Source organism: Macaca fascicularis, chromosome 8 (assembly GCF_037993035.2).
Source record: "Macaca fascicularis isolate 582-1 chromosome 8, T2T-MFA8v1.1".
Lineage (NCBI taxonomy): Eukaryota > Metazoa > Chordata > Mammalia > Primates > Cercopithecidae > Macaca > Macaca fascicularis.
The window spans coordinates 50,745,283-50,817,371 of NC_088382.1; positions in this window are offsets into that span (position 1 = coordinate 50,745,283).

Sequence of the window (72,089 nt, forward strand, 5' to 3'; positions counted from 1 at the left end):
AATAATATATGAAGCCCAAAGAGGGCTATGGTGAAAAAGGAAATATCCTCAGATGAAATCTGGAAATAAGCTTTCTGAGAAACTGCTTAGTGTTCTGTTAATTCATCTCACAGAGTTACATCTCTATTTCGTGGATCTCTTTGCTAGCCTTATTTCTGTGGAATCTGAGAACAGATATTTCGGATCCCTTTAAAGACTACAGGGCCAATGGAAATATCCTCCGATAACAAAGAGAAAGAAGCTTTCTGAGAAACTTCTCTGTGTTCTGAGAAATCATCTCACAGAGTTACAGCTTTCCCCTCAAGAAGCCTTTCGCTAAGACAGTTCTTGTGGTATTGGCAGAGTGATATTTGGAAGCCCCTAGAGGGCTATGGTGAAAAAGGAAATATCCACAGATGAAATCTGGAAAGAAGCTTTCTGAAGAACTGCTTAGTGTTCTGTTAATTCAAATCACAGGATTACATCTCTATTTCGTGGATCTCTTTGCTAGCCTTATTTTTGTGGAATCTGAGAACAGATATTTCGGATCCCTTTGAAGACTATAGGGCCAAAGGAAGTATCCTCCGATAACAAAGAGAAACAAGCTTTCTGAGAAACTTCTCTGTGTTCTGTGAAATCATCTCACAGAGTTACAGCTTTCCCCTCAAGAAGCCTTTCGCTAAGACAGTTCTTGTGGAATTGGCAAAGGGATATTTGGAAGCCCATAGAAGGCTATGGTGAAAAAGGAAATATCCTCAGATGAAATCTGGGAAGAAGCTTTGTGAAGAACTGCTTAGTGTCTTGTTAATTCATCTCACAGAGTTACATCTGTATTCCGTGGATCTCTTTGCTAGCCTTATTTCTGTGGATTCTGAGAGCAGATATTTAGGATCCCTTTGAAGACTATAGGGCCAAAGGAAATATCCTCCGATAAAAAAGAGAAAGAAGCTTTCTGAGAAACGTCTTTGTGTTCTCTGAAATCATCTCACAGAGTTACTGCTTTCCCCTCAAGAAGCCTTTCGCTAAGACAGTTCTTGTGGAAATGGCAAAATAATATGGGAAGCCCAAAGAGGGCTATGGTGAAAAAGGAAATATCCTCAGATGAAATCTGGAAAGAAGCTTTCTGAAAAACTGCTTAGTGTTCTGTTAATTCATCTCACAGTGTTACATCTCTGTTTCGTGGATCTCATTGCTAGCCTTATTTCTCTGGAATCTGAGAACAGATATTTCGGATCCCTTTGAAGACTACAGGGCCAATGGAAATATCCTCCCATAACAAAGAGAAGGAAGCTTTCTAAGAAACTTCTTTGTGTTCTGTGAAATCATCTCACAGAGTTACAGCTTTCCCCTCAAGAAGCCTTTCGCTAAGAAAGTTCTTGTGGAATAGGCAAAGTGATATTGGGAAGCCCATAGAGGGCAATGTTGAAAAAGGAAATATCCTCAGATGATATCTGGAAAGAAGCTTGCTGAGAAACTGCTTAGTGTTCTGTTAATTCATCTCACAGAGTTACAGCTGTATTTCGTGGATCTCATGGCTAGCCTTCTTTCTGTGGAATCAGAGAACAGATATTTCGGATCCCTTTGAAGACTCTAGGGCCAAAGGAAATATCCTCCGATAACAAAGAGAAGGAAGCTTTCTGAGAAACTTCTTTGTGTTCTGTGAAATCATCTCAGAGAGTTACAGCCTTCCCCTCAAGAAGCCTTTCGCTAAGGCCCTTCTTGTGGAATTGGCAAAGTGATATTTGGAAGCCCATAGAGAACTATGGTGAAAAAGGAAATAGCCTCAGATGAAATCTGGAAAGAAGCTTTCTGAGAAACTGCTTAGTGTTCTGTTAATTCATCTCACAGAGTTACATCTGTATTTCGTGGATCTGTTTGCTCGCCTTATTTCTGTGGAATCTGAGAGCAGATATTTCGGATCCCTTTGAAGACTATAGGGCCAAAGGAAATATCCTCCGAAAACAAACAGAAAGAAGCTTTCTGAGAAACTTCTTTGTGTTCTGTGAAATCATCTCACAGAGTTACTGCTTTCCCCTCAAGAAGCCTTTCGCTAAGACAGTTCTTGTGGATTTGGCAAAATAATATGGGAAGCCCAAAGAGGGCTATGGTGAAAAAAGAAATATCCTCAGATGAAATCTGGAAAGAAGCTTTCTGAGAAACTGCTTAGTGTTCTGTTAATTCATCTCACAGAGTTACATCTCTATTTCGTGGATCTCTTTGCTAGCCTTATTTCTGTGGAATCTGAGAACAGATATTTCAGATCCCTTTAAAGACTATAGGGCCAAAGGAAATATCCTCCGATAACAAAGAGAAAGAGGCTTTCTGAGAAACTTCTTTGTGTTCTGTGAAATCATCTCACAGAGTTACAGCTTTCCCCTCAAGAAGCCTTTCGCTAAGACAGTTCTTGTGGAATTGGCAGAATGATATTTGGAAGCCCCTAGAGTGCTATGGTGAAAAAGGAAATATCCTCAGATGAAATCTGGAAAGAAGCTTTCTGAGAAACTGCTTAGTGTTCTGTTAATTCATCTCACAGAGTTACATCTGTATTTCGTGGATCTCTTTGCTAGGCTTATTTCTGTGGAATCTGCGAACAGATATTTCGGATCCCTTTGAAGGCTACAGGGCCAAAGGTAATATCCTCCGATAACAAAGAGAAAGAAGCTTTCTGAGAAACTTCTTTGTGTTCTGTAAAATCATCTCACAGAGTTACAGCTTTCCCCTCAAGAAGCCTTTCGCTAAGACAGTTCTTGTGGAATTGGCAGAGTGACATTTGGAAGCCCCTAGAGGGCTATGGTGAAAAGGAACTATCCTCAGATGAAATCTGGAAAGAAGCTTCTGAAGAACTGCTTAGTGTTCTGTTAATTCATATCACAGAGTTACATCTCTATTTCGTGGATCCCTTTGCTAGCCTTATTTCTGTGCAATCTGAGAACAGATATTTCGGATCCCTTTAAAGACTATAGGGCCAAAGGAAATATCCTCCGATAACAAAGAGAAAGAAGCTTTCTGAGAAACTTCTCTGTGTTCTGAGAAATCATCTCACAGAGTTACAGCTTTCCCCTCAAGAAGCCTTTCGCTAAGACAGTTCTTGTGGTATTGGCCGAGTGATATTTGGAAGCCCCTAGAGGGCTATGGTGAAAAAGGAAATATCCACAGATGAAATCTGGAAAGAAGCTTTCTGAAGAACTGCTTAGTGTTCTGTTAATTCAAATCACAGGATTACATCTCTATTTCGTGGATCTCTTTGCTAGCCTTATTTTTGTGGAATCTGAGAACAGATATTTCGGATCCCTTTGAAGACTATAGGGCCAAAGGAAGTATCCTCCGATAACAAAGAGAAACAAGCTTTCTGAGAAACTTCTCTGTGTTCTGTGAAATCATCTCACAGAGTTACAGCTTTCCCCTCAAGAAGCCTTTCGCTAAGACAGTTCTTGTGGAATTGGCAGAGTGATATTTGGAAGCCCATAGAAGGCTATGGTGAAAAAGGAAATATCCTCAGATGAAATCTGGGAAGAAGCTTTGTGAAGAACTGCTTAGTGTCCTGTTAATTCATCTCACAGAGTTACATCTGTATTCCGTGGATCTCTTTGCTAGCCTTATTTCTGTGGAGTCTGAGAGCAGATATTTCGGATCCCTTTGAAGAGTATAGGGCCAAAGGAAATATCCTCCGATAACAAAGAGAAAGAAGCTTTCTGAGAAACGTCTTTGTGTTCTGTGAAATCATCTCACAGAGTTACTGCTTTCCCCTCAAGAAGCCTTTCGCTAAGACAGTTCTTGTGGAAATGGCAAAATAATATGGGAAGCCCAAAGAGGGCTATGGTGAAAAAGGAAATATCCTCAGATGAAATCTGGAAAGAAGCTTTCTGAGAAACTGCTTAGTGTTCTGTTAATTCATCTCACAGTGTTACATCTCTGTTTCGTGGATCTCATTGCTAGCCTTATTTCTCTGGAATCTGAGAACAGATATTTCGGATCCCTTTGAAGACTACAGGGCCAATGGAAATATCCTCCCATAACAAAGAGAAGGAAGCTTTCTAAGAAACTTCTTTGTGTTCTGTGAAATCATCTCACAGAGTTACAGCTTTCCCCTCAAGAAGCCATTCGCTAAGAAAGTTCTTGTGCAATAGGCAAACTGATATTGGGAAGCCCATAGAGGGCAATGTTGAAAAAGGAAATATCCTCAGATGATATCTGGAAAGAAGCTTGCTGAGAAACTGCTTAGTGTTCTGTTAATTCATCTCACAGAGTTACAGCTGTATTTCGTGGATCTCATGGCTAGCCTTCTTTCTGTGGAATCAGAGAACAGATATTTCGGATCCCTTTGAAGACTCTAGGGCCAAAGGAAATATCCTCCGATAACAAAGAGAAGGAAGCTTTCTGAGAAACTTCTTTGTGTTCTGTGAAATCATCTCACAGAGTTACAGCTTTCCCCTCAAGAAGCCTTTCGCTAAGGCAGTTCTTGTGGATTTGGCAAAGGGATATTTGGAACCCCATATAGGGCTACGGTGAAAAAGGAAATATCCTCAGATGAAATCTGGAAAAAGCTTTCTGAAAAACTGCTTAGTGTTCTGTTAATTCATCTCACGGAGTTACATCTGTATTTCGTGGGTCTCTTTGCTAGCCTTATTTCTGTGGAATTTGAGAACAGATATTTCGGATCCCTTTGAAGACTATAGGGCCAAAGGAAATATCCTCCGATAACAAAGAGAAAGAAGCTTTCTGAGAAACTTCTTTGTGTTCTGTGAAATCATCTCACAGAGTTACAGCTTTCCCCTCAAGAAGCCTTTCGCTAAGACAGTTCTTGTGGAAATGGCAAAATAATATGGGAAGCCCAAAGAGGGCTATGGTGAAAAAGGAAATATCCTCAGATGAAATCTGGAAAGAAGCTTTCTGAGAAACTGCTTAGTGTTCTGTTAATTCATCTCACAGTGTTACATCTCTGTTTCGTGGATCTCATTGCTAGCCTTATTTCTCTGGAATCTGAGAACAGATATTTCGGATCCCTTTGAAGACTACAGGGCCAATGGAAATATCCTCCCATAACAAAGAGAAGGAAGCTTTCTAAGAAACTTCTTTGTGTTCTGTGAAATCATCTCACAGAGTTACAGCTTTCCCCTCAAGAAGCCTTTCGCTAAGAAAGTTCTTGTGGAATAGGCAAAGTGATATTGGGAAGCCCATAGAGGGCAATGTTGAAAAAGGAAATATCCTCAGATGATATCTGGAAAGAAGCTTGCTGAGAAACTGCTTAGTGTTCTGTTTATTCATCTCACAGAGTTACAGCTGTATTTCGTGGATCTCATGGCTAGCCTTCTTTCTGTGGAATCAGAGAACAGATATTTCGGATCCCTTTGAAGACTCTAGGGCCAAAGGAAATATCCTCCGATAACAAAGAGAAGGAAGCTTTCTGAGAAACTTCTTTGTGTTCTGTGAAGTCATCTCAGAGAGTTACAGCTTTCCCCTCAAGAAGCCTTTCGCTAAGGCCCTTCTTGTGGAATTGGCAAAGTGATATTTGGAAGCCCATAGAGAACTATGGTGAAAAAGGAAATAGCCTCAGATGAAATCTGGAAAGAAGCTTTCTGAGAAACTGCTTAGTGTTCTGTTAATTCATCTCTCAGAGTTACATCTGTATTTCGTGGATCTCTTTGCTAGTCTTATTTCTGTGGAATCTGAGAACAGATATTTCGGATCCCTTTGAAGACTATAGGGCCAAAGGAAATATCCTCCGATAACAAAGAGAAAGAAGCTTTCTGAGAAACTTCTTTGTGTTCTGTGTAATCATCTCACAGAGTTATAGCTTTCCCCTCAAGAAGCCTTTCGCTAAGACAGTTCTTGTTTAATTGGCAAAGTGATATTTGGAAGCCCATAGAGAGCTACGGTGAAAAAGGAAATCTCCTCAGATGAAATCTGGAAAGAAGCTTTCTGAGAAACTGCTTAGTGTTCTGTTAATTCATCTCACAGAGTTACATCTGTATTTCGTGGATCTCTTTGCCAGCCTTATTTCTGTGGAATCTGAGAACAGATATTTCGGATCCCTTTGAAGAATATAGGGCCAAAGGAAATATCCTCCGATAACAAAGAGAAAGAAGCTTGCTGAGAAACTTCTTTGTGTTCTGTGAAATAATCTCACAGAATTACAGATTTCCCCTCAAGAATCCTTTCACTAAGACAGTTCTTGTGGAATTGGCAAAGTGATATTTGGAAGCCCATAGAGGGCTATGGTGAAAAAGGAAATATCCTCAGATGATATCTGGAAAGAAGCTTTCTGAGAAACTGCGTAGTGTCCTTTTAATTCATCTCACAGAGTTACAGCTGTATTTCGTGGATCTCATGGCTAGCCTTCTTTCTGTGGTATCAGAGAACAGATATTTCGGATCCCTTTGAAGACTATAGGGCCAAAGGAAATATCCTCCGATAACAAAGAGAAGGAAGCTTTCTGAGAAACTTCTTTGTGTTCTGTGAAATCATCTCACAGAGTTACAGCTTTCCCCTCAAGAAGCCTTTCGCTAAGGCAGTTCTTGTGGATTTGGCAAAGGGATATTTGGAACCCCATATAGGGCTACGGTGAAAAAGGAAATATCCTCAGATGAAATCTGGAAAAAGCTTTCTGAAAAACTGCTTAGTGTTCTGTTAATTCATCTCACGGAGTTACATCTGTATTTCGTGGGTCTCTTTGCTAGCCTTATTTCTATGGAATTTGAGAACAGATATTTCGGATCCCTTTGAAGACTATAGGGCCAAAGGAAATATCCTCCGATAACAAAGAGAAAGAAGCTTTCTGAGAAACTTCTTTGTGTTCTGTGAAATCATCTCACAGAGTTACAGCTTTCCCCTCCAGAAGCCTTTCGCTAAGACAGTTCTTGTGGAATTGGCAAAGTGATATTTGGAAGCCCATAGAGGGCTATGGTGAAAAAGGAAATATTCTCAGATGAAATCTGGAAAGAAGCTTTCTGAGAAACTGCTTAGTGTTCTGTTAATTCATCTCACGGAGTTACATCTGTATTTCGTGGATCTCTTTGCTACCTTATTTCTGTGGAATCTGAGAACAGATATTTCGGATCCCTTTGAAGACTATAGGGTCAAAGGAAATATCCTCCGATAACAAAGAGAAAGAAGATTTCTGAGAAACTTCTTTGTGTTCTGTGAAATCATCTCACAGAGTGACTGCTTTCCCCTCAAGAAGCCTTTCGCTAAGACAGTTCTTGTGGAAATGGCAAAGTAATATTTGGAAGCCCATAGAGGGCTATGTTGAAAAAGGAAATATCCTCAGATGAAATCTGGAAAGAAGCTTTCTGAGAAACTGCTCTGTGATGCGTGACTTCCACTCACGGAGTTACATCCGTATTTCGTGGATCTCTTTGCTAGCCTTATTTCTGTGGAATCTGAGAACAGATATTTCGTATCCCTTTGAAGTCTATAGGGCCAAAGGAAATATCCTCCGATAACAAAGAGAAAGAAGCTTTCGGAGAAACTTCTTTGTGTTCTGTGAAATCGTCTCACAGAGTTACAGCTTTACCCTCAGGAAGCCTTTCGCTAAGACAGTTCTTGTGGAATTGCAAAAGTGATATTTTTAAGCCCATAGAGGGCTATGGTGAAAAAGGAAATATACTCAGATGAAATCTGGAAAGAAGCTTTCTGAGAAACTGCTTAGTGTTGTGTTCATTCATCTCACAGAGTTACATCTGTATTTCGTGGATCTCTTTGCTAGCCTTCTTTCTGTGGAATCTGAGAACAGATATTTCGGATCCCTCTGAAGACTATAGGGCCAAAGGAAATATCCTCCGATAACAAAGAGAAAGAAGCTTTCTGAGAAACTTCTTCGTGTTCTGTGAAATCATCTCACAGAGTTACAGCTTTCCCCTCAAGAAGCCTTTCGCTAAGACAGTTCTTGTGGAATTGGCAAAGTGATATTTGGAAGCCCATAGAGGGCTACGGTGAAAAAGGAAATATCCTCAGATGAAATCTGGAAAGAAGCTTTCTGAGAAACTGCTCTGTGATGGGTGACTTCCACTCACAGAGTTACATATGTATTTCGTGGATCTCTTTGCTAGCCTTATTTCTGTGGAATTTGAGAACAGATATTTCGGATCCCTTTGAAGACTATAGGGCCAAAGGAAATACCCTCCGATAACAAAGAGAAAGAAGCTTTCTGAGAAACTTCTTTGTGTTCGGTGAAATCATCTCACAGAGTTACGGCTTTCCCCTCAAGAAGCCTTTCGCTAAGACAGTTCTTGTGGAATTGGCAAAGTGATATTTGGAAGCCCATAGAGGGCTATGGTGAAAAAGGAAATATCCTCAGATGAAATCTGGAAAGAAGCTTTCTGAGAAACTGCTCTGTGATGTGTGACATCCACTCAAAGAGTTACATCTGTATTTTGTGGATCTCTTTGCTAGCCTTATTTCTGTTGAATCTGAGAACAGATATTTCGGATCCCTTTGAAGACTATAGGGCCATAGGAAATATCCTCCGATAACAAAGAGAAAGAAGCTTTCTGAGAAACTTCTTTGTGTTCTGTGAAAACATCTGACAGAGTTACAGCTTTCCCCTCAAGAAGCCTTTCGGTAAGACAGTTCTTGTGGAATTGGCAAAGTGATATTTGGAAGCCCATAGAGGGCTATGGTGAAAAAGGAAATATCCTCAGATGAAATCTGGAAAGAAGCTTTCTGAGAAACTGCTTAGTGTTCTGTTCATTCATCTCACAAGTTACATCTGTATTTCCTGGATCTCTTTGCTAGCCTTATTTCTGTGGAATCTGAGAACAGATATTTCGGATACCCTTGAAGACTAGGGGGCCAAAGGAAATATCCTCCCATAACAAAGAGAAAGAAGCTTTCTGAGAAACTTCTTTGTGTTCTGTGAAATCATCTCACAGAGTTACAGCTTTCCCCTCAAGAAGCCTTTCGCTAAGACAGTTCTTGTGGAATTGGCAAAGTGATATTTGGAAGCCCATAGAGGGCTATGGTGAAAAAGGAAATATCCTCAGATGAAATCTGGAAAGAAGCTTTCTGAGAAACTGCTCTGTGATGTGTCACTTCCCCTCACGGAGTTACATCTGTATTTCGTGGATCTCTTTGCTAGCGTTATTTCTGTGGAATCTGAGAACAGATATTTTGGATCCGTTTGAAGACTATAGGGCCAAAGGAAATATCCTCCGATAACAAAGAGAAAGAAGCTTTCTGAGAAACTTCTTTGTGTTCTGTGAAATCATCTCACAGAATTACAGCTTTCCCCTCAAGAAGCCTTTCGCTAAGACAGTTCTTGTGGAATTGGAAAAGTGATATTTTTTAGCCCATAGAGGGCTATGGTGAAAAAGGAAATATCCTCAGATGAAATCTGGAAAGAAGCTTTCTGAGAAACTGCTTAGTGTTCTGTTCATTCATCTCACAGAGTTACATCTGTATTTCGTGGATCTCTTTGCTAGCCTTATTTTTGTGGAATCTGAGAACAGATATTTCGGATCCCTTAGAAGACTATAGGGCCAAAGGATATATCCTCCGATAACAAAGAGAAAGAAGCTTTCTGAGAAACTTCTTTGTGTTCTGTGAAATCATCACACAGAGTTACAGCTTTCCCCTCAAGAAGCCTTTCGCTAAGACAGTTATTGTGGAATTGGAAAAGTAATATTTGGAAGCCCATAGAGGGCTATGTTGAAAAAGGAAATATCCTCAGATGAAATCTGGAAAGAAGCTTTCTGAGAAACTGCTCTGTGATGCGTGACTTCCACTCACGGAGTTACATCCGTATTTCGTGGATCTCTTTGCTAGCCTTATTTCTGTGGAATCTGAGAACAGATATTTCGGATCCCTTTGAAGTCTATAGGGCCAAAGGAAATATCATCCGATAACAAAGAGAAAGAAGCTTTCGGAGAAACTACTTTGTGTTCTGTGAAATCGTCTCACAGAGTTACAGCTTTCCCCTCAGGAAGCCTTTCGCTAAGACAGTTCTTGTGGAATTGGAAAAGTGATATTTTTAAGCCCTTAGAGGGCTATGGTGAAAAAGGAAATATCCTCAGATGAAATCTGGAAAGAAGATTTCTGAGAAACTGCTTAGTGTTGTGTTCATTCATCTCACAGAGTTACATCTGTATTTCGTGGATCTCTTTGCTAGCCTTATTTCTGTGGAATCTGAGAACAGATATTTCGGATCCCTTAGAAGACTATAGGGCCAAAGGATATATCCTCCGATAACAAAGAGAAAGAAGCTTTCTGAGAAACTTCTTTGTGTTCTGTGAAATCATCACACAGAGTTACAGCTTTCCCCTCAAGAAGCCTTTCGCTAAGACAGTTCTTGTGGAATTGGCAAAGTAATATTTGGAAGCCCATAGAGGGCTATGTTGAAAAAGGAAATATCCTCAGATGAAATCTGGAAAGAAGCTTTCTGAGAAACTGCTCTGTGATGTGTGACTTCCACTCACGGAGTTACATCCGTATTTCGTGGATCTCTTTGCTAGCCTTATTTCTGTGGAATCTGAGAACAGATATTTCGGATCCCTTTGAAGTCTATAGGGCCAAAGGAAATATCCTCTGATAACAAAGAGAAAGAAGCTTTCGGAGAAACTTCTTTGTGTTCTGTGAAATCGTCTCACAGAGTTACAGCTTTCCCCTCAGGAAGCCTTTCGCTAAGACAGTTCTTGTGGAATTGCAAAAGTGATATTTTTAAGCCCTTAGAGGGCTATGGTGAAAAAGGAAATATCCTCAGATGAAATCTGGAAAGAAGATTTCTGAGAAACTGCTTAGTGTTGTGTTCATTCATCTCAGAGAGTTACATCTGTATTTCGTGGATCTCTTTGCTAGCCTTATTTCTGTGGAATCTGAGAACAGATATTACGGATCCCTCTGAAGACAATAGGGCCAAAGGAAATATCCTCCGATAACAAAGAGAAAGAAGCTTTCTGAGAAACTTCTTTGTGTTCTGTGAAATCTTCTCACAGAGTTACAGCTTTCCCCTCAAGAAGCCTTTCGCTAAGACAGTTCTTGTGGAATTGGCAAAGTGATATTTGGAAGCCCATAGAGGGCTAGGGGGAAAATGGAAATATCCTCAGATGAAATCTGGAAAGAAGCTTTCTGAGAAACTGCTCTGTGATGGGTGACTTCCACTCACAGAGTTACATATGTATTTCGTGGATCTCTTTGCTAGCCTTATTTCTGTGGAATTTGAGAACAGATATTTCGGATCCCTTTGAAGACTATAGGGCCCAAGGAAATACCCTCCGATAACAAAGAGAAAGAAGCTTTCTGAGAAACTTCTTTGTGTTCGGTGAAATCATCTCACAGAGTTACGGCTTTCCCCTCAAGAAGAGTTTCGCTAAGACAGTTCTTGTGGAATTGGCAAAGTGATATTTGGAAGCCCATAGAGGGCTATGGTTAAAAAGGAAATATCCTCGGATGAAATCTGGAAAGAAGCTTTCTGAGAAACTGCTCTGTGATGTGTGACATCCACTCAAAGAGTTACATCTGTATTTTGTGGATCTCTTTGCTAGCCTTATTTCTGTTGAATCTGAGAACAGATATTTCGGATCCCTTTGAAGACTATAGGGCCATAGGAAATATCCTCCGATAACAAAGAGAAAGAAGCTTTCTGAGAAACTTCTTTGTGTTCTGTGAAATCATCTGACAGAGTTACAGCTTTCCCCTCAAGAAGCCTTTCGGTAAGACAGTTCTTGTGGAATTGGCAAAGTGATATTTTTATGCCCATAGAGGGCTATGGTGAAAAAGGAAATATCCTCAGATGAAATCTGGAAAGAAGCTTTCTGAGAAACTGCTTAGTGTTCTGTTCATTCATCTCACAGAGTTACATCTGTATTTCGTGGATCTCTTTGCTAGCCTTATTTCTGTTGAATCTGAGAACAGATATTTCGGATCCCTTTGAAGACTATAGGGCCATAGGAAATATCCTCCGATAACAAAGAGAAAGAAGCTTTCTGAGAAACTTCTTTGTGTTCTGTGAAATCATCTGACAGAGTTACAGCTTTCCCCTCAAGAAGCCTTTCGGTAAGACAGTTCTTGTGGAATTGGCAAAGTGATATTTGGAAGCCCATAGAGGGCTATGGTGAAAAAGGAAATATCCTCAGATGAAATCTGGAAAGAAGCTTTCTGAGAAACTGCTTAGTGTTCTGTTCATTCATCTCACAGAGTTACATCTGTATTTCCTGGATCTCTTTGCTAGCCTTATTTCTGTGGAATCTGAGAACAGATATTTCGGATCCCCTTGAAGACTAGAGGGCCAAAGGAAATATCCTCCCATAACAAAGAGAAAGAAGCTTTCTGAGAAACTTCTTTGTGTTCTGTGAAATCATCTCACAGAGTTACAGCTTTCCCCTCAAGAAGCCTTTCGCTAAGACAGTTCTTGTGGAATTGGCAAAGTGATATTTGGAAGCCCATAGAGGGCTATGTTGAAAAAGGAAATATCCTCAGATGAAATCTGGAAAGAAGCTTTCTGAGAAACTGCTCTGTGATGCGTGACTTCCACTCACGGAGTTACATCCGTATTTCGTGGATCTCTTTGCTAGCCTTATTTCTGTGGAATCTGAGAACAGATATTTCGGATCCCTTTGAAGTCTATAGGGCCAAAGGAAATATCCTCCGATAACAAAGAGAAAGAAGCTTTCGGAGAAATTTCTTTGTGTTCTGTGAAATCGTCTCACAGAGTTACAGCTTTCCCCTCAGGAAGCCTTTCGCTAAGACAGTTTTGTGGAATTGGAAAAGTGATATTTTTAAGCCCTTAGAGGGCTATGGTGAAAAAGGAAATATCCTCAGATGAAATCTGGAAAGAAGATTTCTGAGAAACTGCTTAGTGTTGTGTTCATTCATCTCAGAGAGTTACATCTGTATTTCGTGGATCTCTTTGCTAGCCTTATTTCTGTGGAATCTGAGAACAGATATTACGGATCCCTCTGAAGACTATAGGGCCAAAGGAAATATCCTCCGATAACAAAGAGAAAGAAGCTTTCTGAGAAACTTCTTTGTGTTCTGTGAAATCATCTCACAGAGTTACAGCTTTCCCCTCAAGAAGCCTTTCGCTAAGACAGTTCTTGTGGAATTGGCAAAGTGATATTTGGAAGCCCATAGAGGGCTATGGTGAAAAAGGAAATATCCTCAGATGAAATCTGGAAAGAAGCTTTCTGAGAAACTGCTCTGTGATGGGTGACTTCCACTCACAGAGTTACATATGTATTTCGTGGATCTCTTTGCTAGCCTTATTTCTGTGGAATTTGAGAACAGATATTTCGGATCCCTTTGAAGACTTAGGGCCCAAGGAAATACCCTCCGATAACAAAGAGAAAGAAGCTTTCTGAGAAACTTCTTTGTTTCGGTGAAATCATCTCACAGAGTTACGGCTTTCCCCTCAAGAAGAGTTTCGCTAAGACAGTTCTTGTGGAATTGGCAAAGTGATATTTGGAAGCCCATAGAGGGCTATGGTGAAAAAGGAAATATCCTCAGATGAAATCTGGAAAGAAGCTTTCTGAGAAACTGCTCTGTGATGTGTGACATCCACTCAAAGAGTTACATCTGTATTTTGTGGATCTCTTTGCTAGCCTTATTTCTGTTGAATCTGAGAACAGATATTTCGGATCCCTTTGAAGACTATAGGGCCATAGGAAATATCCTCCGATAACAAAGAGAAAGAAGCTTTCTGAGAAACTTCTTTGTGTTCTGTGAAATCATCTCACAGAGTTACAGCTTTCCCCTCAAGAAGCCTTTCGGTAAGACAGTTCTTGTGGAATTGGCAAAGTGATATTTTTATGCCCATAGAGGGCTATGGTGAAAAAGGAAATATCCTTAGATGAAATCTGGAAAGAAGCTTTTTCAGAAACTGCTTAGTGTTCTGTTCATTCATCTCCCAGAGTTACATCTGTATTCCGTGGATCTCTTTGCTAGCCTTATTTCTGTGGAATCTGAGAACAGATATTTCGGATCCCTTTGAAGACTATAGGACCAAAGGAAATATCCTCCGATAACAAAGAGAAGGAAGCTTTCTGAGAAACTTCTTTGTGTTCTGTGAAATCATCTCACAGAGTTACAGCTTTCCCCTCAAGAAGCCTTTCGCTAAGACAGTTCTTGTGGAATTGGCAAAGTGATATTTAGAAGCCCTTAGAGGGCTATGGTGAAAAAGGAAATATCCTCAGATGAAATCTGGAAAGAAGATTTCTGAGAAACTGCTTAGTGTTCTGTTCATTCATCTCACAGAGTTACATCGGTATTTCGTGGATCTCTTTGCTAGCCTTATTTCTGTGGAATCTGAGAACAGATATTTCGGATCCCTTTGAAGACTAGAGGGCCAAAGGAAATATCCTCCCATAACAAAGAGAAAGAAGCTTTCTGAGAAACTTCTTTGTGTTCTGTGAAATCATCTCACAGAGTTACAGCTTTCCCCTCAAGAAGCCTTTCGCTAAGACAGTTCTTGTGGAATTGGCAAAGTGATATTTGGAAGCCCATAGAGGGCTATGGTGAAAAAGGAAATATCCTCAGATGAAATCTGGAAAGAAGCTTTCTGAGAAACTGCTCTGTGATGTGTCACTTCCCCTCACGGAGTTACATCTGTATTTCGTGGATCTCTTTGCTAGCGTTATTTCTGTGGAATCTGAGAACAGATGTTTTGGATCCCTTTGAAGACTATAGGGCCAAAGGAAATATCCTCCGATAACAAAGAGAAAGAAGCTTTCTGAGAAACTTCTTTGTGTTCTGTGAAATCATCTCACAGAATTACAGCTTTCCCCTCAAGAAGCCTTTCGCTAAGACAGTTCTTGTGGAATTGGAAAAGTGATATTTTTTAGCCCATAGAGGGCTATGGTGAAAAAGGAAATATCCTCAGATGAAATCTGGAAAGAAGCTTTCTGAGAAACTGCTTAGTGTTCTGTTCATTCATCTCACAGAGTTACATCTGTATTTCGTGGATCTCTTTGCTAGCCTTATTTCTGTGGAATCTGAGAACAGATATTTCGGATCCCTTAGAAGACTATAGGGCCAAAGGATATATCCTCCGATAACAAAGAGAAAGAAGCTTTCTGAGAAACTTCTTTGTGTTCTGTGAAATCATCACACAGAGTTACAGCTTTACCCTCAAGAAGCCTTTCGCTAAGACAGTTATTGTGGAATTGGAAAAGTAATATTTGGAAGCCCATAGAGGGCTATGTTGAAAAAGGAAATATCCTCAGATGAAATCTGGAAAGAAGCTTTCTGAGAAACTGCTCTGTGATGCGTGACTTCCACTCACGGAGTTACATCCGTATTTCGTGGATCTCTTTGCTAGCCTTATTTCTGTGGAATCTGAGAAGAGATATTTCGGATCCCTTTGAAGTCTATAGGGCCAAAGGAAATATCATCCGATAACAAAGAGAAAGAAGCTTTCGGAGAAACTACTTTGTGTTCTGTGAAATCGTCTCACAGAGTTACAGCTTTCCCCTCAGGAAGCCTTTCGCTAAGACAGTTCTTGTGGAATTGGAAAAGTGATATTTTTAAGCCCTTAGAGGGCTATGGTGAAAAAGGAAATATCCTCAGATGAAATCTGGAAAGAAGATTTCTGAGAAACTGCTTAGTGTTGTGTTCATTCATCTCACAGAGTTACATCTGTATTTCGTGGATCTCTTTGCTAGCCTTATTTCTGTGGAATCTGAGAACAGATATTACGGATCCCTCTGAAGACAATAGGGCCAAAGGAAATATCCTCCGATAACAAAGAGAAAGAAGCTTTCTGAGAAACTTCTTTGTGTTCTGTGAAATCTTCTCACAGAGTTACAGCTTTCCCCTCAAGAAGCCTTTCGCTAAGACAGTTCTTGTGGAATTGGCAAAGTGATATTTGGAAGCCCATAGAGGGCTAGGGGGAAAATGGAAATATCCTCAGATGAAATCTGGAAAGAAGCTTTCTAAGAAACTGCTCTGTGATGGGTGACTTCCACTCACAGAGTTACATATGTATTTCGTGGATCTCTTTGCTAGCCTTATTTCTGTGGAATTTGAGAACAGATATTTCGGATCCCTTTGAAGACTATAGGGCCCAAGGAAATACCCTCCGATAACAAAGAGAAAGAAGCTTTCTGAGAAACTTCTTTGTGTTCGGTGAAATCATCTCACAGAGTTACGGCTTTCCCCTCAAGAAGAGTTTCGCTAAGACAGTTCTTGTGGAATTGGCAAAGTGATATTTGGAAGCCCATAGAGGGCTATGGTGAAAAAGGAAATATCCTCAGATGAAATCTGGAAAGAAGCTTTCTGAGAAACTGCTCTGTGATGTGTGACATCCACTCAAAGAGTTACATCTGTATTTTGTGGATCTCTTTGCTAGCCTTATTTCTGTTGAATCTGAGAACAGATATTTCGGATCCCTTTGAAGACTATAGGGCCATAGGAAATATCCTCCGATAACAAAGAGAAAGAAGCTTTCTGAGAAACTTCTTTGTGTTCTGTGAAATCATCTGACAGAGTTACAGCTTTCCCCTCAAGAAGCCTTTCGGTAAGACAGTTCTTGTGGAATTGGCAAAGTGATATTTTTATGCCCATAGAGGGCTATGGTGAAAAAGGAAATATCCTCAGATGAAATCTGGAAAGAAGCTTTCTGAGAAACTGCTTAGTGTTCTGTTCATTCATCTCACAGAGTTACATCTGTATTTCGTGGATCTCTTTGCTAGCCTTATTTCTGTGGAATCTGAGAACAGATATTTCGGATCCCTTTGAAGACTATAGGACCAAAGGAAATATCCTCCGATAACAAAGAGAAAGAAGCTTTCTGAGAAACTTCTTTGTGTTCTGTGAAATCATCACACAGAGTTACAGCTTTCCCCTCAAGAAGCCTTTCGCTAAGACAGTTCTTGTGGAATTGGCAAAGTAATATTTGGAAGCCCATAGAGGGCTATGTTGAAAAAGGAAATATCCTCAGATGAAATCTGGAAAGAAGCTTTCTGAGAAACTGCTCTGTGATGCGTGACTTCCACTCACGGAGTTACATCCGTATTTCGTGGATCTCTTTGCTAGCCTTATTTCTGTGGAATCTGAGAACAGATATTTCGGATCCCTTTGAAGTCTATAGGGCCAAAGGAAATATCCTCCGATAACAAAGAGAAAGAAGCTTTCGGAGAAATTTCTTTGTGTTCTGTGAAATCGTCTCACAGAGTTACAGCTTTCCCCTCAGGAAGCCTTTCGCTAAGACAGTTTTGTGGAATTGGAAAAGTGATATTTTTAAGCCCTTAGAGGGCTATGGTGAAAAAGGAAATATCCTCAGATGAAATCTGGAAAGAAGATTTCTGAGAAACTGCTTAGTGTTGTGTTCATTCATCTCAGAGAGTTACATCTGTATTTCGTGGATCTCTTTGCTAGCCTTATTTCTGTGGAATCTGAGAACAGATATTACGGATCCCTCTGAAGACTATAGGGCCAAAGGAAATATCCTCCGATAACAAAGAGAAAGAAGCTTTCTGAGAAACTTCTTTGTGTTCTGTGAAATCATCTCACAGAGTTACAGCTTTCCCCTCAAGAAGCCTTTCGCTAAGACAGTTCTTGTGGAATTGGCAAAGTGATATTTGGAAGCCCATAGAGGGCTATGGTGAAAAAGGAAATATCCTCAGATGAAATCTGGAAAGAAGCTTTCTGAGAAACTGCTCTGTGATGGGTGACTTCCACTCACAGAGTTACATATGTATTTCGTGGATCTCTTTGCTAGCCTTATTTCTGTGGAATTTGAGAACAGATATTTCGGATCCCTTTGAAGACTTAGGGCCCAAGGAAATACCCTCCGATAACAAAGTGAAAGAAGCTTTCTGAGAAACTTCTTTGTGTTCGGTGAAATCATCTCACAGAGTTACGGCTTTCCCCTCAAGAAGAGTTTCGCTAAGACAGTTCTTGTGGAATTGGCAAAGTGATATTTGGAAGCCCATAGAGGGCTATGGTGAAAAAGGAAATATCCTCAGATGAAATCTGGAAAGAAGCTTTCTGAGAAACTGCTCTGTGATGTGTGACATCCACTCAAAGAGTTACATCTGTATTTTGTGGATCTCTTTGCTAGCCTTATTTCTGTTGAATCTGAGAACAGATATTTCGGATCCCTTTGAAGACTATAGGGCCATAGGAAATATCCTCCGATAACAAAGAGAAAGAAGCTTTCTGAGAAACTTCTTTGTGTTCTGTGAAATCATCTCACAGAGTTACAGCTTTCCCCTCAAGAAGCCTTTCGGTAAGACAGTTCTTGTGGAATTGGCAAAGTGATATTTTTATGCCCATAGAGGGCTATGGTGAAAAAGGAAATATCCTTAGATGAAATCTGGAAAGAAGCTTTTTCAGAAACTGCTTAGTGTTCTGTTCATTCATCTCACAGAGTTACATCTGTATTTCGTGGATCTCTTTGCTAGCCTTATTTCTGTGGAATCTGAGAACAGATATTTCGGATCCCTTTGAAGACTATAGGACCAAAGGAAATATCCTCCGATAACAAAGAGAAGGAAGCTTTCTGAGAAACTTCTTTGTGTTCTGTGAAATCATCTCACAGAGTTACAGCTTTCCCCTCAAGAAGCCTTTCGCTAAGACAGTTCTTGTGGAATTGGCAAAGTGATATTTAGAAGCCCTTAGAGGGCTATGGTGAAAAAGGAAATATCCTCAGATGAAATCTGGAAAGAAGATTTCTGAGAAACTGCTTAGTGTTCTGTTCATTCATCTCACAGAGTTACATCGGTATTTCGTGGATCTCTTTGCTAGCCTTATTTCTGTGGAATCTGAGAACAGATATTTCGGATCCCTTTGAAGACTAGAGGGCCAAAGGAAATATCCTCCCATAACAAAGAGAAAGAAGCTTTCTGAGAAACTTCTTTGTGTTCTGTGAAATCATCTCACAGAGTTACAGCTTTCCCCTCAAGAAGCCTTTCGCTAAGACAGTTCTTGTGGAATTGGCAAAGTGATATTTGGAAGCCCATAGAGGGCTACGGTGAAAAAGGAAATATCCTCAGATGAAATCTGGAAAGAAGCTTTCTGAGAAACTGCTCTGTGATGTGTCACTTCCACTCACGGAGTTACATCTGTGTTTCGTGGATCTCTTTGCTAGCCTTATTTCTGTGGAATCTGAGAACAGATATTTCGGATCCCTTTGAAGTCTATAGGGCCAAAGGAAATATCCTCCGATAACAAAGAGAAAGAAGCTTTCTGAGAAACTTCTTTGTGTTCTGTGAAATCGTCTCACAGAGTTACAGCTTTCCCCTCAAGAAGCCTTTCGCTAAGACAGTTCTTGTGAAATTTGCAAAGTAATATTTGGAAGCCCTTAGAGGGCTATGGTGAAAAAGGAAATATCCTCAGATGAAATCTGGAAAGAAGCTTTCTGAGAAACTGCTTAGTGTTTTGTTCATTCATCTCACTGAGTTACGTCTGTATTTCGTGGATCTCTTTGCTAGCTTTATTTCTGTGGAATCTGAGAACAGATATTTCGGATCCCTCTGAAGACTATAGGGCCAAAGGAAATGTCCTCCCATAACAAAGAGAAAGAAGCTTTCTGAGAAACTTCTTTGTGTTCTGTGAAATCATCTCACAGAGTTGCAGCTTTCCCCTCAAGAAGCCTTTCGCTAAGACAGTTCTTGTGAAATTTGCAAAGTGATATTTGGAAGCCCATAGAGGGCTATGGTGAAAAAGGAAATATCCTCAGATGAAATCTGGAAAGAAGCTTTCTGAGAAACTGCCCTGTGATGTGTGACTTCCACTCACAGAGTTACATCTGTATTTCGTGGATCTCCTTGCTAGCCTTTTTTCTGTGGAATCTGAGAACAGATATTTCGGATCCCTTTGAAGACTATAGGGCCAAAGGAAATATCCTCTGATAACAAAGAGAAAGAAGCTTTCTGAGAAACTTCTTTGTGTTCTGTGAAATCATCTCACAGAGTTACAGATTTCCCCTCAAGAAACCTTTCGCTACGACAGTTCTTGTGGAATTGGAAAAGTGATATTTTTAAGCCCATAGAGGGCTATGGTGAAAAAGGAAATATCCTCAGATGAAATCTGGAAAGAAGCTTTCTGAGAGACTGCTTAGTGTTCTGTTCATTCATCTCACAGAGTTACATCTGTATTTCCTGGATCTCTTTGCTAGCCTTATTTCTGTGGAATCTGAGAACAGATATTTCGGATCCCTTTGAAGACTATAGGGCCAAAGGAAATATCCTCCGATAACAAAGAGAAAGAAGCTTTCTGAGAAACTTCTTTGTGTTCTGTGAAATCATCTCACAGAGTTACAGCTTTCCCCTCAAGAAGCCTTTCGCTTAGACAGTTCTTGTGGAATTGGCAAAGTGATATTTGGAAGCCCATAGAGGGCTATGGTGAAAAAGGAAATATCCTCAGATGAAATCTGGAAAGAAGATTTCTGAGAAACTGCTTTGTGTTCTGTTCATTCATCTCACAGAGTTACATCTGTATTTCGTGGATCTCTTTGCTAGCCTTATTTCTGTGGAATCTGAGAACAGATATTTCGGATTCCTATGAAGACTAGAGGGCCAAAGGAAATATCCTCCCATAACAAAGAGAAAGAAGCTTTCTGAGAAACTTCTTTGTGTTCTGTGAAATCATCTCACAGAGTTACAGCTTTCCCCTCAAGAAGCCTTTCGCTAAGACAGTTCTTGTGGAATTGGCAAAGTGATATTTGGAAGCCCATAGAGGGCTATGGTGAAAAAGGAAATGTCCTCAGATGAAATCTGGAAAGAAGTTTTCTGAGAAACTGCTCTGTGATGTGTCACTTCCACTCACGGAGTTACATCTGTGTTTCGTGGATCTCTTTGCTAGCCTTATTTCTGTGGAATCTGAGAACAGATGTTTTGGATCCCTTTGAAGACTATAGGGCCAAAGGAAATATCCTCCGATAACAAAGAGAAAGAAGCTTTCTGAGAAACTTCTTTGTGTTCTGTGAAATCATCTCACAGAATTACAGCTTTCCCCTCAAGAAGCCTTTCGCTAAGACAGTTCTTGTGGAATTGGAAAAGTGATATTTTTTAGCCCATAGAGGGCTATGGTGAAAAAGGAAATATCCTCAGATGAAATCTGGAAAGAAGCTTTCTGAGAAACTGCTTAGTGTTCTGTTCATTCATCTCACAGAGTAACATCTGTATTTCGTGGATCTCTTTGCTAGCCTTATTTCTGTGGACTCTGAGAACAGATATTTCGGATCCCTTAGAAGACTATAGGGCCAAAGGAAATATCCTCCGATAACAAAGAGAAAGAAGCTTTCTGAGAAACTTCTTTGTGTTCTGTGAAATCATCACACTGAGTTACAGCTTTCCCCTCAAGAAGCCTTTCGCTAAGACAGTTCTTGTGGAATTGGCAAAGTAATATTTGGAAGCCCATAGAGGGCTATGTTGAAAAAGTAAATATCCTCAGATGAAATCTGGAAAGAAGCTTTCTGAGAAACTGCTCTGTGATGCCTGACTTCCACTCACGGAGTTACATCCGTATTTCGTGGATCTCTTTGCTAGCCTTATTTCTGTGGAATCTGAGAACAGATATTTCGGATCCCATTGAAGTCTACAGGGCCAAAGGAAATATCCTCCGATAACAAAGAGAAAGAAGCTTTCGGAGAAACTTCTTTGTGTTCTGTGAAATCGTCTCACAGAGTTACAGCTTTCCCCTCAAGAAGCCTTTCGCTAAGACAGTTCTTGTGAAATTTGCAAAGTAATATTTGAAGCCCATAGAGGGCTATGGTGAAAAAGGAAATATCCTCAGATGAAATCTGGAAAGAAGCTTTCTGCGAAACTGCTCTGTGATGTGTGACTTCCACTCACAGAGTTACATCTGTATTTCGTGGATCTCCTTGCTAGCCTTATTTCTGTGGAATCTGAGAACAGATATTTCGGATCGCTTTGAAGACTATAGGGCCAAAGGAAATATCCTCTGATAACAAAGAGAAAGAAGCTTTCTGAGAAAGTTCTTTGTGTTCTGTGAAATCATCACACAGAGTTACAGCTTTCCCCTCAAGAAGCCTTTCGCTACGACAGTTCTTGTGGAATTGGAAAAGTGATATTTTTAAGCCCTTAGAGGGCTATGGTGAAAAAGGAAATATCCTCAGATGAAATCTGGAAAGAAGATTTCTGAGAAACTGCTTAGTGTTGTGTTCATTCATCTCACAGAGTTCCATCTGTATTTCGTGGATCTCTTTGCTAGCCTTATTTCTGTGGAATCTGAGAACAGATATTTCGGATCCCTTTGAAGACTATAGGGCCAAAGCAAATATCCTCCGATAACAAAGAGAAAGAAGCTTTCTGAGAAACTTCTTTGTGTTCTGTGAAATCATCTCACAGAGTTACAGCTTTCCCCTCAAGAAGCCTTTCGCTAAGACAGTTCTTGTGGAATTGGCAAAGTGATATTTGGAAGCCCATAGAGGGCTATGGTGAAAAAGGAAATATCCTCAGATGAAATCTGGAAAGAAGCTTTCTGAGAAACTGCTCTGTGATGTGTGACTTCCACTCACGGAGTTACATCTGTATTTCGTGGATCTCTTTGCTAGCCTTATTTCTGTGGAATCTGAGAACAGATATTTTGGATCCCTTTGAAGACTATAGGGCCAAAGGAAATATCCTCCGATAACAAAGAGAAAGAAGCTTTCTGAGAAACTTCTTTGTGTTCTGTGAAATCATCTCACAGAATTACAGCTTTCCCCTCAAGAAGCCTTTCGCTAAGACAGTTCTTGTGGAATTGGAAAAGTGATATTTTTTAGCCCATAGAGGGCTATGGTGAAAAAGGAAATATCCTCAGATGAAATCTGGAAAGAAGCTTTCTGAGAAACTGCTTAGTGTTCTGTTCATTCATCTCACAGAGTTACATCTGTATTTCGTGGATCTCTTTGCTAGCCTTATTTCTGTGGAATCTGAGAACAGATATTTCGGATCCCTTAGAAGACTATAGGGCCAAAGGATATATCCTCCGATAACAAAGAGAAAGAAGCTTTCTGAGAAACTTCTTTGTGTTCTGTGAAATCATCACACAGAGTTACAGCTTTCCCCTCAAGAAGCCTTTCGCTAAGACAGTTCTTGTGGAATTGGCAAAGTAATATTTGGAAGCCCATAGAGGGCTATGTTGAAAAAGGAAATATCCTCAGATGAAATCTGGAAAGAAGCTTTCTGAGAAACTGCTCTGTGATGCGTGACTTCCACTCACGGAGTTACATCCGTATTTCGTGGATCTCTTTGCTAGCCTTATTTCTGTGGAATCTGAGAACAGATATTTCGGATCCCTTTGAAGTCTATAGGGCCAAAGGAAATATCCTCCGATAACAAAGAGAAAGAAGCTTTCTGAGAAACTTCTTTGTGTTCTGTGAAATCGTCTCACAGAGTTACAGCTTTCCCCTCAGGGAGCCTTTCGCTAAGACAGTTCTTGTGGAATTGCAAAAGTGATATTTTTAAGCCCATAGAGGGCTATGGTGAAAAAGGAAATATCCTCAGATGAAATCTGGAAAGAAGATTTCTGAGAAACTGCTTAGTGTTGTGTTCATTCATCTCACAGAGTTACATCTGTATTTCGTGGATCTCTTTGCTAGCCTTCTTTCTGTGGAATCTGAGAACAGATATTTCGGATCCCTCTGAAGACTATAGGGCCAAAGGAAATATCCTCCGATAACAAAGAGAAAGAAGCTTTCTGAGAAACTTCTTCGTGTTCTGTGAAATCATCTCACAGAGTTACAGCTTTCCCCTCAAGAAGCCTTTCGCTAAGACAGTTCTTGTGAAATTGGCAAAGTGATATTTGGAAGCCCATAGAGGGCTACGGTGAAAAAGGAAATATCCTCAGATGAAATCTGGAAAGAAGCTTTCTGAGAAACTGCTCTGTGATGGGTGACTTCCACTCACAGAGTTACATATGTATTTCGTGGATCTCTTTGCTAGCCTTATTTCTGTGGAATTTGAGAACAGATATTTCGGATCCCTTTGAAGACTATAGGGCCCAAGGAAATACCCTCCGATAACAAAGAGAAAGAAGCTTTCTGAGAAACTTCTTTGTGTTCGGTGAAATCATCTCACAGAGTTACGGCTTTCCCCTCAAGAAGGCTTTCGCTAAGACAGTTCTTGTGGAATTGGCAAAGTGATATTTGGAAGCCCATAGAGGGCTATGGTGAAAAAGGAAATATCCTCAGATGAAATCTGGAAAGAAGCTTTCTGAGAAACTGCTCTGTGATGTGTGACATCCACTCAAAGAGTTACATCTGTATTTTGTGGATCTCTTTGCTAGCCTTATTTCTGTTGAATCTGAGAACAGATATTTCGGATCCCTTTGAAGACTATAGGGCCATAGGAAATATCCTCCGATAACAAAGAGAAAGAAGCTTTCTGAGAAACTTCTTTGTGTTCTGTGAAATCATCTGACAGAGTTACAGCTTTCCCCTCAAGAAGCCTTTCGGTAAGACAGTTCTTGTGGAATTGGCAAAGTGATATTTGGAAGCCCATAGGGGGCTATGGTGAAAAAGGAAATATCCTCAGATGAAATCTGGAAAGTAGCTTTCTGAGAAACTGCTTAGTGTTCTGTTCATTCATCTCACAGAGTTACATCTGTATTTCCTGGATCTCTTTGCTAGCCTTATTTCTGTGGAATCTGAGAACAGATATTTCGGATCCCTTTGAAGACTAGAGGGCCAAAGGAAATATCCTCCCATAACAAAGAGAAAGAAGCTTTCTGAGAAACTTCTTTGTGTTCTGTGAAATCATCTCACAGAGTTACAGCTTTCCCCTCAAGAAGCCTTTCGCTAAGACAGTTCTTGTGGAATTGGCAAAGTGATATTTGGAAGTCCATAGAGGGCTATGGTGAAAAAGGAAATATCCTCAGATGAAATCTGGAAAGAAGCTTTCTGAGAAACTGCTCTGTGATGTGTCACTTCCCCTCACGGAGTTACATCTGTATTTCGTGGATCTCTTTGCTAGCGTTATTTCTGTGGAATCTGAGAACAGATATTTTGGATCCGTTTGAAGACTATAGGGCCAAAGGAAATATCCTCCGATAACAAAGAGAAAGAAGCTTTCTGAGAAACTTCTTTGTGTTCTGTGAAATCATCTCACAGAATTGCAGCTTTCCCCTCAAGAAGCCTTTCGCTAAGACAGTTCTTGTGGAATTGGAAAAGTGATATTTTTAAGCCCATAGAGGGCTATGGTGAAAAAGGAAATATCCTCAGATGAAATCTGGAAAGAAGCTTTCTGAGAAACTGCTTAGTGTTCTGTTCATTCATCTCACAGAGTTACATCTGTATTTCGTGGATCTCTTTGCTAGCCTTATTTTTGTGGAATCTGAGAACAGATATTTCGGATCCCTTAAAAGACTATAGGGCCAAAGGATATATCCTCCGATAACAAAGAGAAAGAAGCTTTCTGAGAAACTTCTTTGTGTTCTGTGAAATCATCACACAGAGTTACAGCTTTCCCCTCAAGAAGCCTTTCGCTAAGACAGTTATTGTGGAATTGGAAAAGTAATATTTGGAAGCCCATAGAGGGCTATGTTGAAAAAGGAAATATCCTCAGATGAAATCTGGAAAGAAGCTTTCTGAGAAACTGCTCTGTGATGCGTGACTTCCACTCACGGAGTTACATCCGTATTTCGTGGATCTCTTTGCTAGCCTTATTTCTGTGGAATCTGAGAACAGATATTTCGGATCCCTTTGAAGTCTATAGGGCCAAAGGAAATATCATCCGATAACAAAGAGAAAGAAGCTTTCGGAGAAACTTCTTTGTGTTCTGTGAAATCGTCTCACAGAGTTACAGCTTTCCCCTCAGGAAGCCTTTCGCTAAGACAGTTCTTGTGGAATTGGAAAAGTGATATTTTTAAGCCCTTAGAGGGCTATGGTGAAAAAGGAAATATCCTCAGATGAAATCTGGAAAGAAGATTTCTGAGAAACTGCTTAGTGTTGTGTTCATTCATCTCACAGAGTTACATCTGTATTTCGTGGATCTCTTTGCTAGCCTTATTTCTGTGGAATCTGAGAACAGATATTTCGGATCCCTTATTAGACTATAGGGCCAAAGGATATATCCTCCGATAACAAAGAGAAAGAAGCTTTCTGAGAAACTTCTTTGTGTTCTGTGAAATCATCACACAGAGTTACAGCTTTCCCCTCAAGAAGCCTTTCGCTAAGACAGTTCTTGTGGAATTGGCAAAGTAATATTTGGATGCCCATAGAGGGCTATGTTGAAAAAGGAAATATCCTCAGATGAAATCTGGAAAGAAGCTTTCTGAGAAACTGCTCTGTGATGCGTGACTTCCACTCACGGAGTTACATCCGTATTTCGTGGATCTCTTTGTTAGCCTTATTTCTGTGGAATCTGAGAACAGATATTTCGGATCCCTTTGAAGTCTATAGGGCCAAAGGAAATATCCTCTGATAACAAAGAGAAAGAAGCTTTCGGAGAAACTTCTTTGTGTTCTGTGAAATCGTCTCACAGAGTTACAGCTTTCCCCTCAGGAAGCCTTTCGCTAAGACAGTTCTTGTGGAATTGGAAAAGTGATATTTTTAAGCCCTTAGAAGGCTATGGTGAAAAAGGAAATATCCTCAGATGAAATCTGGAAAGAAGATTTCTGAGAAACTGCTTAGTGTTCTGTTCATTCATCTCAGAGAGTTACATCTGTATTTCGTGGATCTCTTTGCTAGCCTTATTTCTGTGGAATCTGAGAACAGATATTACGGATCCCTCTGAAGACAATAGGGCCAAAGAAAATATCCTCCGATAACAAAGAGAAAGAAGCTTTCTGAGAAACTTCTTTGTGTTCTGTGAAATCATCTCACAGAGTTACAGCTTTCCCCTCAAGAAGCCTTTCGCTAAGACAGTTCTTGTGGAATTGGCAAAGTGATATTTGGAAGCCCATAGAGGGCTATGGTGAAAAAGGAAATATCCTCAGATGAAATCTGGAAAGAAGCTTTCTGAGAAACTGCTCTGTGATGGGTGACTTCCACTCACAGAGTTACATATGTATTTCGTGGATCTCTTTGCTAGCCTTATTTCTGTGGAATCTGAGAACTGATATTTCGGATCCCTTTGAAGACTATAGGGACAAAGGAAATATCCTCCGATAACAAAGAGAAAGAAGCTTTCTGAGAAACTTCTTTGTGTTCTGTTAAATCATCTCACAGAGTTACAGCTTTCCCCTCAAGAAGCCTTTCGGTAAGACAGTTCTTGTGGAATTGGCAAAGTGATATTTGGAAGCCCTTAGAGGGCTATGGTGAAAAAGGAAATATCCTCAGATGAAATCTGGAAAGAAGCTTTCTGAGAAACTGCTTAGTGTTTTGTTCATTCATCTCACAGAGTTACGTCTGTATTTCGTGGATCTCTTTGCTAGCTTTATTTCTGTGGAATCTGAGAACAGATATTTCGGATCCCTCTGAAGACTATAGGGCCAAAGGAAATGTCCTCCCATAACAAAGAGAAGGAAGCTTTCTGAGAAACTTCTTAGTGTTCTGTGAAATCATCTCACAGAGTTACAGCTTTCCCCTCAAGAAGCCTTTCGCTAAGACAGTTCTTGTGGAATTGGCAAAGTGATATTTGGAAGCCCATAGAGGGCTATGGTGAAAAAGGAAATATCCTCAGATGAAATCTGGAAAGAAGCTTTCTGAGAAACTGCCCTGTGATGTGTGACTTCCACTCACAGAGTTACATCTGTATTTCGTGGATCTCCTTGCTAGCCTTTTTTCTGTGGAATCTGAGAACAGATATTTCGGATCCCTTTGAAGACTATAGGGCCAAAGGAAATATCCTCTGATAACAAAGAGAAAGAAGCTTTCTGAGAAACTTCTTTGTGTTCTGTGAAATCATCTCACAGAGTTACAGATTTCCCCTCAAGAAACCTTTCGCTACGACAGTTCTTGTGGAATTGGAAAGGTGATATTTTTAAGCCCATAGAGGGCTATGGTGAAAAAGGAAATATCCTCAGATGAAATCTGGAAAGAAGCTTTCTGAGAGACTGCTTAGTGTTCTGTTCATTCATCTCACAGAGTTACATCTGTATTTCCTGGATCTCTTTGCTAGCCTTATTTCTGTGGAATCTGAGAACAGATATTTCGGATCCCTTTGAAGACTATAGGGCCAAAGGAAATATCCTCCGATAACAAAGAGAAAGAAGCTTTCTGAGAAACTTCTTTGTGTTCTGTGAAATCATCTCACAGAGTTACAGCTTTCCCCTCAAGAAGCCTTTCGCTAAGACAGTTCTTGTGGAATTGGCAAAGTGATATTTGGAAGCCCATAGAGGGCTATGGTGAAAAAGGAAATATCCTCAGATGAAATCTGGAAAGAAGATTTCTGAGAAACTGCTTGGTGTTCTGTTCATTCATCTCACAGAGTTACATCTGTATTTCGTGGATCTCTTTGCTAGCCTTATTTCTGTGGAATCTGAGAACAGATATTTCGGATCCCTATGAAGACTAGAGGGCCAAAGGAAATATCCTCCCATAACAAAGAGAAAGAAGCTTTCTGAGAAACTTCTTTGTGTTCTGTGAAATCATCTCACAGAGTTACAGCTTTCCCCTCAAGAAGCCTTTCGCTAAGACAGTTCTTGTGGAATTGGCAAAGTGATATTTGGAAGCCCATAGAGGGCTATGGTGAAAAAGGAAATATCCTCAGATGAAATCTGGAAAGAAGCTTTCTGAGAAACTGCCCTGTGATGTGTGACTTCCACTCACAGAGTTACATCTGTATTTCGTGGATCTCCTTGCTAGCCTTTTTTCTGTGGAATCTGAGAACAGATATTTCGGATCCCTTTGAAGACTATAGGGCCAAAGGAAATATCCTCTGATAACAAAGAGAAAGAAGCTTTCTGAGAAACTTCTTTGTGTTCTGTGAAATCATCTCACAGAGTTACAGATTTCCCCTCAAGAAACCTTTCGCTACGACAGTTCTTGTGGAATTGGAAAGGTGATATTTTTAAGCCCATAGAGGGCTATGGTGAAAAAGGAAATATCCTCAGATGAAATCTGGAAAGAAGCTTTCTGAGAGACTGCTTAGTGTTCTGTTCATTCATCTCACAGAGTTACATCTGTATTTCCTGGATCTCTTTGCTAGCCTTATTTCTGTGGAATCTGAGAACAGATATTTCGGATCCCTTTGAAGACTATAGGGCCAAAGGAAATATCCTCCGATAACAAAGAGAAAGAAGCTTTCTGAGAAACTTCTTTGTGTTCTGTGAAATCATCTCACAGAGTTACAGCTTTCCCCTCAAGAAGCCTTTCGCTAAGACAGTTCTTGTGGAATTGGCAAAGTGATATTTGGAAGCCCATAGAGGGCTATGGTTAAAAAGGAAATATCCTCAGATGAAATCTGGAAAGAAGATTTCTGAGAAACTGCTTGGTGTTCTGTTCATTCATCTCACAGAGTTACATCTGTATTTCGTGGATCTCTTTGCTAGCCTTATTTCTGTGGAATCTGAGAACAGATATTTCGGATCCCTATGAAGACTAGAGGGCCAAAGGAAATATCCTCCCATAACAAAGAGAAAGAAGCTTTCTGAGAAACTTCTTTGTGTTCTGTGAAATCATCTCACAGAGTTACAGCTTTCCCCTCAAGAAGCCTTTCGCTAAGACAGTTCTTGTGGAATTGGCAAAGTGATATTTGGAAGCCCATAGAAGGCTATGGTGAAAAAGGAAATATCCTCAGATGAAATCTGGAAAGAAGCTTTCTGAGAAACTGCTCTGTGATGTGTCACTTCCACTCACGGAGTTACATCTGTATTTCGTGGAACTCTTTGCAAGCCTTATTTCTGTGGAATCTGAGAACAGATATTTTGGATCCCTTTGAAGACTATAGGGCCAAAGGAAATATCCTCCGATAACAAAGAGAAAGAAGCTTTCTGAGAAACTTCTTTGTGTTCTGTGAAATCATCTCACAGAATTACAGCTTTCCCCTCAAGAAGCCTTTCGCTAAGACAGTTCTTGTGGAATTGGAAAAGTGATATTTTTTAGCCCATAGAGGGCTATGGTGAAAAAGGAAATATCCTCAGATGAAATCTGGAAAGAAGCTTTCTGAGAAACTGCTTAGTGTTCTGTTCATTCATCTCACAGAGTTACATCTGTATTTCGTGGATCTCTTTGCTAGACTTATTTCTGTGGAATCTGAGAACAGATATTTCGGATCCCTTAGAAGACTATAGGGCCAAAGGATATATCCTCCGATAACAAAGAGAAAGAAGCTTTCTGAGAAACTTCTTTGTGTTCTGTGAAATCATCACACGGAGTTACAGCTTTCCCCTCAAGAAGCCTTTCGCTAAGACAGTTCTTGTGGAATTGGCAAAGTAATATTTGGAAGCCCATAGAGGGCTATGTTGAAAAAGGAAATATCCTCAGATGAAATCTGGAAAGAAGCTTTCTGAGAAACTGCTCTGTGATGCGTGACTTCCACTCACGGAGTTACATCCGTATTTCGTGGATCTCTTTGCTAGCCTTATTTCTGTGGAATCTGAGAACAGATATTTCGGATCCCTTTGAAGTCTATAGGGCCAAAGGAAATATCCTCCGATAACAAAGAGAAAGAAGCTTTCGGAGAAACTTCTTTGTGTTCTGTGAAATCGTCTCACAGAGTTACAGCTTTCCCCTCAGGAAGCCTTTCGCTAAGACAGTTCTTGTGGAATTGCAAAAGTGATATTTTTAAGCCCTTAGAGGGCTATGGTGAAAAAGGAAATATCCTCAGATGAAATCTGGAAAGAAGATTTCTGAGAAACTGCTTAGTGTTGTGTTCATTCATCTCACAGAGTTACATCTGTATTTTGTGGATCTCTTTGCTAGCCTTATTTCTGTGGAATCTGAGAACAGATATTTCGGATCCCTCTGAAGACTATAGGGCCAAAGGAAATATCCTCCGATAACAAAGAGAAAGAAGCTTTCTGAGAAACTTCTTCGTGTTCTGTGAAATCATCTCACAGAGTTACAGCTTTCCCCTCAAGAAGCCTTTCGCTAAGACAGTTCTTGTGGAATTGGCAAAGTGATATTTGGAAGCCCATAGAGGGCTACGGTGAAAAAGGAAATATCCTCAGATGAAATCTGGAAGGAAGCTTTCTGAGAAACTGCTCTGTGATGGGTGACTTCCACTCACAGAGTTACATATGTATTTCGTGGATCTCTTTGCTAGCCTTATTTCTGTGGAATTTGAGAACAGATATTTCGGATCCCTTTGAAGACTATAGGGCCCAAGGAAATACCCTCCGATAACAAAGAGAAAGAAGCTTTCTGAGAAACTTCTTTGTGTTCGGTGAAATCATCTCACAGAGTTACGGCTTTCCCCTCAAGAAGCCTTTCGCTAAGACAGTTCTTGTGGAATTGGCAAAGTGATATTTGGAAGCCCATAGAGGGCTATGGTGAAAAAGGAAATATCCTCAGATGAAATCTGGAAAGAAGCTTTCTGAGAAACTGCTCTGTGATGTGTGACATCCACTCAAAGAGTTACATCTGTATTTTGTGGATCTCTTTGCTAGCCTTATTTCTGTTGAATCTGAGAACAGATATTTCGGATCCCTTTGAAGACTATAGGGCCATAGGAAATATCCTCCGATAACAAAGAGAAAGAAGCTTTCTGAGAAACTTCTTTGTGTTCTGTGAAATCATCTGACAGAGTTACAGCTTTCCCCTCAAGAAGCCTTTCGGTAAGACAGTTCTTGTGGAATTGGCAAAGTGATATTTGGAAGCCCATAGAGGGCTATGGTGAAAAAGGAAATATCCTCAGATGAAATCTGGAAAGAAGCTTTCTGAGAAACTGCTTAGTGTTTTGTTCATTCATCTGACAGAGTTACGTCTGTATTTCGTGGATCTCTTTGCTAGCTTTATTTCTGTGGAATCTGAGAACAGATATTTCGGATCCCTCTGAAGACTATAGGGCCAAAGGAAATATCCTCCGATAACAAAGAGAAAGAAGCTTTCTGAGAAACTTCTTTGTGTTCTGTGAAATCATCTCACAGAGTTACAGCTTTCCCCTCAAGAAGCCTTTCGCTAAGACAGTTCTTGTGGAATTGGCAAAGTGATATTTGGAAGCCCAAATAGGGCTATGTTGAAAAAGGAAATATCCTCAGATGAAATCTGGAAAGAAGCTTTCTGAGAAACTGCTCTGTGATGTGTCACTTCCACTCACGGAGTTACATCTGTATTTCGTGGATCTCTTTGCTAGCCTTATTTCTGTGGAATCTGAGAACAGATATTTCGGATCCCTTTGAAGACTATAGGGCCAAAGGAAATATCCTCCGATAACAAAGAGAAAGAAGCTTTCTGAGAAACTTCCTTGTGTTCTGTGAAATCATCTCAGAGAGTTACAGCTTTCCCCTCAAGAAGCCTTTCGCTAAGACAGTTCTTGTGGAATTGGCAAAGTGATATTTGGAAGCTCATAGAGGGCTATGGTGAAAAAGGAAATATCCTCATATGAAATCTGGAAAGAAGCTTTCTGAGAAACTGCTCTGTGATGTGTGACTTCCACTCACAGAGTTAGATCTCTATTTCGTGGATCTCCTTGCTAGCCTTATTTCTGTGGAATCTGAGAACAGATATTTCGGATCCCTTTGAAGACTATAGGGCCAAAGGAAATATCCTCTGATAACAAAGAGAAAGCAGCTTTCTGAGAAACTTCTTTGTGTTCTGTGAAATCATCTCACAGAGTTACAGCTTTCCCCTCAAGAAGCCTTTCGCTAAGACAGTTCTTGTTCAATTGGAAAAGTGATATTTTTAAGCCCATAGAGGGCTATGGTGAAAAAGGAAATATCCTCAGATGAAATCTGGAAAGAAGCTTTCTGAGAAACTGCTTAGTGTTCTGTTCATTCATCTCACAGAGTTACATCTGTATTTCGTGGATCTCTTTGCTAGCCTTATTTCTGTGGAATCTGAGAACAGATATTTCGGATCCCTTTGAAGACTATAGGGCCAAAGGAAATATCCTCCGATAACAAAGAGAAAGAAGCTTTCTGAGAAACTTCTTTGTGTTCTGTGAAATCATCTGACAGAGTTACAGCTTTCCCCTCAAGAAGCCTTTCGCTAAGACAGTTCTTGTGGAATTGGCAAAGTGATATTTTTATGCCCATAGAGGGCTATGGTGAAAAAGGAAATATCCTCAGATGAAATCTGGAAAGAAGCTTTCTGAGAAACTGCTCTGTGATGCGTGACTTCCACTCACGGAGTTACATCCGTATTTCGTGGATCTCTTTGCTAGCCTTATTTCTGTGGAATCTGAGAACAGATATTTCGGATCCCTTTGAAGTCTATAGGGCCAAAGGAAATATCCTCCGATAACAAAGAGAAAGAAGCTTTCGGAGAAACTTCTTTGTGTTCTGTGAAATCGTCTCACAGAGTTACAGCTTTCCCCTCAGGAAGCCTTTCGCTAAGACAGTTCTTGTGGAATTGGAAAAGTGATATTTTTAAGCCCTTAGAGGGCTATGGTGAAAAAGGAAATATCCTCAGATGAAATCTGGAAAGAAGATTTCTGAGAAACTGCTTAGTGTTGTGTTCATTCATCCCAGAGAGTTACATCTGTATTTCGTGGATCTCTTTGCTAGCCTTATTTCTGTGGAATCTGAGAACAGATATTACGGATCCCTCTGAAGACTATAGGGCCAAAGGAAATATCCTCCGATAACAAAGAGAAAGAAGCTTTCTGAGAAACTTCTTTGTGTTCTGTGAAATCATCTCACAGAGTTACAGCTTTCCCCTCAAGAAGCCTTTCGCTAAGACAGTTCTTGTGGAATTGGCAAAGTGATATTTGGAAGCCCATAGAGGGCTATGGTGAAAAAGGAAATATCCTCAGATGAAATCTGGAAAGAAGCTTTCTGAGAAACTGCTCTGTGATGTGTCACTTCCACTCACGGAGTTACATCTGTGTTTCGTGGATCTCTTTGCTAGCCTTATTTCTGTGGAATCTGAGAACAGATATTTCGGATCCCTTTGAAGACTATAGGGCCAAAGGAAATATCCTCCGATAACAAAGAGAAAGAAGCTTTCTGAGAAACTTCTTTGTGTTCTGTGAAATCATCTCGCAGAATTACAGCTTTCCCCTCAAGAAGCCTTTCGCTAAGACAGTTCTTGTGGAATTGGAAAAGTGATATTTTTTAGCCCATAGAGGGCTATGGTGAAAAAGGAAATATCCTCAGATGAAATCTGGAAAGAAGCTTTCTGAGAAACTGCTTAGTGTTCTGTTCATTCATCTCACAGAGTTACATCTGCATTTCGTGGATCTCTTTGCTAGCCTTATTTCTGTGGAATCTGAGAACAGATATTTCGGATCCCTTAGAAGACTATAGGGCCAAAGGAAATATCCTCCGATAACAAAGAGAAAGAAGCTTTCTGAGAAACTTCTTTGTGTTCTGTGAAGTCATCACACAGAGTTACAGCTTTCCCCTCAAGAAGCCTTTCGCTAAGACAGTTCTTGTGGAATTGGCAAAGTAATATTTGGAAGCCCATAGAGGGCTAAGTTGAAAAAGTAAATATCCTCAGATGAAATCTGGAAAGAAGCTTTCTGAGAAACTGCTCTGTGATGCGTGACTTCCACTCACGGAGTTACATCCGTATTTCGTGGATCTCTTTGCTAGCCTTATTTCTGTGGAATCTGAGAACAGATATTTCGGATCCCTTTGAAGTCTATAGGGCCAAAGGAAATATCCTCCGATAACAAAGAGAAAGAAGCTATCTGAGAAACTTCTTTGTGTTCTGTGAAATCTACTCACAGAGTTACAGCTTTCCCCTCAAGAAGCCTTTCGCTAAGACAGTTCTTGTGAAATTTGCAAAGTAATATTTGAAGCCCATAGAGGGCTATGGTGAAAAAGGAAATATCCTCAGATGAAATCTGGAAAGAAGCTTTCTGAGAAACTACTCTGTGATGTGTGACTTCCACTCACAGAGTTACATCTGTATTTCGTGGATCTCCTTGCTAGCCTTATTTCTGTGGAATCTGAGAACAGATATTTCGGATCCCTTTGAAGACTATAGGGCCAAAGGAAATATCCTCTGATAACAAAGAGAAAGAAGCTTTCTGAGAAAGTTCTTTGTGTTCTGTGAAATCATCTCACAGAGTTACAGCTTTCCCCTCAAGAAGCCTTTCCCTAAGAGAGTTCTTGTGGAATTGGAAAAGTGATATTTTTAAGCCCTTAGAGGGCTATGGTGAAAAAGGAAATATCCTCAGATGAAATCTGGAAAGAAGATTTCTGAGAAACTGCTTAGTGTTGTGTTCATTCATCTCACAGAGTTCCATCTGTATTTCGTGGATCTCTTTGCTAGCCTTATTTCTGTGGAATCTGAGAACAGATATTTCGGATGCCTTTGAAGACTATAGGGACAAAGGAAATATCCTCCGATAACAAAGAGAAAGAAGCTTTCTGAGAAACTTCTTTGTGTTCTGTTAAATCATGTCACAGAGTTACAGCTTTCCCCTCAAGAAGCCTTTCGGTAAGACAGTTCTTGTGGAATTGGCAAAGTGATATTTGGAAGCCCTTAGAGGGCTATGGTGAAAAAGGAAATATCCTCAGATGAAATCTGGAAAGAAGCTTTCTGAGAAACTGCTTAGTGTTTTGTTCATTCATCTCACAGAGTTACGTCTGTATTTCGTGGATCTCTTTGCTAGCTTTATTTCTGTGGAATCTGAGAACAGATATTTCGGATCCCTCTGAAGACTATAGGGCCAAAGGAAATGTCCTCCCATAACAAAGAGAAAGAAGCTTTCTGAGAAACTTCTTTGTGTTCTGTGAAATCATCTCACAGAGTTACAGCTTTCCCCTCAAGAAGCCTTTCGCTAAGACAGTTCTTGTGAAATTGGCAAAGTGATATTTGGAAGCCCATAGAGGGCTATGGTGAAAAAGGAAATATCCTCAGATGAAATCTGGAAAGAAGCTTTCTGAGAAACTGCCCTGTGATGTGTGACTTCCACTCACAGAGTTACATCTGTATTTCGTGGATCTCCTTGCTAGCCTTTTTTCTGTGGAATCTGAGAACAGATATTTCGGATCCCTTTGAAGACTATAGGGCCAAAGGAAATATCCTCTGATAACAAAGAGAAAGAAGCTTTCTGAGAAACTTCTTTGTGTTCTGTGAAATCATCTCACAGAGTTACAGATTTCCCCTCAAGAAACCTTTCGCTACGACAGTTCTTGTGGAATTGGAAAAGTGATATTTTTAAGCCCATAGAGGGCTATGGTGAAAAAGGAAATATCCTCAGATGAAATCTGGAAAGAAGCTTTCTGAGAAACTGCTTAGTGTTCTGTTCATTCATCTCACAGAGTTACATCTGTATTTCGTGGATCTCTTTGCTAGACTTATTTCTGTGGAATCTGAGAACAGATATTACGGATCCCTCTGAAGACTATAGGGCCAAAGGAAATATCCTCCGATAACAAAGAGAAAGAAGCTTTCTGAGAAACTTCTTTGTGTTCTGTGAAATCATCTCACAGAGTTACAGCTTTCCCCTCAAGAAGCCTTTCGCTAAGACAGTTCTTGTGGAATTGGCAAAGTGATATTTGGAAGCCCATAGAGGGCTATGGTGAAAAAGGAAATATCCTCAGATGAAATCTGGAAAGAAGCTTTCTGAGAAACTGCTCTGTGATGTGTCACTTCCACTCACGGAGTTACATCTGTGTTTCGTGGATCTCTTTGCTAGCCTTATTTTTGTGGAATCTGAGAACAGATATTTTGGATCCCTTTGAAGACTATAGGGCCAAAGGAAATATCCTCCGATAACAAAGAGAAAGAAGCTTTCTGAGAAACTTCTTTGTGTTCTGTGAAATCATCTCGCAGAATTACAGCTTTCCCCTCAAGAAGCCTTTCGCTAAGACAGTTCTTGTGGAATTGGAAAAGTGATATTTTTTAGCCCATAGAGGGCTATGGTGAAAAAGGAAATATCCTCAGATGAAATCTGGAAAGAAGCTTTCTGAGAAACTGCTTAGTGTTCTGTTCATTCATCTCACAGAGTTACATCTGCATTTCGTGGATCTCTTTGCTAGCCTTATTTCTGTGGAATCTGAGAACAGATATTTCGGATCCATTAGAAGACTATAGGGCCAAAGGAAATATCCTCCGATAACAAAGAGAAAGAAGCTTTCTGAGAAACTTCTTTGTGTTCTGTGAAATCATCACACAGAGTTACAGCTTTCCCCTCAAGAAGCCTTTCGCTAAGACAGTTCTTGTGGAATTGGCAAAGTAATATTTGGAAGCCCATAGAGGGCTAAGTTGAAAAAGTAAATATCCTCAGATGAAATCTGGAAAGAAGCTTTCTGAGAAACTGCTCTGTGATGCGTGACTTCCACTCACGGAGTTACATCCGTATTTCGTGGATCTCTTTGCTAGCCTTATTTCTGTGGAATCTGAGAACAGATATTTCGGATCCCTTTGAAGTCTATAGGGCCAAAGGAAATATCCTCCGATAACAAAGAGAAAGAAGCTTTCTGAGAAACTTCTTTGTGTTCTGTGAAATCGTCTCACAGAGTTACAGCTTTCCCCTCAGGAAGCCTTTCGCTAAGACAGTTCTTGTGGAATTGGAAAAGTGATATTTTTAAGCCCTTAGAGGGCTATGGTGAAAAAGGAAATATCCTCAGATGAAATCTGGAAAGAAGATTTCTGAGAAACTGCTTAGTGTTGTGTTCATTCATCTCACAGAGTTACATCTGTATTTCGTGGATCTCTTTGCTAGCCTTATTTCTGTGGAATCTGAGAACAGATATTTCGGATCCCTCTGAAGACTATAGGGCCAAAGGAAATATCCTCTGATAACAAAGAGAAAGAAGCTTTCTGAGAAACTTCTTTGTGTTCTGTGAAATCATCTCACAGAGTTACAGCTTTCCCCTCAAGAAGCCTTTCGCTAAGACAGTTCTTGTGGAATTGGCAAAGTGATATTTGGAAGCCCATAGAGGGCTATGGTGAAAAAGGAAATATCCTCAGATGAAATCTGGAAAGAAGCTTTCTGAGAAACTGCTCTGTGCTGGGTGACTTCCACTCACAGAGTTACATATGTATTTCGTGGATCTCTTTGCTAGCCTTATTTCTGTGGAATTTGAGAACCGATATTTCGGATCCCTTTGAAGACTATAGGGCCCAAGGAAATACCCTCCGCTAACAAAGAGAAAGAAGCTTTCTGAGAAACTTCTTTGTGTTCGGTGAAATCATCTCACAGAGTTACGGCTTTCCCCTCAAGAAGCCTTTCGCTAAGACAGTTCTTGTGGAATTGGCAAAGTGATATTTGGAAGCCCATAGAGGGCTATGGTGAAAAAGGAAATATCCTCAGATGAAATCTGGAAAGAAGCTTTCTGAGAAACTGCTCTGTGATGTGTTACATCCACTCAAAGAGTTACATCTGTATTTTGTGGATCTCTTTGCTAGCCTTATTTCTGTTGAATCTGAGAACAGATATTTCGGATCCCTTTGAAGACTATAGGGCCATAGGAAATATCCTCCGATAACAAAGAGAAAGAAGCTTTCTGAGAAACTTCTTTGTGTTCTGTGAAATCATCTCACAGAGTTACACCTTTCCCCTCAAGAAGCCTTTCGGTAAGACAGTTCTTGTGGAATTTGCAAAGTGATATTTTTAAGCCCATAGAGGGCTATGGTGAAAAAGGAAATATCCTCAGATGGAATCTGGAAAGAAGCTTTCTGAGAAACTGCTTAGTGTTTTGTTCATTCATCTCACAGAGTTACGTCTGTATTTCGTGGATCTCTTTGCTAGCTTTATTTCTGTGGAATCTGAGAACAGATATTTCGGATCCCTCTGAAGACTATAGGGCCAAAGGAAATATCCTCCGATAACAAAGAGAAAGAAGCTTTCTGAGAAACTTCTTTGTGTTCTGTGAAATCATCTCACAGAGTTACAGCTTTCCCCTCAAGAAGCCTTTCGCTAAGACAGTTCTTGTGGAATTGGCAAAGTGATATTTGGAAGCCCAAATAGGGCTATCTTGAAAAAGGAAATATCCTCAGATGAAATCTGGAAAGAAGCTTTCTGAGAAACTGCTCTGTGATGTGTGACTTCCACTCACGGAGTTACATCTGTATTTCGTGGATCTCTTTGCTAGCCTTATTTCTGTGGAATCTGAGAACAGATATTTCGGATCCCTTTGAAGACTATAGGGCCAAAGGAAATATCCTCGGATAACAAAGAGAAAGAAGCTTTCTGAGAAACTTCCTTGTGTTCTGTGAAATCATCTCAGAGAGTTACAGCTTTCCCCTCAAGAAGCCTTTCGCTAAGACAGTTCTTGTGGAATATGCAAAGTGATATTTGGAAGCCCATAGAGGGCTATGGTGAAAAAGGAAATATCCTCAGATGAAATCTGGAAAGAAGCTTTCTGAGAAACTGCTCTGTGATGTGTGACTTCCACTCACAGAGTTAGATCTCTATTTCGTGGATCTCCTTGCTAGCCTTATTTCTGTGGAATCTGAGAACAGATATTTCGGATCCCTTTGAAGACTATAGGGCCAAAGGAAATATCCTCTGATAACAAAGAGAAAGCAGCTTTCTGAGAAACTTCTTTGTGTTCTGTGAAATCATCTCACAGAGTTACAGCTTTCCCCTCAAGAAGCCTTTCACTAAGACAGTTCTTGTGGAATTGGCAAAGTGATATTTAGAAGCCCTTAGAGGGCTATGGTGAAAAAGGAAATATCCTCAGATGAAATCTGGAAAGAAGATTTCTGAGAAACTGCTTAGTGTTCTGTTCATTCATCTCACAGAGTTACATCTGTATTTCGTGGGATCTCTTTGCTAGCCTTATTTCTGTGGAATCTGAGTACAGATAATTCGGATCCCTTTGAAGACTATACGGCCAAAGGAAATATCCTCCGATAACAAAGAGAAAGAAGCTTTCTGAGAAACTTCTTTGTGTTCTGTGTAATCATCTCACAGAGTTACAGTTTTCCCCTCAAAAAGCCTTTCGCTAAGACAGTTCTTGTGGAATTGGCAAAGTGATATTTGGAAGCCCATAGAGGGCTATGTTGAAAAAGGAAATATCCTCAGATGAAATCTGGAACGAAGATTTCTGAGAAACTGCTTAGTGTTCTGTTCATTCATCTCACAGAGTTACATCTGTATTTCGTGGATCTCTTTGCTAGCCTTATTTCTGTGAGATCTTAGAACAGATATTTCGGATCCCTTCGAAGACTATAGGGCCAAAGGTAATATCCTGCGATAACAAAGAGAAAGAAGCTTTCTGAGAAACTTCTTTGTGTTCCGTGAAATCATCTCACAGAGTTACAGCTTTCCCCTCAAGAAGCCTTTCGCTAAGACAGTTCTTGTGGAATTGGCAAAGTGATATTTGGAAGCCCATAGAGGGCTATGGTGAAAAAGGAAATATCCTCAGATGAAATCTGGAAAGAAGCTTTCTGAGAAACTGCTTAGTGTTCTGTTCATTCATCTCACATAGTTACATCTGTATTTCGTGGATCTCTTTACTAGCCTTATTTCTGTGGAATCTGAGAACAGATATTTCGGATCCCTTTGAAGAATATAGGGCCAAAGGAAATATCCTCCGATAACAAAGAGAAAGAAGCTTTCTGAGAAACTTCCTGTGTTCTGTGAAATCATCTCACAGAGTTACAGCTTTCCCCTCAAGAAGCCTTTCGCTAAGACAGTTCTTGTGGAATTGGCAAAGTGATATTTGGAAGCCCATAGAGGGCTATGGTGAAAAAGGAAATATCCTCAGAGGAAATCTGGAAAACAGCTTTCTGAGAAACTGCTTAGTGTTCTGTTCATTCATCTCACAGAGTTACGTCTGTATTTCGTGGATCTCTTTGCTAGCCTTATTTCTGTGGAATCTGAGAACACATATTTCGGATCCCTCTGAAGACTATAGGGCCAAAGGAAATATCCTCCGATAACAAAGAGAAAGAAGCTTTCTGAGAAACTTCTTTGTGTTCTGTGAAATCATCTCACAGAGTTACAGCTTTCCCCTCAAGAAGCCTTTCGCTAAGACAGTTCTTGTGCAATTGGAAAAGTGATATTTTTAAGCCCATAGAGGGCTATGGTGAAAAAGGAAATATCCTCAGATGAAATCTGGAAAGAAGCTTTCTGAGAAACTGCTTAGTGTTCTGTTCATTCATCTCACAGAGTTACATCTGTATTTCGTGGATCTCTTTGCTAGCCTTATTTCTGTGGAATCTGAGAACAGATATTTCGGATCCCTTTGAAGACTATAGGGCCAAAGGAAATACCCTCCGATAACAAAAAGAGAGAAGGTTTCTGAGAAACTTCTTTGTGTTCTGTGAAATCATCTCACAGAGTTACAGCTTTCCCCTCAAGAAGCCTTTCGCTAAGACAGTTCTTGTGGAATTGGCAAAGTGATATTTGGAAGCCCATAGAGGGCTATGGTGAAAAAGGAAATATCCTCAGATGAAATCTGGAAAGAAGATTTCTGAGAAACTGCTTGGTGTTCTGTTCATTCATCTCACAGAGTTACATCTGTATTTCGTGGATCTCTTTGCTAGCCTTATTTCTGTGGAATCTGAGAACAGATATTTCGGATCCCTTTGAAGACTAGAGGGCCAAAGGAAATATCCTCCGATAACAAAGAGAAAGAAGCTTTCTGAGAAACTTCTTTGTGTTCTGTGAAATCATCTCACAGAGTTACAGCTTTCCCCTCAAGAAGCCTTTCGCTAAGACAGTTCTTGTGGAATTGGCAAAGTGATATTTGGAAGCCCATAGAGGGCTATGGTGAAAAAGGAAATATCCTCAGATGAAATCTGGAAAGAAGCTTTCTGAGAAACTGCTCTGTGATGTGTCACTTCCACTCACGGAGTTACATCTGTATTTCGTGGATCTCTTTGCTAGCCTTATTTCTGTGGAATCTGAGAACAGATATTTTGGATCCCTTTGAAGACTATAGGGCCAAAGGAAATATCCTCCGATAACAAAGAGAAAGAAGCTTTCTGAGAAACTTCTTTGTGTTCTGTGAAATCATCTCACAGAATTACAGCTTTCCCCTCAAGAAGCCTTTCGCTAAGACAGTTCTTGTGGAATTGGAAAAGTGATATTTTTTAGCCCATAGAGGGCTATGGTGAAAAAGGAAATATCCTCAGATGAAATCTGGAAAGAAGCTTTCTGAGAAACTGCTTAGTGTTTTGTTCATTCATCTCACAGAGTTACATCTGTATTTCGTGGATCTCTTTGCTAGCCTTATTTCTGTGGAATCTGAGAACAGATATTTCGGATCCCTTAGAAGACTATAGGGCCAAAGGATATATCCTCCGATAACAAAGAGAAAGAAGCTTTCTGAGAAACTTCTTTGTGTTCTGTGAAATCATCACACAGAGTTACAGCTTTCCCCTCAAGAAGCCTTTCGCTAAGACAGTTCTTGTGGAATTGGCAAAGTAATATTTGGAAGCCCATAGAGGGCTATGTTGAAAAAGGAAATATCCTCAGATGAAATCTGGAAAGAAGCTTTCTGAGAAACTGCTCTGTGATGCGTGACTTCCACTCACGGAGTTACATCCGTATTTCGTGGATCTCTTTGCTAGCCTTATTTCTGTGGAATCTGAGAACAGATATTTCGGATCCCTTTGAAGTCTATAGGGCCAAAGTAAATATCCTCCGATAACAAAGAGAAAGAAGCTTTCTGAGAAACTTCTTTGTGTTCTGTGAAATCGTCTCACAGAGTTACAGCTTTCCCCTCAGGAAGCCTTTCGCTAAGACAGTTCTTGTGGAATTGCAAAAGTGATATTTTTTAGCCCTTAGAGGGCTATGGTGAAAAAGGAAATATCCTCAGATGAAATCTGGAAAGAAGATTTCTGAGAAACTGCTTAGTGTTGTGTTCATTCATCTCACAGAGTTACATCTGTATTTCGTGGATCTCTTTGCTAGCCTTATTTCTGTGGAATCTGAGAACAGATATTTCGGATCCCTCTGAAGACTATAGGGCCAAAGGAAATATCCTCTGATAACAAAGAGAAAGAAGCTTTCTGAGAAACTTCTTTGTGTTCTGTGAAATCATCTCACAGAGTTACAGCTTTCCCCTCAAGAAGCCTTTCGCTAAGACAGTTCTTGTGGAATTGGCAAAGTGATATTTGGAAGCCCATAGAGGGCTATGGTGAAAAAGGAAATATCCTCAGATGACATCTGGAAAGAAGCTTTCTGAGAAACTGCTCTGTGCTGGGTGACTTCCACTCACAGAGTTACATATGTATTTCGTGGATCTCTTTGCTAGCCTTATTTCTGTGGAATTTGAGAACAGATATTTCGGATCCCTTTGAAGACTATAGGGCCCAAGGAAATACCCTCCGCTAACAAAGAGAAAGAAGCTTTCTGAGAAACTTCTTTGTGTTCGGTGAAATCATCTCACAGAGTTACGGCTTTCCCCTCAAGAAGCCTTTCGCTAAGACAGTTCTTGTGGAATTGGCAAAGTGATATTTGGAAGCCCATAGAGGGCTATGGTGAAAAAGGAAATATCCTCAGATGAAATCTGGAAAGAAGCTTTCTGAGAAACTGCTCTGTGATGTGTGACATCCACTCAAAGAGTTACATCTGTATTTTGTGGATCTCTTTGCTAGCCTTATTTCTGTTGAATCTGAGAACAGATATTTCGGATCCCTTTGAAGACTATAGGGCCATAGGAAATATCCTCCGATAACAAAGAGAAAGAAGCTTTCTGAGAAACTTCTTTGTGTTCTGTGAAATCATCTCACAGAGTTACACCTTTCCCCTCAAGAAGCCTTTCGGTAAGACAGTTCTTGTGGAATTTGCAAAGTGATATTTGGAAGCCCATAGAGGGCTATGGTGAAAAAGGAAATATCCTCAGATGGAATCTGGAAAGAAGCTTTCGGAGAAACTGCTTAGTGTTTTGTTCATTCATCTCACAGAGTTACGTCTGTATTTCGTGGATCTCTTTGCTAGCTTTATTTCTGTGGAATCTGAGAACAGATATTTCGGATCCCTCTGAAGACTATAGGGCCAAAGGAAATATCCTCCGATAACAAAGAGAAAGAAGCTTTCTGAGAAACTTCTTTGTGTTCTGTGAAATCATCTCACAGAGTTACAGCTTTCCCCTCAAGAAGCCTTTCGCTAAGACAGTTCTTGTGGAATTGGCAAAGTGATATTTGGAAGCCCAAATAGGGATATGTTGAAAAAGGAAATATCCTCAGATGAAATCTGGAAAGAAGCTTTCTGAGAAACTGCTCTGTGATGTGTGACTTCCACTCACGGAGTTACATCTGTATTTCGTGGATCTCTTTGCTAGCCTTATTTCTGTGGAATCTGAGAACAGATATTTCGGATCCCTTTGAAGACTATAGGGCCAAAGGAAATATCCTCCGATAACAAAGAGAAAGAAGCTTTCTGAGAAACTTCCTTGTGTTCTGTGAAATCATCTCAGAGAGTTACAGCTTTCCCCTCAAGAAGCCTTTCGCTAAGACAGTTCTTGTGGAATTGGCAAAGTGATATTTGGAAGCCCATAGAGGGCTATGGTGAAAAAGGAAATATCCTCAGATGAAATCTGGAAAGAAGCTTTCTGAGAAACTGCTCTGTGATGTGTGACTTCCACTCACAGAGTTAGATCTCTATTTCGTGGATCTCCTTGCTAGCCTTATTTCTGTGGAATCTGAGAACAGATATTTCGGATCCCTTTGAAGACTATAGGGCCAAAGGAAATATCCTCTGATAACAAAGAGAAAGCAGCTTTCTGAGAAACTTCTTTGTGTTCTGTGAAATCATCTCACAGAGTTACAGCTTTCCCCTCAAGAAGCCTTTCACTAAGACAGTTCTTGTGGAATTGGCAAAGTGATATTTAGAAGCCCTTAGAGGGCTATGGTGAAAAAGGAAATATCCTCAGATGAAATCTGGAAAGAAGATTTCTGAGAAACTGCTTAGTGTTCTGTTCATTCATCTCACAGAGTTACATCTGTATTTCGTGGGATCTCTTTGCTAGCCTTATTTCTGTGGAATCTGAGTACAGATAATTCGGATCCCTTTGAAGACTATACGGCCAAAGGAAATATCCTCCGATAACAAAGAGAAAGAAGCTTTCTGAGAAACTTCTTTGTGTGCTGTGTAATCATCTCACAGAGTTACAGTTTTCCCCTCAAAAAGCCTTTCGCTAAGACAGTTCTTGTGGAATTGGCAAAGTGATATTTGGAAGCCCATAGAGGGCTATGTTGAAAAAGGAAATATCCTCAAATGAAATCTGGAACGAAGATTTCTGAGAAACTGCTTAGTGTTCTGTTCATTCATCTCACAGAGTTACATCTGTATTTCGTGGATCTCTTTGCTAGCCTTATTTCTGTGAAATCTTAGAACAGATATTTCGGATCCCTTCGAAGACTATAGGGCCAAAGGTAATATCCTGCGATAACAAAGAGAAAGAAGCTTTCTGAGAAACTTCTTTGTGTTCCGTGAAATCATCTCACAGAGTTACAGCTTTCCCCTCAAGAAGCCTTTCGCTAAGACAGTTCTTGTGGAATTGGCAAAGTGATATTTGGAAGCCCATAGAGGGCTATGCTGAAAAAGGAAATATCCTCAGATGAAATCTGGAAAGAAGCTTTCTGAGAAACTGCTTAGTGTTCTGTTCATTCATCTCACATAGTTACATCTGTATTTCGTGGATCTCTTTACTAGCCTTATTTCTGTGGAATCTGAGAACAGATATTTCGGATCCCTTTGAAGAATATAGGGCCAAAGGAAATATCCTCCGATAACAAAGAGAAAGAAGCTTTCTGAGAAACTTCCTGTGTTCTGTGAAATCATCTCACAGAGTTACAGCTTTCCCCTCAAGAAGCCTTTCGGTAAGACAGTTCTTGTGGAATTGGCAAAGTGATATTTGGAAGCCCATAGAGGGCTATGGTGAAAAAGGAAATATCCTCAGATGAAATCTGGAAAGCAGCTTTCTGAGAAACTGCTTAGTGTTCTGTTCATTCATCTCACAGAGTTACGTCTGTATTTCGTGGATCTCTTTGCTAGCCTTATTTCTGTGGAATCTGAGAACACATATTTCGGATCCCTCTGAAGACTATAGGGCCAAAGGAAATATCCTCCGATAACAAAGAGAAAGAAGCTTTCTGAGAAACTTCTTTGTGTTCTGTGAAATCATCTCACAGAGTTACAGCTTTCCCCTCAAGAAGCCTTTCGCTAAGACAGTTCTTGGGGAATTGGCAAAGTAATATTTGGAAGCCCATAGAGGGCTATGTTGAATAAGGAAATATCCTCAGATGAAATCTGGAAAGAAGCTTTCTGAGAAACTGCTCTGTGATGTGTGACTTCCACTCACGGAGTTACATCTGTATTTCGTGGATCTCTTTGCTAGCCTTATTTCTGTGGAATCTGAGAACAGATATTTCGGATCCCTTTGAAGACTATAGGGCCAAAGGAAATATCATCCGATAACAAACAGAAAGAAGCTTTCTGAGAAACTTCCTTGTGTTCTGTGAAATCATCTCACAGAGTTACAGCTTTCCCCTCAAGAAGCCTTTCGCTAAGACAGTTCTTGTGGAATTGGCAAAGTGATATTTGGAAGTCCATAGAGGGCAATTGTGAAAAAGGAAATATCCTCAGATGAAATCTGGAAAGAAGCTTTCTGAGAAACGGCTCTGTGATGTGTGACTTCCACTCACAGAGTTACATCTGTATTTCGTGGATCTCCTTGCAAGCCTTATTTCTGTGGAATCTGAGAACAGATATTTCGGATCCCTTTGAAGACTATAGGACCAAAGGAAATATCCTCTGATAACAAAGAGAAAGAAGCTTTCTGAGAAACTTCTTTGTGTTCTGTGAAATCATCTCACAGAGTTACAGCTTTCCCCTCAAGAAGCCTTTCGCTAAGACAGTTCTTGTGGAATTGGAAAAGTGATATTTTTAAGCCCATAGAGGGCTATGGTGAAAAAGGAAATATCCTCAGATGAAATCTGGAAAGAAGCTTTCTGAGAAACTGCTTAGTGTTCTGTTCATTCATCTCACAGAGTTACATCTGTATTTCGTGGATCTCTTTGCTAGCCTTATTTCTGTGGAATCTGAGAACAGATATTGCGGATCCCTTTGAAGACTATAGGACCAAAGGAAATATCCTCCGATAACAAAGAGAAAGAAGCTTTCTGAGAAACTTCTTTGTGTTCTGTGAAATCATCTCACAGAGTTACAGCTTTCCCCTCAAGAAGCCTTTCGCTAAGACAGTTCTTGTGGAATTGGCAAAGTGATATTTGGAAGCCCGTAGAGTGCTATGGTGAAAAAGGAAATATCCTCAGATGAAATCTGGAAAGAAGCTTTCTGAGAAACTGCTCTGTGATGTGTGACTTCCACTCACAGAGTTACATATGTATTTCGTGGATCTCTTTGCTAGCCTTATTTTGTGGAATCTGAGAACAGATATTTCGGATCCCTTTGAAGACTATAGGGCCAAAGGAAATGCCCTCCAATAACAAAGAGAAAGAAGCTTTCTGAGAAACTTCTTTGTGTTCTGTGAAATCATCTCACAGAGTTACAGCTTTCCCCTCAAGAAGCCTTTCGCTAAGACAGTTCTTGTGGAATTGGCAAAGTGATATTTGGAAGCCCATAGAGGGCTATGGTGAAAAAGGAAATATCCTCAGATGAAATCTGGAAAGAAGCTTTCTGAGAAACTGCTTAGTGTTCTGTTCATTCATCTCACAGAGTTACGTCTGCATTTCGTGGATCTCTTTGCTAGCCTTATTTCTGTGGAATCTGAGAACAGATATTTCGGATCCCTTTGAAGAATATAGGGCCAAAGGAAATATCCTCCGATAACAAAGAGAATGAAGCTTTCTGAGAAACTTCTTTGTGTTCTGTGAAATCATCTCACAGAGTTACAGCTTTCCCCTCAAGAAGCCTTTCGCTAAGACAGTTCTTGTGGAATTGGCAAAGTGATATTTGGATGCCCATATAGGGCTATGTTGAAAAAGGAAATATCCTCAGATGAAATCTGGAAAGAAGCTTTCTGAGAAACTGCTCTGTGATGCGTGACTTCCACTCACGGAGTTACATCCGTATTTCGTGGATCTCTTTGCTAGCCTTATTTCTGTGGAATCTGAGAACAGATATTTCGGATCCCTTTGAAGTTTATAGGGCCAAAGGAAATATCCTCCGATAACAAAGAGAAAGAAGCTTTCTGAGAAACTTCTTTGTGTTCTGTGAAATCGTCTCAAAGAGTTACAGCTTTCCCCTCAAGAAGCCTTTCGCTAAGACAGTTCTTGTGGAATTGGAAAAGTGATATTTTTAAGCCCTTAGAGAGCTATGGTGAAAAAGGAAATATCCTCAGATGAAATCTGGAAAGAAGATTTCTGAGAAACTGCTTAGTGTTGTGTTCATTCATCTCACAGAGTTACATCTGTATTTCGTGGATCTCTTTGCTAGCCTTATTTCTGCGGAATCTGAGAACAGATATTTCGGATCCCTTTGAAGACTATAGGGCCAAAGGAAATATCCTCCGATAACAAAGAGAAAGAAGCTTTCTGAGAAACTTCTTTGTGTTCTGTGAAATCATCTCACAGAGTTACAGCTTTCCCCTCAAGAAGCCTTTCGCTAAGACAGTTCTTGTGGAATTGGCAAAGTGATATTTGGAAGCCCATAGAGGGCTATGGTGAAAAAGGAAATATCCTCAGATGAAATCTGGAAAGAAGATTTCTGAGAAACTGCTCCGTGATGGGTGACTTCCACTCACAGAGTTACATATGTATTTCGTGGATCTCTTTGCTAGCCTTATTTCTGTGGAATTTGAGAACAGATATTTCGGATCCCTTTGAAGACTATAGGGCCAAAGGAAATACCCACCGATAACAAAGAGAAAGAAGCTTTCTGAGAAACTTCTTGGTGTTCTGTGAAATCATCTCACAGAGTTACAGCTTTCCCCTCAAGAAGCCTTTCGCTAAGACAGTTCTTGTGGAATTGGCAAAGTGATATTTGGAAGCCCTTAGAGGGCTATGGTGAAAAAGGAAATATCCTCAGATGAAATCTGGAAAGAAGCTTTCTGAGAAACTGCTCTGTGATGTGTGACATCCACTCAAAGAGTTACATCTGTATTTTGTGGATCTCTTTGCTAGCCTTATTTCTGTTGAATCTGAGAACAGATATTTCGGATCCCGTTGAAGACTATAGGGCCATAGGAAATATCCTCTGATAACAAAGAGAAAGAAGCTTTCTGAGAAACTTCTTTGTGTTCTGTGAAATCATCTGACAGAGTTACAGCTTTCCCCTCAAGAAGCCTTTCGGTAAGACAGTTCTTGTGGAATTGGCAAAGTGATATTTGGAAGCCCATAGAGGGCTATGGTGAAAAAGGAAATATCCTCAGATGAAATCTGGAAAGCAGCTTTCTGAGAAACTGCTTAGTGTTCTGTTCATTCATCTCACAGAGTTACGTCTGTATTTCGTGGATCTCTTTGCTAGCCTTATTTCTGTGGAATCTGAGAACAGATATTGCGGATCCCTTTGAAGACTATAAGACCAAAGGAAATATCCTCCGATAACAAAGAGAAAGAAGCTTTCTGAGAAACTTCTTTGTGTTCTGTGAAATCATCTCACAGAGTTACAGCATTCCCCTCAAGAAGCCTTTCGCTAAGACAGTACTTGTGGAATTGGCAAAGTGATATTTGGAAACCCTTAGAGGGCTATGGTGAAAAAGGAAATATCCTCAGATGAAATCTGGAAAGAAGATTTCTGAGAAACTGCTTAGTGTTCTGTTCATTCATCTCACAGAGTTACATCTGTATTTCGTGGATCTCTTTGCTAGCCTTATTTCTGTGGAATCTGAGAACAGATATTTCGGATCCCTTTGAAGACTACAGGGCCAAAGGAAATATCCTCCCATAACAAAGAGAAAGAAGCTTTCTGAGAAACTTCTTTGTGTTCTGTGAAATCATCTCACAGAGTTACAGCTTTCTCCTCAAGAAGCCTTTCGCTAAGACAGTTCTTGTGGAATTGGCAAAGTGATATTTGGAAGCCCATAGAGGGCTATGGTGAAAAAGGAAATATCCTCAGATGAAATCTGGAAAGAAGCTTTCTGAGAAACTGCTCTGTGATGTGTCACTTCCACTCACGGAGTTACATCTGTATTTCGAGGATCTCTTTGCTAGCCTTATTTCTGTGGAATCTGAGAACAGATATTGTGGATCCCTTTGAAGACTATAGGGCCAAAGGAAATATCCTCCGATAACAAAGAGAAAGAAGCTTTCTGAGAAACTTCTTTGTGTTCGGTGAAATCATCTCACAGAATTACAGCTTTCCCCTCAAGAAGCCTTTCGCTAAGACAGTTCTTGTGGAATTGGCAAAGTGATATTTGGAAGCCCCTAGAGGGCTATGGTGAAAAAGGAAATATCTTCAGATGAAATCTGGAAAGAAGCTTTCTGAGAAACTGCTCTGTGATGTGTGACTTCCACTCACAGAGTTACATCTCTATTTCGTGGATCTCCTTGCTAGCCATATTTCTGTGGAATCTGAGAACAGATATTTCGGATAACTTTGAAGACTATAGGGCCAAAGGAAATATCCTCTGATAACAAAGAGAAAGAAGCTTTCTGAGAAACTTCTTTGTGCTCTGTGAAATCATCTCACAGAGTTACAGCTTTCCCCTCAAGAAGCCTTTCGCTAAGACAGTTCTTGTGGAATTGGCAAAGTGATATTTGAAAGCCCATAGAGGTCTATGCTGAAAAAGGAATTATCCTCAGATGAAATCTGGAAAGAAGCTTTCTGAGAAACTGCTCTGTGATGTGTGACTTCCACTCACTGAGTTACATCTGTATTTCGTGGATCTCTTTGCTAGCCTTATTTCTGTGGAATCTGAGAACAGATATTTCGGATCCCTTTGAAGACTATAGGCCCGAAAGGAAATATCCTCCGATAACAAACAGAAAGAAGCTCTCTGAGATACTTCTTTGTGTTCTGTGAAATCATCTCACAGAGTTACAGCTTTCCTCTCAAGAAGCCTTTCGCTAAGACAGTTCTTGTGGAATTGGCAAAGTGATATTTCAAAGCCCCTAGAGGTCTATAGTGATAAAGGAAATATCCTCAGATGAAATCTGGAAAGAAGCTTTCTGAGAAACTGCTCTGTGATGTGTGACTTCCACTCACAGAGTTACCTCTGTATTTTGTTGATCTCTTTGCTAGCCTTATTTCTGTGGAATCTGAGAACAGATATTTCGGATCCCTTTGAAGACTACAGGGCCAAAGGAAATATCCTCCGATAACAAAGAGAAAGAAGCTTTCTGAGAAACTTCTTTGTGTTCTGTGAAATCATCTCACAGAGTTACAGCTTTCCCATCAAGAAGACTTTCGCTAAGACAGTTCTTGTGGAATTGGCAAAGTGATATTTGGAAGCCCATAGAGGGCTATGGTGAAAAAGGAAATATCCTCATATGAAATCTGGAAAGAAGCTTTCTGAGAAACTGCTTAGTGTTCTGTTCATTCATCTCACAGAGTTACATGTGTATTTCGTGGATCTCTTTGCTAGCCTTATTTCTGTGGAATCTGTGAACAGATATTTCGGATCCCTTTGAAGACTATAGGGCCAAAGGAAATATCCTCCGATAACAAAGAGAAAGAAGCTTTCTGAGAAACGTCTTTGTGTTCTGTGAAATCATCTCACAGAGTTACAGCTTTCCCTTCAAGAAGCCTTTCGCTAAGACAGTTCTTGTGGAATTGGCAAAGTAATATTTGGAAGCCCCTAGAGGGCTATGGTGAAAAAGGAAGTATCCTCAGATGAAATCTGGAAAGAAGCTTTCTGAGAAACTGCTCAGTGATGTGTGACTTCCACTCACAGAGTTACATCTGTTATTCGTGGATCTCTTTGCTAGCCTTATTTCTGTGGAATCTGAGAACAGATATTTCGGATCCCTTTGAAGACTACAGGGCCAAAGGAAATATCCTCTGATAACAAAGAGAAAGAAGCTTTCTGAGAAACTTCTTTGTGTTCTGTGAAATCATCTCACAGAGTTACAGCTTTCCCCTCAAGAAGCCTTTCGCTAAGACAGTTCTTGTGGAATTGGCAAAGTGATATTTGGAAGCCCATAGAGGGCTATGGTGAAAAAGGAAATATCCTCAGATGAAATCTGGAAAGAAGCTTTCTGAGAAACTGCTTAGTGTTCTGTTCATTCATCTCACAGAGTTACATCTGTATTTCGTGGATCTCTTTGCTAGCCTTATTTCTGTGGAATCTGTGAACAGATATTTCGGATCCCTTTGAAGACTATAGGGCCAAAGGAAATATCCTCCGATAACAAAGAGAAAGAAGCTTTCTGAGAAACGTCTTTGTGTTCTGTGAAATCATCTCACAGAGTTACAGCTTTCCCTTCAAGAAGCCTTTCGCTAAGACAGTTCTTGTGGAATTGGCAAAGTAATATTTGGAAGCCCATAGAGGGCTATGGTGAAAAAGGAAGTATCCTCAGATGAAATCTGGAAAGAAGCTTTCTGAGAAACTGCTCAGTGATTTGTGACTTCCACTCACAGAGTTACATCTGTTATTCGTGGATCTCTTTGCTAGCCTTATTTCTGTGGAATCTGAGAACAGATATTTCGGATCCCCTTTGAAGACTATAGGGCCAAAGGAAATATCCTCCGATAACAAAGAGAAAGAAGCTTTCTGAGAAACTTCTTTGTGTTCTGTGAAATCATCTCACAGAGTTACAGCTTTCCCCTCAAGAAGCCTTTCGCTAAGACAGTTCTTAAGGAATTGGCAAAGTGATATTTGGAATCCCCTAGAGGGCTATGGTGAAAAAGGAAATATCCTCAGATGAAATCTGGAAAGAAGCTTTCTGAGAAACTGCTCTGTGATGTGTGACTTCCACTCAGAGCGTTACATCTCTATTTCGTGGATCTCCTTGCTAGCCTTATTTCTGTGGAATCTGAGAACAGATATTTCGGATCCCTTTGAAGACTATAGGGCCAAAGGAAATATCCTCTGATAACAAAGAGAAAGAAGCTTTCTGAGAAACTTCTTTGTGTTCTGTGAAATCATCTCACAGAGTTACAGCTTTCCCCTCAAGAATCCTTTCGCTAAGACAGTTCTTGTGTAATTGGCAAAGTGATATTTGGAAGCCCATAGAGTGCTATGGTGAAAAAGGAAATATCCTCAGATGAAATCTGGAAAGAAGCTTTCTGAGAAACTGCTCTGTGATGTGTGACTTCCACTCACAGAGATACATATGTATTTCGTGGATCTCTTTGCTAGCCTTATTTCTGTGGAATCTGAGAACAGATATTTCGGATCCCTTTGAAGACTATAGGGCCAAAGGAAATACCCTCCAATAACAAAGAGAAAGAAGCTTTCTGAGAAACTTCTTTGTGTTCTGTGAAATCATCTCACAGAGTTACAGCTTTCCCCTCAAGAAGCCTTTCGCTAAGACAGTTCTTGTGGAATTGGCAAAGTGATATTTGGAAGCCCATAGAGGGCTATGGTGAAAAAGGAAATATCCTCAGATGAAATCTGGAAAGAAGCTTTCTGAGAAACTGCTTAGTGTTCTGTTCATTCATCTCACAGCGTTACGTCTGCATTTCGTGGATCTCTTTGCTAGCCTTATTTCTGTGGAATCTGAGAACAGATATTTCGGATCCCTTTGAAGACTATAGGGCCAAAGGAAATATCCTCCGATAACAAAGAGAAAGAAGCTTTCTGAGAAACTTCTTTGTGTTCTGTGAAATCATCTCACAGAGTTACAGCTTTCCCCTCAAGAAGCCTTTCGCTAAGACAGTTCTTGTGGAATTGGCAAAGTGATATTTGGAAGCCCATATAGGGCTATGTTGAAAAAGGAAATATCCTCAGATGAAATCTGGAAAGAAGCTTTCTGAGAAACTGCTCTGTGATGCGTGACTTCCACTCACGGAGTTACATCCGTATTTCGTGGATCTCTTTGCTAGCCTTATTTCTGTGGAATCTGAGAACAGATATTTCGGATCCCTTTGAAGTCTATAGGGCCAAAGGAAATATCCTCCGATAACAAAGAGAAAGAAGCTTTCTGAGAAACTTTTTTGTGTTCTGTGAAATCGTCTCAAAGAGTTACAGCTTTCCCCTCAAGAAGCCTTTCGCTAAGACAGTTCTTGTGGAATTGGAAAAGTGATATTTTTAAGCCCTTAGAGGGCTATGGTGAAAAAGGAATTATCCTCAGATGAAATCTGGAAAGAAGATTTCTGAGAAACTGCTTAGTGTTGTGTTCATTCATCTCACAGAGTTACATCTGTATTTCGTGGATCTCTTTGCTAGCCTTATTTCTGTGGAATCTGAGAACAGATATTTCGGATCTCTTTGAAGACTATAGGGCCAAAGGAAATATCCTTCGATAACAAAGAGAGAGAAGCTTTCTGAGAAACTTCTTTGTGTTCCGTGAAATCATCTCACAGAGTTACAGCTTTCCCCTCAAGAAGCCTTTCGCTAAGACAGTTCTTGTGGAATTGGCAAAGTGATATTTGGAAGCCCATAGAGGGCTATGGTGAAAAAGGAAATATCCTCAGATGAAATCTGGAAAGAAGATTTCTGAGAAACTGCTCTGTGATGGCTGACTTCCACTCACAGAGTTACATATGTATTTCGTGGATCTCTTTGCTAGCCTTATTTCTGTGGAATTTGAGAACAGATATTTCGGATCCCTTTGAAGACTATAGGGCCAAAGGAAATACCCACCGATAACAAAGAGAAAGAAGCTTTCTGAGAAACTTCTTGGTGTTCTGTGAAATCATCTGACAGAGTTACAGCTTTCCCCTCAAGAAGCCTTTCGCTAAGACAGTTCTTGTGGAATTGGCAAAGTGATATTTGGAAGCCCATAGAGGGCTAAGGTGAAAAAGGAAATATCCTCAGATGAAATCTGGAAAGAAGCTTTCTGAGAAACTGCTCTGTGATGTGTGACATCCACTCAAAGAGTTACATCTGTATTTTGTGGATCTCTTTGCTAGCCTTATTTCTGTTGAAACTGAGAACAGATATTTCGGATCCCTTTGAAGACTATAGGGCCATAGGAAATATCCTCCGATAACAAAGAGAAACAAGCTTTCTGAGAAACTTCTTTGTGTTCTGTGAAATCATCTCACAGAGTTACAGCTTTCCCCTCAAGAAGCCTTTCGCTAAGACAGTTCTTGTGGAATTGGCAAAGTGATATTTGGAAGCCCATAGAGGGCTATGGTGAAAAAGGAAATATCCTCAGATGAAATCTGGAAAGAAGCTTTCTGAGAAACTGCTCTGTGATGCGTGACTTCCACTCACGGAGTTACATCCGTATTTCGTGGATCTCTTTGCTAGCCTTATTTCTGTGGAATCTGAGAACAGATATTTCGGATCCCTTTGAAGTCTATAGGGCCAAAGGAAATATCCTCCGATAACAAAGAGAAAGAAGCTTTCTGAGAAACTTCTTTGTGTTCTGTGAAATCGTCTCATAGAGTTACAGCTTTCCCCTCAAGAAGCCTTTCGCTAAGACAGTTCTTGTGGAATTGGAAAAGTGATATTTGGAAGCCCATAGAGGGCTATGGTGAAAAAGGAAATATCCTCAGATGAAATCTGGAAAGAAGATTTCTGAGAAACTGCTCTGTGATGGGTGACTTCCACTCACAGAGTTACATATGTATTTCGTGGATCTCTTTGCTAGCCTTATTTCTGTGGAATTTGAGAACAGATATTTCGGATCCCTTTGAAGACTATAGGGCCAAAGGAAATACCCACCGATAACAAAGAGAAAGAAGCTTTCTGAGAAACTTCTTGGTGTTCTGTGAAATCATCTCACAGAGTTACAGCTTTCCCCTCAAGAAGCCTTTCGCTAAGACAGTTCTTGTGGAATTGGCAAAGTGATATTTGGAAGCCCATAGAGGGCTATGGTGAAAAAGGAAATATCCTCAGATGAAATCTGGAAAGAAGCTTTCTGAGAAACTGCTCTGTGATGTGTGACATCCACTCAAAGAGTTACATCTGTATTTTGTGGATCTCTTTGCTAGCCTTATTTCTGTTGAAACTGAGAACAGATATTTCGGATCCCTTGAAGACTATAGGGCCATAGGAAATATCCTCCGATAACAAAGAGAAACAAGCTTTCTGAGAAACTTCTTTGTGTTCTGTGAAATCATCTCACAGAGTTACAGCTTTCCCCTCAAGAAGCCTTTTGCTAAGACAGTTCTTGTGGAATTGGCAAAGTGATATTTGGAGCCCATATAGGGCTATGTTGAAAAAGGAAATATCCTCAGATGAAATCTGGAAAGAAGCTTTCTGAGAAACTGCTCTGTGATGCGTGACTTCCACTCACGGAGTTACATCCGTATTTCGTGGATCTCTTTGCTAGCCTTATTTCTGTGGAATCTGAGAACAGATATTTCGGATCCCTTTGAAGTCTATAGGGCCAAAGGAAATATCCTCCGATAACAAAGAGAAAGAAGCTTTCTGAGAAACTTCTTTGTGTTCTGTGAAATCGTCTCAAAGAGTTACAGCTTTCCCCTCAAGAAGCCTTTCGCTAAGACAGTTCTTGTGGAATTGGAAAAGTGATATTTTTAAGCCCTTAGAGGGCTATGGTGAAAAAGGAATTATCCTCAGATGAAATCTGGAAAGAAGATTTCTGAGAAACTGCTTAGTGTTGTGTTCATTCATCTCACAGTGTTACATCTGTATTTCGTGGATCTCTTTGCTAGCCTTATTTCTGTGGAATCTGAGAACAGATATTTCGGATCCCTTTGAAGACTATAGGGCCAAAGGAAATATCCTTCGATAACAAAGAGAAAGAAGCTTTCTGAGAAACTTCTTTATGTTCTGTGAAATCATCTCACAGAGTTACAGCTTTCCCCTCAAGAAGCCTTTCGCTAAGACAGTTCTTGTGGAATTGGCAAAGTGATATTTGGAAGCCCATAGAGGGCTATGGTGAAAAAGGAAATATCCTCTGGTGAAATCTGGAAAGAAGATTTCTGAGAAACTGCTCTGTGATGGGTGACTTCCACTCACAGAGGTACATATGTATTTCGTGGATCTCTTTGCTAGCCTTATTTCTGTGGAATTTGAGAACAGATATTTCGGATCCCTTTGAACACTATATGGCCAAAGGAAATACCCACCGATAACAAAGAGAAAGAAGCTTTATGAGAAACTTCTTGGTGTTCTGTGAAATCATCTCACAGAGTTACAGCTTTCCCCTCAAGAAGCCTTTCGCTAAGACAGTTCTTGTGGAATTGGCAAAGTGATATTTGGAAGCCCATAGAGGGCTATGGTGAAAAAGGAAATATCCTCAGATGAAATCTGGAAAGAAGCTTTCTGAGAAACTGCTCTGTGATGTGTGACATCCACTCAAAGAGTTACATCTGTATTTTGTGGATCTCTTTCCTAGCCTTATTTCTGTTGAAACTGAGAACAGATATTTCGGATCCCTTTGAAGACTATAGGGCCATAGGAAATATCCTCCGATAACAAAGAGAAAGAAGCTTTCTGAGAAACTTCTTTGTGTTCTGTGAAATCATCTCACAGAGTTACAGCTTTCCCCTCAAGAAGCCTTTCGGTAAGACAGTTCTTGTGGAATTGGCAAAGTGATATTTGGAAGCCCATAGAGGGCTATGGTGAAAAAGGAAATATCCTCAGATGAAATCTGGAAAGCAGCTTTCGGAGAAACTGCTTAGTGTTCTGTTCATTCATCTCACAGAGTTACGTCTGTATTTCGTGGATCTCTTTGGTAGCCTTATTTCTGTGGAATCTGAGAACAGATATTTCGGATCCCTCTGAAGACTATAGGGCCAAAGGAAATATCCTCCGATAACAAAGAGAAAGAAGCTTTCTGAGAAACTTCTTTGTGTTCTGTGAAATCATCTCACAGAGTTACAGCTTTCCCCTCAAGAAGCCTTTCGCTAAGACAGTTCTTGTAGAATTGGCAAAGTGATATTTGGAAGCCCAAATAGGGCTATGTTGAAAAAGGAAATATCCTCAGATGAAATCTGGAAAGAAGCTTTTTGAGAAACTGCTCGGTGATGTGTGACTTCCACTCACGGAGTTACATCTGTATTTCGTGGATCTTTTTGCTAGCCTTATTTCTGTGGAATTTGAGAACAGATATTTCGGATCCCTTTGAAGACTATAGGGCCAAAGGAAATACCCACCGATAACAAAGAGAAAGAAGCTTTCTGAGAAACTTCTTGGTGTTCTGTGAAATCATCTCACAGAGTTACAGCTTTCCCCTCAAGAAGCCTTTCGCTAAGACAGTTCTTGTGGAATTGGCAAAGTGATATTTGGAAGCCCATAGAGGGCTAAGGTGAAAAAGGAAATATCCTCAGATGAAATCTGGAAAGAAGCTTTCTGAGAAACTGCTCTGTGATGTGTGACATCCACTCAAAGAGTTACATCTGTATTTTGTGGATCTCTTTGCTAGCCTTATTTCTGTTGAAACTGAGAACAGATATTTCGGATCCCTTTGAAGACTATAGGGCCATAGGAAATATCCTCCGATAACAAAGAGAAACAAGCTTTCTGAGAAACTTCTTTGTGTTCTGTGAAATCATCTCACAGAGTTACAGCTTTCCCCTCAAGAAGCCTTTCGCTAAGACAGTTCTTGTGGAATTGGCAAAGTGATATTTGGAAGCCCATATAGGGCTATGTTGAAAAAGGAAATATCCTCAGATGAAATCTGGAAAGAAGCTTTCTGAGAAACTGCTCTGTGATGCGTGACTTCCACTCACGGAGTTACATCCGTATTTCGTGGATCTCTTTGCTAGCCTTATTTCTGTGGAATCTGAGAACAGATATTTCGGATCCCTTTGAAGTCTATAGGGCCAAAGGAAATATCCTCCGATAACAAAGAGAAAGAAGCTTTCTGAGAAACTTCTTTGTGTTCTGTGAAATCGTCTCATAGAGTTACAGCTTTCCCCTCAAGAAGCCTTTCGCTAAGACAGTTCTTGTGGAATTGGAAAAGTGATATTTTTAAGCCCTTAGAGGGCTATGGTGAAAAAGGAATAATCCTCAGATGAAATCTGGAAAGAAGATTTCTGAGAAACTGCTTAGTGTTGTGTTCATTCATCTCACAGAGTTACATCTGTATTTCGTGGATCTCTTTGCTAGCCTTATTTCTGTGGAATCTGAGAACAGATATTTCGGATCCCTTTGAAGACTATAGGGCCAAAGGAAATATCCTTCGATAACAAAGAGAAAGAAGCTTTCTGAGAAACTTCTTTGTGTTCTGTGAAATCATCTCACAGAGTTACAGCTTTCCCCTCAAGAAGCCTTTCGCTAAGACAGTTCTTGTGGAATTGGCAAAGTGATATTTGGAAGCCCATAGAGGGCTATGGTGAAAAAGGAAATATCCTCAGATGAAATCTGGAAAGAAGATTTCTGAGAAACTGCTCTGTGATGGGTGACTTCCACTCACAGAGTTACATATGTATTTCGTGGATATCTTTGCTAGCCTTATTTCTGTGGAATTTGAGAACAGATATTTCGGATCCCTTTGAATACTATAGGGCCAAAGGAAATACCCACCGATAACAAAGAGAAAGAAGCTTTCTGAGAAACTTCTTGGTGTTCTGTGAAATCATCTCACAGAGTTACAGCTTTCCCCTCAAGAAGCCTTTCGCTAAGACAGTTCTTGTGGAATTGGCAAAGTGATATTTGGAAGCCCATAGAGGGCTATGGTGAAAAAGGAAATATCCTCAGATGAAATCTGGAAAGAAGCTTTCTGAGAAACTGCTCTGTGATGTGTGACATCCACTCAAAGAGTTACATCTGTATTTTGTGGATCTCTTTGCTAGCCTTATTTCTGTTGAAACTGAGAACAGATATTTCGGATCCCTTTGAAGACTATAGGGCCATAGGAAATATCCTCCGATAACAAAGAGAAACAAGCTTTCTGAGAAACTTCTTTGTGTTCTGTGAAATCATCTCACAGAGTTACAGCTTTCCCCTCAAGAAGCCTTTCGCTACGACAGTTCTTGTGGAATTGGCAAAGTGATATTTGGAAGCCCATATAGGGCTATGTTGAAAAAGGAAATATCCTCAGATGAAATCTGGAAAGAAGCTTTCTGAGAAACTGCTCTGTGATGCGTGACTTCCACTCAAGGAGTTACATCCGTATTTCGTGGATCTCTTTGCTAGCCTTATTTCTGTGGAATCTGAGAACAGATATTTCGGATCCCTTTGAAGTCTATAGGGCCAAAGGAAATATCCTCCGATAACAAAGAGAAAGAAGCTTTCTGAGAAACTTCTTTGTGTTCTGTGAAATCGTCTCAAAGAGTTACAGCTTTCCCCTCAAGAAGCCTTTCGCTAAGACAGTTCTTGTGGAATTGGAAAAGTGATATTTTTAAGCCCTTAGAGGGCTATGGTGAAAAAGGAATTATCCTCAGATGAAATCTGGAAAGAAGATTTCTGAGAAACTGCTTAGTGTTGTGTTCATTCATCTCACAGAGTTACATCTGTATTTCGTGGATCTCTTTGCTAGCCTTATTTCTGTGGAATCTGAGAACAGATATTTCGGATCCCTTTGAAGACTATAGGGCCAAAGGAAATATCCTTCGATAACAAAGAGAAAGAAGCTTTCTGAGAAACTTCTTTATGTTCTGTGAAATCATCTCACAGAGTTACAGCTTTCCCCTCAAGAAGCCTTTCGCTAAGACAGTTCTTGTGGAATTGGCAAAGTGATATTTGGAAGCCCATAGAGGGCTATGGTGAAAAAGGAAATATCCTCAGGTGAAATCTGGAAAGAATATTTCTGAGAAACTGCTCTGTGATGGGTGACTTCCACTCACAGAGTTACATATGTATTTCGTGGATCTCTTTGCTAGCCTTATTTCTGTGGAATTTGAGAACAGATATTTCGGATCCCTTTGAACACTATAGGGCCAAAGGAAATACCCACCGATAACAAAGAGAAAGAAGCTTTATGAGAAACTTCTTGGTGTTCTGTGAAATCATCTCACAGAGTTACAGCTTTCCCCTCAAGAAGCCTTTCGCTAAGACAGTTCTTGTGGAATTGGCAAAGTGATATTTGGAAGCCCATAGAGGGCTATGGTGAAAAAGGAAATATCCTCAGATGAAATCTGGAAAGAAGCTTTCTGAGAAACTGCTCTGTGATGTGTGACATCCACTCAAAGAGTTACATCTGTATTTTGTGGATCTCTTTCCTAGCCTTATTTCTGTTGAAACTGAGAACAGATATTTCGGATCCCTTTGAAGACTATAGGGCCATAGGAAATATCCTCCGATAACAAAGAGAAAGAAGCTTTCTGAGAAACTTCTTTGTGTTCTGTGAAATCATCTGACAGAGTTACAGCTTTCCCCTCAAGAAGCCTTTCGGTAAGACAGTTCTTGTGGAATTGGCAAAGTGATATTTGGAAGCCCATAGAGGGCTATGGTGAAAAAGGAAATATCCTCAGATGAAATCTGGAAAGCAGCTTTCGGAGAAACTGCTTAGTGTTCTGTTCATTCATCTCACAGAGTTACGTCTGTATTTCGTGGATCTCTTTGGTAGCCTTATTTCTGTGGAATCTGAGAACTGATATTTCGGATCCCTCTGAAGACTATAGGGCCAAAGGAAATATCCTCCGATAACAAAGAGAAAGAAGCTTTCTGAGAAACTTCTTTGTGTTCTGTGAAATCATCTCACAGAGTTACAGCTTTCCCCTCAAGAAGCCTTTCGCTAAGACAGTTCTTGTAGAATTGGCAAAGTGATATTTGGAAGCCCAAATAGGGCTATGTTGAAAAAGGAAATATCCTCAGATGAAATCTGGAAAGAAGATTTTTGAGAAACTGCTCGGTGATGTGTGACTTCCACTCACGGAGTTACATCTGTATTTCGTGGATCTCTTTGCTTGCCTTATTTCTGTGGAATCTGAGAACAGATATTTCGGATCCCTTTGAAGACTATAGGGCCAAAGGAAATATCCTCCGATAACAAAGAGAAAGAAGCTTTCTGAGAAACTTCTTTGTGTTCTGTGAAATCATCTCACAGAGTTACAGCTTTCCCCTCAAGAAGCCTTTCGCTAAGACAGTTCTTGTGGAATTGGCAAAGTGATATTTGGAAGCCCTTAGAGGGCTATGGTGAAAAAGGAAATATCCTCACATGAAATCTGGAAAGAAGATTTCTGAGAAACTGCTCAGTGTTCTGTTCATTCATCTCACAGAGTTACATCTGTATTTCGTGGATCTCTTTGCTAGCCTTATTTCTGTGGAATCTGAGAACAGATATTTCGGATAACGTTGAAGACTATAGGGCCAAAGGAAATACCCTCCAATAACAAAGAGAAAGAAGCTTTCTGAGAAACTTCTTTGTGTTCTGTGAAATCATCTCACAGAGTTACAGCTTTCCCCTCAAGAAGCCTTTCGCTAAGACAGTTCTTGTGGAATTGGCAAAGTAATATTTGGAAGCCCATAGAGGGCTATGGTGAAAAAGGAAATATCCTCAGATGAAAACTGGAAAGAAGCTTTCTGAGAAACTGCTCTGTGATGTTTGACTTCCACTCACAGAGTTACATCTGTATTTCGTGGATCTCTTTGCTAGCCTTATTTCTGTGGAATCTGAGAACAGATATTTCGGATCCCTTTGAAGACTATAGGGCCAAAGGAAATATCCTCCAATAACAAAGAGAAAGAAGCTTTCTGAGAAACTTCTTTGTGTTCTGTGAAATCATCTCACAGAGGTACAGCTTTCCCCTCAAGAAGCCGTTCGCTAAGACAGTTCTTGTGGAATTGTCAAAGTGATATTTGGAAGCCCATAGAGGGCTATGGTGAAAAAGGAAATATCCTCACGTGAAATCTGGAAAGAAGCTTTTTGAGAAACTGCTCTGTGATGTGTTACTTCCACTCACAGAGTTACATCAGTATTTCGTGGATCTCTTTGCTAGCCTTATTTCTGTGGAATCTGAGAACAGATATTTCGGATCCCTTTGAAGGCTATAGGGCCGAAAGGAAATATCCTCCGATAACAAAGAGAAAGAAGCTTTCTGAGAAACTTCTTTGTGTTCTGTGAAATCATCTCACAGAGTTACAGCTTTCCCCTCAAGAAGCCTTTCGCTAAGACAGTTCTTGTGGAATTGGCAAAGTGATATTTGAAAGCCCATAGAGGGCTATGCTGAAAAAGGAATTATCCTCAGATGAAATCTGGAAAGAAGCTTTCTGAGAAACTGCTCTGTGATGTGTGACTTCCACTCACAGAGTTACATCTGTATTTCGTGGATCTCTTTGCTAGCCTTATATCTGTGGAATCTGAGAACAGATATTTCGGATCCCTTTGAAGACTATAGGCCCGAAAGGAAATATCCTCCGATAACAAATAGAAAGAAGCTTTCTGAGAAACTTCTTTGTGTTCTGTGAAATCATCTCACAGAGTTACAGCTTTCCCATCAAGAAGCCTTTCGCTAAGACAGTTCTTGTGGAATTGGAAAAGTGATATATGGAAGCCCACAGAGGGCTATGGTGAGAAGGGAAATATCCTCAGATGAAATCTGGAAAGAAGATTTCTGAGAAACTGCTTAGTGTTCTGTTCATTCATCTCACAGAGTTACTGCTGTATTTCGTGGATCTCTTTGGAGCCTTATTTCTGTGGAATCTGAGAACAGATATTTCGGATCCCTTTGAAGACTATAGGGCCAAAGGAAATATCCTCCGATAACAAAGAGAAAGAAGCTTTCTGAGAAACTTCTTTGTGTTCTGTGAAATCATCTCACAGAGTTACAGCTTTCCCCTCAAGAAGCCTTTCGCTAAGACAGTTCTTGTGGAATTGGCAAAGTGATATTTGGAAGCCCATAGAGGGCTATGGTGAAAAAGGAAATATCATCAGATGAAATCTGGAAAGAAGCTTTCTGAGAAACTGCTCTGTGATGTGTGACTTCCACTCACGGAGTTAAATCTGTATTTCGTGGATCTCTTTGCTAGCCTTATTTCTGTGGAATCTGAGAACAGATATTTTGGATCCCTTTGAAGACTATAGGGCCAAAGGAAATATCCTCCGATAACAAAGAGAAAGAAGCTTCCTGAGGAACTTCTTTGTGTTCTGTGAAATCATCTCACAGAGTTACAGCTTTCCCCTCAAGAAGCCTTTCGCTAAGACAGTTCTTGTGGAACTGGCAAAGTGATATTTGGAAGCCCACAGAGGGCTATGGTGAAAAAGGAAATATCCTCAGATGAAATCTGGAAAGAAGCTTTCTGAGAAACTGCTCTGTGATGTGTGACTTCCACTCACAGAGTTACATCTCTATTTCGTGGATCTTCTTGCTAGCCTTATTTCTGTGGAATCTGAGAACAGATATTTCGGATCTCTTTGAAGACTATAGGGCCAAAGGAAATATCCTCTGATAACAAAGAGAAAGAAGCTTTCTGAGAAACTTCTTTGTGTTCTGTGAAATCATCTCACAGAGTTACAGCTTTCCCCTCAAGAAGCCTTTCGCTAAGACAGTTCTTGTGGAATTGGCAAAGTGATATTTGGAAGCCCATAGAGGGCTACGGTGAAAAAGGAAATATCCTCAGATGAAATCCGGAAAGAAGCTTTCTGAGAAACTGCTTAGTGTTCTGTTCATTCATCTCACAGAGTTACATCTCTATTTCGTGGATCTTCTTGCTAGCCTTATTTCTGTGGAATCTGAGAACAGATATTTCGGATCCCTTTGAAGACTATAGGGCCAAAGGAAATATCCTCTGATAACAAAGAGAAAGAAGCTTTCTGAGAAACTTCTTTGTGTTCTTTGAAATCATCTCACAGAGTTACAGCTTTCCCCTCAAGAAGCCTTTCGCTAAGACAGTTCTTGTGGAATTGGAAAAGTGATATTTTTAAGCCCATAGAGGGCTATGGTGAAAAAGGAAATATCCTCAGTTGAAATCTGGAAAGAAGCTTTCTGAGAAACTGCTTAGTGTTCTGTTCATTCATCTCACAGAGTTACATCTGTATTTCGTGGATTTCTTTTCTAGCCTTATTTCTGTGGAAACTGAGAACAGATATTGCGGATCCCTTTGAAGACTATAGGACCAAAGGAAATATCCTCCGATAACAAAGAGAAAGAAGCTTTCTGAGAAACTTCTTTGTGTTCTGTGAAATCATCTCACAGAGTTACAGCTTTCCCCTCAAGAAGCCTTTCGCTAAGACAGTTCTTGTGGAATTGGCAAAGTGATATTTGGAAGCCCTTAGAGGACTATGGTGAAAAAGGAATTATCCTCACATGAAATCTGGAAAGAAGTTTTCTGAGAAACTGCTCAGTGTTCTGTTCATTCATCTCACAGAGTTACATCTCTATTTCGTGGATCTCTTTGCTAGCCTTATTTCTGTGGAATCTGAGAACAGATATTTCGGATAACTTTGAAGACTATAGGGCCAAAGGAAATACCCTCCAATAACAAAGAGAAAGAAGCTTTCTGAGAAACGTCTTTGTGTTCTGTGAAATCATCTCACAGAGTTACAGCTTTCCCCTCAAGAAGTCCTTCGCTAAGACAGTTCTTGTGGAATTGGCAAAGTAATATTTGGAAGCCCATAGAGGGCTATGGTGAAAAAGGAAATATCCTCAGATGAAAACTGGAAAGAAGCTTTCTGAGAAACTGCTCTGTGATGTTTGACTTCCACTCACAGAGTTACATCTGTATTTCGTGGATCTCTTTGCTAGCCTTATTTCTGTGGAATCTGAGAACAGATATTTCGGATCCCTTTGAAGACTATAGGGCCAAAGGAAATATCCTCCAATAACAAAGAGAAAGAAGCTTTCTGAGAAACTTCTTTGTGTTCTGTGAAATCATCTCACAGAGGTACAGCTTTCCCCTCAAGAAGCCGTTCGCTAAGACAGTTCTTGTGGAATTGTCAAAGTGGTATTTGGAAGCCCATAGAGGGCTATGGTGAAAAAGGAAATATCCTCACGTGAAATCTGGAAAGAAGCTTTTTGAGAAACTGCTCTGTGATGTGTTACTTCCACTCACAGAGTTACATCAGTATTTCGTGGATCTCTTTGCTAGCCTTATTTCTGTGGAATCTGAGAACAGATATTTCGGATCCCTTTGAAGGCTATAGGGCCGAAAGGAAATATCCTCCGATAACAAAGAGAAAGAAGCTTTCTGAGAAACTTCTTTGTGTTCTGTGAAATCATCTCACAGAGTTACAGCTTTCCCCTCAAGAAGCCTTTCGCTAAGACAGTTCTTGTGGAATTGGCAAAGTGATATTTGAAAGCCCATAGAGGGCTATGCTGAAAAAGGAATTATCCTCAGATGAAATCTGGAAAGAAGCTTTCTGAGAAACTGCTCTGTGATGTGTGACTTCCACTCACAGAGTTACATCTGTATTTCGTGGATCTCTTTGCTAGCCTTATTTCTGTGGAATCTGAGAACAGATATTTCGGATCCCTTTGAAGACTATAGGCCCGAAAGGAAATATCCTCCGATAACAAATAGAAAGAAGCTCTCTGAGATACTTCTTTGTGTTCTGTGAAATCATCTCACAGAGTTACAGCTTTCCTCTCAAGAAGCCTTTCGCTAAGACAGTACTTGTGGAATTGGCAAAGTGATATTTCGAAGCCCCTAGAGGTCTATGGTGATAAAGGAAATATCCTCAGATGAAATCTGGAAAGAAGCTTTCTGAGAAACTGCTCTGTGATGTGTGACTTCCACTCACAGAGTTACCTCTGTATTTTGTGGATCTCTTTGCTAGCCTTATTTCTGTGGAATCTGAGAACAGATATTTCGGATCCCTTTGAAGACTACAGGGCCAAAGGAAATATCCTCCGATAACAAAGAGAAAGAAGCTTTCTGAGAAACTTCTTTGTGTTCTGTGAAATCATCTCACAGAGTTACAGCTTTCCCATCAAGAAGACTTTCGCTAAGACAGTTCTTGTGGAATTGGCAAAGTGATATTTGGAAGCCCATAGAGGGCTATGGTGAAAAAGGAAATATCCTCAGATGAAATCTGGAAAGAAGCTTTCTGAGAAACTGCTTAGTGTTCTGTTCATTCATCTCACAGAGTTACATCTGTATTTCGTGGATCTCTTTGCTAGCCTTATTTCTGTGGAATCTGTGAACAGATATTTCGGATCCCTTTGAAGACTATAGGGCCAAAGGAAATATCTTCCGATAACAAAGAGAAAGAAGCTTTCTGAGAAACGTCTTTGTGTTCTGTGAAATCATCTCACAAAGTTACAGCTTTCCCCTCAAGAAGCCTTTCGCTAAGACAGTTCTTGTGGAATTGGCAAAGTGATATTTGGAAGCCCATAGAGGGCTATGGTGAAAAAGGAAGTATCCTCAGATGAAATCTGGAAAGAAGCTTTCTGAGAAACTGCTCTGTGATGTGTGACTTCCACTCACAGAGTTACATCTGTATTAGTGGATCTCTTTGCTAGCCTTATTTCTGTGGAATATGAGAACAGATATTTCGGATCCCTTTGAAGACTATAGGGCCAAAGGAAATATCCTCTGATAACAAAGAGAAAGAAGCTTTCTGAGAAACTTCTTTGTGTTCTGTGAAATCATCTCACAGAGTTACAGCTTTCCCCTCAAGAAGCCGGTCGCTAAGACAGTTCTTGTGGAATTGGAAAAGTAATATTTTTAAGCCCATAGAGGGCTATGGTGAAAAAGGAAATATCCTCAGATGAAATCTGGAAAGAAGATTTCTGAGGAACTGCTCTGTGTTCTGTTCATTCATCTCACAGAGTTACATCTGTATTTCGTGGATCTCTTTGGAGCCTTATTTCTGTGGAATCTGAGAACAGATATTTCAGATCCCTTTGAAGACTATAGGGCCAAAGGAAATATCCTCCGATAACAAAGAGAAAGAAGCTTTCTGAGAAACTTCTTTGTGTTCTGTGAAATCATCTCACAGAGTTACAGCTTTCCCCTCAAGAAGCCTTTCGCTAAGACAGTTCTTGTGAAATTGGCAAAGTGATATTTGGAAGCCCATAGAGGGCTATGGTGAAAAAGGAAATATCCTCAGATGAAATCTGGAAAGAAGCTTTCTGAGAAACTGCTCTGTGATGTGTGACTTCCACTCACGGAGTTAAATCTGTATTTGGTGGATCTCTTTGCTAGCCTTATTTCTGTGGAATCTGAGAACAGATATTTTGGATCCCTTTGAAGACTATAGGGCCAAAGGAAATATCCTCCGATAACAAAGAGAAAGAAGCTTCCTGAGGAACTTCTTTGTGTTCTGTGAAATCATCTCACAGAGTTACAGCTTTCCCCTCAAGAAGCCTTTCGCTAAGACAGTTCTTGTAGAATTGGCAAAGTGATATTTGGAAGCCCAAATAGGGCTATGTTGAAAAAGGAAATATCCTCAGATGAAATCTGTAAAGAAGCTTTCTGAGAAACTGCTCGGTGATGTGTGACTTCCACTCACGGAGTTACATCTGTATTTCGTGGATCTCTTTGCTAGCCTTATTTCTGTGGAATCTGAGAACAGATATTTCGGATCCCTTTGAAGACTATAGGGCCAAAGGAAATATCCTCCGATAACAAAGAGAAAGAAGCTTTCTGAGAAACTTCCTAGTGTTCTGTGAAATCATCTCACAGAGTTACAGCTTTCCCCTCAAGAAGCCTTTCGCTAAGACAGTTCTTGTGGAATTGGCAAAGTGATATTTGGAAGCCCATAGAGGGCTATGGTGAAAAAGGAAATATCCTCAGATGAAATCTGGAAAGAAGCTTTCAGAGAAAGGGCTCTGTGATGTGTGACTTCCACTCACAGAGTTACATCTGTATTTCGTGGATCTCCTTGCTAGCCTTATTTCTGTGGAATCTGAGAACAGATATTTCGGATCCCTTTGAAGACTATAGGGCCAAAGGAAATATCCTCTGATAACAAAGAGAAAGAAGCTTTCTGAGAAACTTCTTTGTGTTCTGTGAAATCATCTCACAGAGTTACAGCTTTCCCCTCAAGAAGCCTTTCGCTAAGACAGTTCTTGTGGAATTGGAAAAGTGATATTTTTAAGCCCATAGAGGGCTATGGTGAAAAAGGAAATATCCTCAATGAAATCTGGAAAGAAGCTTTCTGAGAAACTGCTTAGTGTTCTGTTCATTCATCTCACAGAGTTACATCTGTATTTCGTGGATTTCTTTGCTAGCCTTATTTCTGTGGAATCTGAGAGCAGATATTGCGGATCCCTTTGAAGACTATAGGACCAAAGGAAATATCCTCCGATAACAAAGAGAAAGAAGCTTTCTGAGAAACTTCTTTGTGTTCTGTGAAATCATCTCACAGAGTTACAGCTTTCCCCTCAAGAAGCCTTTCGCTAAGACAGTTCTTGTGGAATTGGCAAAGTGATATTTGGAAGCCCTTAGAGGGCTAAGGTGAAAAAGGAAATATCCTCACATGAAATCTGGAAAGAAGATTTCTGAGAAACTGCTCAGTGTTCTGTTCATTCATCTCACAGAGTTACATCTGTATTTCGTGGATCTCTTTGCTAGCCTTTTTTCTGTGGAATCTGAGAACAGATATTTCGGATAACTTTGAAGACTATAGGGCCAAAGGAAATACCCTCCAATAACAAAGAGAAAGAAGCTTTCTGAGAAACTTCTTTGCGTTCTGTGAAATCATCTCACAGAGTTACAGCTTTCCCCTCAAGAAGCCTTTCGCTAAGACAGTTCTTGTGGAATTGGCAAAGTAATATTTGGAAGCCCATAGAGGGCTATGGTGAAAAAGGAAATATCCTCAGATGAAAACTGGAAAGAAGCTTTCTGAGAAACTGCTCTGTGATGTTTGACTTCCACTCACAGAGTTACATCTGTATTTCGTGGATCTCTTTGCTAGCCTTATTTCTGTGGAATCTGAGAACAGATATTTCGGATCCCTTTGAAGACTATAGGGCCAAAGGAAATATCCTCCAATAACAAAGAGAAAGAAGCTTTCTGAGAAACTTCTTTGTGTTCTGTGAAATCATCTCACAGAGGTACAGCTTTTCCCTCAAGAAGCCGTTCGCTAAGACAGTTCTTGTGGAATTGTCAAAGTGATATTGGGAAGCCCATAGAGGGCTATGGTGAAAAAGGAAATATCCTCACGTGAAATCTGGAAAGAAGCTTTTTGAGAAACTGCTCTGTGATGTGTTACTTCCACTCACAGAGTTACATCAGTATTTCGTGGATCTCTTTGCTAGCCTTATTTCTGTGGAATCTGAGAACAGATATTTCGGATCCCTTTGAAGGCTATAGGGCCGAAAGGAAATATCCTCCGATAACAAAGAGAAAGAAGCTTTCTGAGAAACTTCTTTGTGTTCTGTGAAATCATCTCACAGAGTTACAGCTTTCCCCTCAAGAAGCCTTTCGCTAAGACAGTTCTTGTGGAATTGGCAAAGTGATATTTGAAAGCCCATAGAGGGCTATGCTGAAAAAGGAATTATCCTCAGATGAAATCTGGAAAGAAGCTTTCTGAGAAACTGCTCTGTGATGTGTGACTTCCACTCACAGAGTTACATCTGTATTTCGTGGATCTCTTTGCTAGCCTTATTTCTGTGGAATCTGAGAACAGATATTTCGGATCCCTTTGAAGACTATAGGCCTGAAAGGAAATATCCTCCGATAACAAATAGAAAGAAGCTCTCTGAGATACTTCTTTGTGTTCTGTGAAATCATCTCACAGAGTTACAGCTTTCCTCTCAAGAAGCCTTTGGCTAAGACAGTTCTTGTGGAATTGGCAAAGTGATATTTCGAAGCCCCTAGAGGTCTATGGTGATAAAGGAAATATCCTCAGATGAAATCTGGAAAGAAGCTTTCTGAGAAACTGCTCTGTGATGTGTGACTTCCACTCACAGAGTTACCTCTGTATTTTGTGGATCTCTTTGCTAGCCTTATTTCTGTGGAATCTGAGAACAGATATTTCGGATCTCTTTGAAGACTACAGGGCCAAAGGAAATATCCTCCGATAACAAAGAGAAAGAAGCTTTCTGAGAAACTTCTTTGTGTTCTGTGAAATCATCTCACAGAGTTACAGCTTTCCCATCAAGAAGACTTTCGCTAAGACAGTTCTTGTGGAATTGGCAAAGTGATATTTGGAAGCCCATAGAGGGCTATGGTGAAAAAGGAAATATCCTCATATGAAATCTGGAAAGAAGCTTTCTGAGAAACTGCTTAGTGTTCTGTTCATTCATCTCACAGAGTTACATCTGTATTTCGTGGATCTCTTTGCTAGCCTTATTTCTGTGGAATCTGTGAACAGATATTTCGGATCCCTTTGAAGACTATAGGGCCAAAGGAAATATCCTCCGATAACAAAGAGAAAGAAGCTTTCTGAGAAACGTCTTTGTGTTTTGTGAAATCATCTCACAGAGTTACAGCTTTCCCCTCAAGAAGCCTTTCGCTAAGACAGTTCTTGTGGAATTTGCAAAGTGATATTTGGAAGCCCATAGAGGGCTATGGTGAAAAAGGAAGTATCCTCAGATGAAATCTGGAAAGAAGCTTTCTGAGAAACTGCTCTGTGATGTGTGACTTCCACTCACAGAGTTACATCTGTATTAGTGGATCTCTTTGCTAGCCTTATTTCTGTGGAATATGAGAACAGATATTTCGGATCCCTTTGAAGACTATAGGGCCAAAGGAAATATCCTCTGATAACAGAGAGAAAGAAGCTTTCTGAGAAACTTCTTTGTGTTCTGTGAAATCATCTCACAGAGTTACAGCTTTCCCCTCAAGAAGCCTTTCGCTAAGACAGTTCTTGTGGAATTGGCAAAGTGATATTTGGAAGCCCATAGAGGGCTATGGTGAAAAAGGAAATATCCTCAGATGAAATCTGGAAAGAAGATTTATGAGAAACTGCTCTGTGATGTGTGACTTCCAATCACAGAGTTACATCTGTATTTCGTGGATCTCTTTGCTAGCCTTATTTGTGTGGAATCTGAGAACAGATATTTCGGATCCCTTTGAAGACTATAGGGCCAAAGGAAATATCCTCCGATAACAAAGAGAAAGAAGCTTTCTGAGAAAGTTCTTTGTGTTCTGTGAAATCATCTCACAGAGTTACAGCTTTCCCCTCAAGAAGCCTTTCGCTAAGACAGTTCTTGTGGAATTGGCAAAGTGATATTTGGAAGCCCATAGAGGGCTATGGTGAAAAAGGAAATATCCTCAGATGAAATCTGGAAAGAAGATTTCTGAGAAACTGCTCTGTGATGTGTGACTTCCACTCACAGAGTTACATCTGTATTTCGTGGATCTCTTTGCTAGCCTTATTTCTGTGGAATCTGAGAACAGATATTTCGGATCCCTTTGAAGACTATAGGGCCAAAGGAAATATCCTCTGATAACAAAGAGAAAGAAGCTTTCTGAGAAACTTCTTTGTGTTCTGTAAATCATCTCACAGAGTTACAGCTTTCCCCTCAAGAAGCCTTTCGCTAAGACAGTTCTTGTGGAATTGGCAAAGTGATATTTGGAAGCCCATAGAGGGCTAAGGTGAAAAAGGAAATATCCTCAGATGAAATCTGGAAAGAAGCTTTCTG